This window comes from Delphinus delphis, chromosome X (genome assembly GCF_949987515.2).
Source record: "Delphinus delphis chromosome X, mDelDel1.2, whole genome shotgun sequence".
Classification (NCBI taxonomy): domain Eukaryota; kingdom Metazoa; phylum Chordata; class Mammalia; order Artiodactyla; family Delphinidae; genus Delphinus; species Delphinus delphis.
In genome coordinates this window covers 80,869,513-80,941,601 of record NC_082704.1, presented here as the reverse complement: position 1 = coordinate 80,941,601, position 72,089 = coordinate 80,869,513, and the positions used below count along the sequence as shown (strand labels likewise).

The following is a 72,089-nucleotide window of genomic DNA, read 5'->3' as shown; positions in this document are numbered from 1 at the left end:
CTCATTTATTCTGCTATTGCTTCCTTCTAGTGTAGTTTTCATTTCAGTTATTGTATTGTTCATCTCTGTTTGTTCTTTAATTCTTCTAGGTGTTTGTTAAACATTTCTTGCATCTTCTAGATCTTTGCCTCCATTCTTTTTCTGAGGTCCTGGATCATGTTCATTATCATTATTCTGAATTCTTTTTCTGGAAGGTTGCCTATCTCCACTTCATTTAGTTGTTTTTCCTGGGTTTTATCTCGTCCCTTCATCTGGTATATAGCCCTCTGACTTTTCATCCTGTTTATCTGTCTGTGAATGTGCTTTTTTGTTGCACAGGCCCCAGGACTGTAGTTCTTCTTGCTTCTGCTGTCTGCCTTCTGGTGGATGAGGCTATCTAAGTGGCTTGTGTAAGTTTCCTGATGGGAGGGACTGGTAGTGTGTACAGCTGGGTGTTGCTCTGGTGGGCAGAGCTCAGTAAAACTTTAATTCACTTGTCTGCTGATGGGTCAGGCTGGATTGTTTGGCCTGAGGCGACCCAACACTGGATCCTACCTGGGCTCTTTGATGGGGCTAATGGTGGGCTCTGGGAGGACTCAGGCTAAGGAGTACTTCCCAGAACTTCTGCTACCAGTGTCCTTGTCCTCACAGTGAGCCACAGTCACCCCCCACCTCTGCAGGAAACCCTCCAACACTAGCCGGTAGATGTAGTTCAGTCTCCTATGGGGTCACTGTTCCTTCCATTGGGTCCCAATGCGCACAATGCTTTATGTGTACCCTCCAAGAGTGGAGTCTCTGTTTTCCCCTGTCTTGTCGAAGTCCTGCAATCAAATTCCACTAGGCTTAAAAGTCTGATTCTCTAGGAATTCATCCTCCCGTTACTGGAACCCCAGGTTTGGATGCCTGATATGGCGCTCTGAACCTTCACTCCAGTGGGTGGACTTCTGTGGTCTACGTGTTCTCCAGTTTGTGAGTCATCCACCCAGCAGTTATGGGACTTGATTTTATTGTGATTGTGCCCCTCCTACCATCTCATTGTGGCTTCTCCTCTGCCTTTGGTTGTGGGGTATCTTTTTTGGTGAGTTCCAGTGTCTTCCTGTTGATGAGTGTTCAGCAGTTAGTTGTGATTCTGGTGCTTTCACAAGAGGGAGTGAGAGCACATCCTTCTCTTCCACCATATTGAACAGTATTCTGTTGTTTTTGGGTGGAATGTCGTATAAATATCAATTAATTCCGTCTTGATTAATTATCATTTAAAGCTTGTGCTTCCTTATTTATTTTCATTTTGGATGATCTGTGCATTGGTGAAAGTGGGGTGTTAAAGTCCCCTAATATTATTGTGTTACTGTCAAGTTCCCCACTTATGGCTGTTAACATTTGCCTTATGTATTGAGGTGCTCCTATGTTGGGTGCATAAATAGTTATAATTTTTATATCTTCTTCTTGGATTGATCCCTTGATCATTATGTAGTGTCCTTCTTTGTCTCTTGTAATAGTCTTTATTTTAAAGTCTATTTTGTCTGATATGAGATTTGCTACTCCAGCTTTCTTTTGATTTCCATTTGCATGGAATATTTTTTTGCATCCCCTCACTTTCATTCTGTATGTGTCCTTAGGTCTGAAGTGAGTCTCTTATAGACAGCATGTATACAGGTCTTGTTTTTGTATTCATTCAGCTAGTCTTTTGGTTGGAGCATTTAATCCATTTACATTTAAGTAGTTACTGATATGTATTTTCCTATTACCATTTTCTTAATTGTTTGGGGTTTATTATTTAGGTCGTTTCCTTCTTTTGTGTTTCCTGACTGGAGAAGTTTCTTTAGCATTTGTTGTCAAGCTCGTTTGGTGGTGCTGAATTCTCTTATCTTTTGCTTGTCTGTCAAGGTTTTAATTTCTCTTTCGAATCTGAATGTGATCCTTGCTGGGTAGAGTAATCTTGGTTGTAGGTTTTTCCCTTTCATCACTTTAAATATGTCCTGCCCCTCCCTTCTGGCTTGCAGAATTTCTGCTGAAAGATCAGCTGTTAAACTTATGGGGATTCCCTTGTGTGTTATTTGTTGTTTTTCCCCTGCTGCTTTTATTATTTTTTCTTTTTATTTAATTTTTGATAGTTTGATTAATATGTGTCTTGGCATGTTTCTCCTTGGATTTATTCTGTATGGGACTCTCTGCACTTCCTAGACTTGATTGACTATTTCCTTTCCCATATTAGGGAAGTTTTCAACTATAATCTCTTCCAATATTTTCTCAGTCCCTTTCTTTTTCACTTCTTCTTCTAGGACCCCTATAATTCGAATGTTAGTGCATTTAATGTTGTCCCAGAGGTCTCTGAGACTGTCCTCAATTCTTTTCATTCTTTATTCTTTATTCTGCTTTGCAGTAGTTATTTCCACTATTTTATCTTCCTGGTTCCTTATCCGTTCTTCTGCATCAGTTATTCTCCTATTGATTGGTTCTAGAGAATATTTAGCTTCATTTATTGTGTTTTTCATCAATGTTTGTTTGCTCTTTAGTTCTTCTAGGTCGTTGTTAAATGGTTCTTGTATTTTCTCCATTCTATTTCCAAGATTTTGGATCATGTTTACTATCAGTACTGTGAATTCTTTTTGAGGTATATTGCCTATTTCCTTTTCGTTTGGTCTGTTGGTTTTTTACCTTGCTCCTTCATCTCTGTCTTCTAATTTTGCTTAATTTACTGTGTTTTGGCTCTCCTTTTTGCAGGCTGCAGGCTCGTTGTTCCTGTTGTTTCTGGTGTCTGCCCCCAGTGGTTAAGGTTGGTTCAGTGAGTGTGTAAGCTTCCTGGTGGAGAAGACTGCTGTTTGTGTTCTCTAGGATGAGGCTGGGTCTTGTCTTTCTGGTGGGCCAGACTGTGTCTGTTGGTGTATTTTGGGGTGTCTGTGACCTTATTATGATTTTGGGCAGCCTCTCTGCTAATGGGTGGGGTTGTGTTCCTTTCTTGCTAGTTGTTTGGTATCAGGTGTCCAGCACTGTAGCTTCCTGGTCATTGAATGGAGCTGGGTCTTAGCATAGAGATGGAGACCTCTGGGAGAGTTTTGCTGTTTGATGTTACATGGAGCCGGGATGTCTCTGGTCAACCAATGTGCTGAACATGTCTCGCCCCCCTCAGAGGCACAGGCCTGACTCCTGGCTGGAGCAAGAAGACCCTTTCAGCCACATGGCTCAGAAGAAAAGAGAGAAAAAAAATAAAGAAAGAAAGAAAGAAAAGAAAATAAAGGAAAGTTATGAAAATCAAAAAAGTAATGAAAAAATTTAAAAAGTAATAAAAAAAGAGAAAAGAAAAAAAGAAAACGGACAGACAGAACACTAGGACAAATGGTAAAAAGCAACGCTATACAGACAAAATCACACAAAAAAGCATACACATTCACACTCCCAAAAAGGAAAAAAAATATATATATATAAAGGAAGAGAACAACCAAATCAATAAACAAATCTACCAATGATAATAAACTCTAGATACTAAACTAAGATAAACATAAGACCAGAAACAGATTAGATGCAGAAAGCAAACCCCAAGACTACACTTGCTCCCAAAGTCCCCCGCCTCAATTTTGGGATGATTCGTTGTCTATTCAGGTATTCCAGATATGCTGGGTACATCAAGTTGATTGTGGAGATTTAATCCACTGCTCCTGAGGCTTCTGGGTGAGATTTCCCTTTCTCTTCTTTGTTCCCACAGCTCCTGTGGTTCAGCTTTGGATTAGGTCCTGCCTCTGCATGTAGGCCGCCTGAGGACATCTGTTCCCCACCCAGAAGACAAGATGGGGGGTTAAAGTAGCAGTTGATTTGGGGGTTCTGGCTTACTCAGGCTGGGGGGAGGGAGGGGTATGGAATGTGGGGTGAGCCTGAGGTGGCAGAGTCCGGTGTGACATTGCAATAGCCTGAGGAGCGCCATGTGTTTTCCCAGGAATTTGTCCCTGGATCATGGGACCCTGGCAGTGGCAGGCTGCACAGAGTCCACGGAGGGTAGGTGTGGATAGTGACCTGTGCTTGTACGCAGGCTGCTTGATGGCTGCAGCAACATCCTTAGCATTTCATGTCTGTCTCTGTTGTCCATGCTGATAATTGCAGCTCACTCCCATCTCTGGAGCTCATTTAGGCAGTGCTGTGAATTCCCTCTCCTCCTGCACCCTGAAACACTGGTCTCTGGCCTCTTAGGCAGTTCCAGACTTTTTCCTGGACTACCTCCTGGCTAGTTGTTGTGCACTAGCCCCCTTCAGGCTGTGTTCATGCAGCCAACCCCAGTCCTGTTCCTGAGATCTGACCTCCGAACCTGGAGCCTTAGCTCCCAGCCCCCACCCACCCCAGTGGGTGAGCAGACAAAACTATCAGGCTGGTGAGTGCTGGTCGGCACCGATCCTCTGTGTGGGAATCTCTCTGCTTTGCCCTCTGCACCCCTATTGCTGCACTCTCCTCTGTGGCTCTGAAGATTTTCCCCCGCAAACCCCCATCTCTGCCAGTGAAGGGGCTTCCTAGTCTGTGGAAAATTTTCCCCTTTACAGCTCCATCCCAGAGGTACAGGTCCTGTCCCTATTCTTTTGTCTCTGTTTTTTTTTTTTTTCATTTGCCCTACCCAGGTACGTGTGGAGTTCCTTGCCTTTGGGGAAGTCTGAGGTTTTCTGCCAGCATTCATTAGGTGTTCCGTAGCAGTTGTTCCACATGTAGATGTATTTCTGGTGTACTTGTGGGGAAGAAGGTGACCTCCACGTCTTACTCCTCCACCATCTTGAAGGTGTCCTCCCATGCTTCTTTTTGAATTATGGTTTTCTCAGTATATGCCCAGTAGTGGGATTTTGGGGTCATATGGTATTTCTATTTTTAATTTCTTAAGGAACCGCCATACTGTTCCCATGGTGGCTGTATCAATTTACATTTCTACCAACAGTGCAAGAGGGTTCCCTTTTCTCCACACCCTCTCCAGCACTTATTGTGTGTAGATATTTTGATGTTGGCCATTTTGACCGGTGTGAGGTGATACCTCATTATGGTTTTGATTTGCATTTCTCTAATGATTAGTGATGTTGAGCATCCTTTCATGTGTTTGTTGGAAATCTGTATATCTTCTTTGGGGAAATGTTTATTTAGGTCTTCTGCCCATTTTTGGATTGGGTTGTTTGTTTATTTGACATTGAACTGCATGAGCTCTTGGATATTTTGAAGGTTAAACCTTTGTCAGTTGCTTCATTTTCAACTATTTTCTCCCATTCTGAGGGTTCTCTTTTTGTCATGTTTATGGTTTACTTTGCTCTGCAAAAGCTTTGAAGTTTCATTAGGTCCCATTTGTTTATTTTTGTTTTTATTTCCATTTCCCTCGTAGGTGGAGCAAAAAGGGTCTTGCTGTGATTTATGTCATAGACTGTTCTGCTTATGTTTTCCTCAAGAGTTTTATAGTGTCTGGCCTTACATTTAGGTATTTAATCCATTTTGAGTTTCTTTCTGTGTATGGTGTTAGGGAGCATTCTAATTTTATTCCTTTACATGTAGCTGTCCAGTTTTCCCAGCACCACTTATTGAAGAGGCTGCCTTTTCTCCAGTGTATATTCTTGCCTCCTTTATCAAAGATAAGGTGACCATTCATATGTGGGTTTATCTCTGAGCTTTCTATCCTGTTCCATTGGTCTATATTTCTGTTTTTGTGCCAGTACCATACTGCCTTGATTACTGTAGCTTTGTGGCATAGTCTCACGTCAGGGAACCTGCTTCCTGCAGCTCCATTTTTCTTTCTCAAGATTGCTCTCGCTATTTGGGGTCTTTTGTGTTTCCACACAAATTGTGAAATTTTTTGTTCTAGTTCTGTGAAAACTGCCATTGGTAGTTTGATAGGGATTGCATTGAATCTGTAGATTGCTTTGGGTAGTATAGTCAATTTCACAATGTTGATTCTGCCAATCCAAGAACATGGTATATCTCTCCATCTGTTTGAATTGTCTTTAATTTCTTTCATCAGTGTCTTATAATTTTCTGCATATGGCTCTTTGGACTACTTTGGAAAGTTTCATCCTAGGTATTATATTCTTTTAGTTGCAATGGTAAATGGGATGGTTTTCTGTAGTTTCTCTTTGTGATTTTTCATCATTAGTGTATAGGAATGCAAGAGATTTCTTTCTCTCTTTTTTTTTTTTCCGGTACGCGGGCCTCTCACTGTTGTGGCCTCTCCCATTGTGAAGCACAGGCTCCAGATGCGCAGGCCCAGCAGCCATGGCTCACAGGTCCAGCCGCTCCACGGCATGTGGGATCTTCCCGAACTGGGGCACGAACTCACATCCCCTGCATCGGCAGGTGGACTCTCAACCACTACACCACCAGGGAAGCCCACAAGAGATTTCTGTGTATTAATTTTGTATCCTGCTACTTTACCAAATCCATTGATTAGCTCTAGTTGTTTTCTGGTAACATCTTTAGGATTCTCTATGTATAGTATCATGTCATCTGCAAACAGTGAACGTTTTACTTCTTCTTTTCCCACTTGGATTCCTTTTATTTCTTTTTCCTCTTTGATGGCTGCGGCTAAAACTTCCAAAACTATGTTGAATAATAGTGGTGAGAGTAGGCAACCTTGTCTTGTTCCTGATCTTAGAGGAAATGTTTTCAGTTCTTCACCATTGAGGATGATGTTGGTTGTGTGTTTGTCATATATGGCCTTTATTATGTTAAGGTAAGTTCCCTCTATGCCCAGTTTCTGGAGAGTTTTTATCATAACTAGGTGTTGAATTTTGTGAGTCACATTTTCTGTGTCTACTGAGATGATCAAATAGTTTCTATTCTTCAGTTTGTTAATGTGGTGTATCACATTGATTGATTTTCATGTATTGAAGAATCCTTGCATCCCTGGGATAAATGCTATGTGATCATGGTGTATGATTATTTTGATGTGCTGTTGGATTCTGTTTGCTAGTATTTTCTTGACAATTTTTGCATCTATGTTAATCAGTGATATTGGCCTGTAGTTTCCTTTCTTTGTGACATCTTTTTCTGGTTTTGGTATCAGGGTGATGGTGGCCTCTTAGAATGAGTTTGGGAGTGTTCCTCCCTCTGCTATATTTTGGAAGCATTTGAGAAGGATAGGTGTTAGCTCTTCTCTAAATGTTTGATGGAATTCACCTGTGAAGCCATCTGGTCGTGGGCTGTTGTTTGTTGGAAGTTTTTTTATCACAGTTTCAATTTCTGTGCTTGTGATTGGTCTGTTTTTATCTTCTATTTCTTCCTGTTTCAGTCTTGGAAGTTTGTACCTTTCTAAGAATTTGTCCATTTCTTCCAGGTTGTCCATTTTCATGGCATATAGTTGCTTGTAGTAGTCTCTTATGATCCTATGTTTCTGCACTGTTAGCTGTTACTTCTCCTTTTTCATTTCTAATTCTGTTGATTTGAGTATTTTTCCTTTTTTTCTTGATGAGTCTGGCAAATGGATTATCAATTTTGTTTACCTTTTCAAAGAACCAACTTTTAGTTTTACTGATCTTTTATATTGTATACTTCATTTCTTTTTCATTTTTTTCTGATCTGATCTTTATGATTTCTTTCCTTCTACTAATTTTGTTTTTGTTTTTTGTCCTTTCTCTAACTGCTTTAGGTTTAAGGTTAGGTTGTTTATTTGGGATTTTTCTTGTTTCTTTTTCTGGTATTGCTATAAATTTCCTACTTAGAAAAGCTTTAGGTGCATCCCTTAGGTTTTGGGTCATCGTGTATTCATTGTCATTTTTTCCTAGGTATTTTTTGATTTCGTCTTTGATTTCTTCAGTTATTTGTTGGTTATTTGGTAGCATGTTGTTTAGCCTCCATGTGTTTGTATTTTTTCATTTTTTTCCTGTAATTGATATCTAGTCTCATAGCGTTGTGGTCGGCAAAGATACTTGATACAATTTCAATTTTCTTACATTTACCGAGGATTGATTTGTGACCCAAGGTATGATGTATTGTGGAGAATGTTCCATGAACACGTGAAAAGAAATTGTATTCTGTTGTTTTTGGATGGAGTGTCCTATGATATCAATTAAGCCTATCTGGTCTAATGTGTCATTTAAAACTTGTGTTTCCTTATTGATTTTCATTGTGGTTGATCTGTCCATTGTTGAAAGTGGGGTGCTAAAGTCCTCTACTATTATTTTGTTACTGTCAATTTCCCTTTTTATGGCTGTTAAAATTTGCCTTAGGTATTGAGGTTCTCTTATGTTGGGTGCATAAATATTCACAATTGTTATAGCTTCTTCTTGGATTGATCCCTTGATCATTATGTGGTGTCCTTCTTTCTCTCTTGTAATATTCTTTATTTTAAGTCTATTTTGTCTGATATGAGCATTGCTACTCCACCCTTCTGTTGATTTCCATTTGCATGGAATTACTTTTCTCATCCTCTCACTTTCAGTCTCTATGTGTCCCTAGGTCTGAAGTAGGTCTCTTTCAGACAGCATATATATGGGTCTTGTTTTGTATCCATTAAGCCAGTCTGTGTCTTTTGGTTGGAGCATCTAATCCTTTTACATTTAAGGTGATTATCGATATGTATGTTCCTATTACCATTTTCTTAATTGTTTTGTGTTTGTTATTGTAGGTCTTTTCTTACTCATGTGTTTCCCTCACAGAGAAGTTCCTTTAGCATTTGTTGTCAAGCTTTGGTGGTGTGAATTCTCTTAACTTTTGCTGTCTGTAAAGGTTTTAATTTCTCCATCGAATCTGAATGAGATCTCTGCTGGGTAGAGTAATCTTGACTATAGGATTTTCCCTTTCATCACTTTAAATATGTCCTGCCACTCCCTTCTGGCTTGCAGAATTTCTGCTGAATGATCACCTGTTAACCTTATGGGGTTTCCCTTGCATGTTATTTATTGCTTTTCCCTTGTTGCTTTTAATATTTATCTTTGTCTTTAATTTTTGCCAATTCAATTACTATGTGTCTTGGTGTGTTTCTCCTTGGGTTTATCCTGTGTGGAACTCTCTGTGTTTCCTGGACTTGACAATTTCCTATGTTAGGGAAGTTTTCAACTATAATCTCTTCAAATATTTTGTCAGACCATTTCTTTTTCTCTTCTCCTTCTGGGATTCATATAATTCAAATGTTAGCGTATTTAATGTTGTCTCAGAGGTCTCTGAGACTGTCCTCAATTCTTTTTATTCTTTTTTCTTTATTCTGCTCCACAGCAGTTATTTTGACTATTCTATCTTCCAGCTCACCTATCCATTCTTTTGCCTCAGTTATTCTGCTATTTATTCCTTCTAGAGTATTTTTAATTTCAGTTATTGTGTTGTTTATCACTGTTTGTACTTGTTAAACGTTTCTTGTATTTTCTCCATTCTATTCCTGATATCTTGGATTATCTTAACCATCATTACTCTGAATTCTTTTTCAGGTAGACTGCTTATTTCCTCTTCATTTTTCGGTCTGGTGGGTGTTTACCTTGCTCCTTCATCTGCTGCATATTTCTCTGTCTTCTCATTTTGTTTAACTTACTCTGTTTGGTGTCTCCTTTTCACAGGCTGCAGGTTCATAGTTCCCATTGTTTCTGGTGTTGGCCCCCAGTGGCTAACGTTGGTTCAGTGAGTTGTGTAGGCTTCCTGGTAGAGGGGTCTGGTCCCTTGTTCTGGTGGGTGGGGATGGGTCTTGTCTTTCTGCTTGGCAGGGTTGTGTCCATTGGTGTGTTTTGGTTTGTCTATGAACTTAGTATGACTTTAGGCAGCCTCTCTTCTAATGGGTACTTGCTACTTGTTTGCCATGGGGAGTCCAGCATTGCAGCTTGCTGGCTGTTGGGTGGAGCTGGATCTTAGTGTTGAGATGAAGATCTCTGGGAGAACCCTCACCATGTGATATTATGTGGGGTCAGGAGTTTTCTGATGGTCCAATGTCCTGGGCTCATCCCTCACACCTCAGAGGCTCTGGCCTGACAGCAGGCCAGAGCACCAAGATGCTGCCAGGCACACGGCTTAGAAGAAAAGGAAGAGAAAAGAAAAGAAAAGGAAAGAAAGAAAACAAAAACAGAAAAACGAACAGACAGAACCCTAGGACAAATGGTAAAAGCAAAGCTATGCAGACAAAATCTTACCAAGAAGCATACACATACACAGTCACAAAAAGAGAAAAAGGGGAAAAATGTATATATAAAAAAGGACGAGAGCAACCCAACCAATAAACAAACCCGTCAGTGATAATAAGCACTAAATACTAAACTAAAATAAACACAACACTAGAAACAAACTAGATGCAGAAAGCAATCCCAAAGTCTACAGTTGCTCCCAAAGTCAACCTCCTCCATTTTGGGAACATTCATTATCTATTCAGGTATTCTTCAGATGCAGAATTTATCAAGTTGACTGTGGAGATTTAATCTGCTGCTCCTGAGGCTGCATGGAGAAATTTCCCTTTCTCTTCTTATTTCACATAGCTCCTGGGGTTCAGTTTTGGTTTTGTCTCTGCCTCTGCCTATAGGCTGCCCTCAGGATTCTGTTTCCCACCCAGACAGGAGGGGATTAAAGCAGAGGCTGATTAAGGCTCTCTTGCTCAGTCAGGCTGGGGGTAGGAAGGGGTATGGTAGTCATAATTGGAATGCGGGGTGAGCCTGAGGTGGCAGAGGCCACCATGACATTGCAACAGCCTGAGGTGCACCATGTGTTCTCCCAGGGAACTTGTCCCTGGATCATGGGACCTTGGCAGTGGCATGCAGCACAGGCTCCTGGCTGGGTGTTGATAGTGACCTGTACTTGCTTCTTAGTGGCAGTGGCCGCAGCATTGTTCTCTGGGGTCTGAGCTGATAGCCATGGCTCACGCCCATCCCTGGAGCTCACTTAAGTGGTGCTCTGCCTTCTGTGGGCACACTGGGAAGGAATCCTGTCTCCTTGCGAACCCCAAAACAAAGGTTTCTTGCCTCTCCAGCAGGTCCAGACTTTTTCCTGGACTCTGTCCCAGCTGGCTGTGGTGCACTAGCCCACTTCAGACTGTCTTTACACAGCCAACCCCAGTCTTCTTCCTGGAGTCTGATGTCCGAAGCCTGAGCCTCAGCTCCCAGCCCCCACCCACCCCAGCAGGTGAGTAGGCAAGCCTCTCAGGCTGGTGAGTGCTGGTCAGCACCAGTCTTTTGTGCAGGAATCTCTCCACTTTGCTCTTTGCACCCCTGTTGCTGCACTCTCCTTTGTGACTCTGAAGCTTCCCCCCCCCAAACACTCCCCATCCCTGCCAGTGAAGGGGCTCCCTAGTGTGTGGAAACTTTTCCTCCTTCATAGCTCCCAACCCTATTCTTTTGTCTCTGGTTTTTCTTTTGCCCTACCCAGGTACGTGGGGATTTTCTTGCCTTTTGAGAAGTCTGAGGACTTCTGCCAGGGTCCAGTAGGTGTTCTGTAGGAGTTGTTCCACATGTAGATGTATTTTTGATGTATTTATGAGGAGGAAGGTGATCTCCACATCTTACTCCTCTGCTGTCTTGAAGGTCTCTTCCATACTTTGGTTTTCTTCTCATTTAGTTTGCTCTTTTATTCTTCCTTCATAAGATTAAATCAAGTATAATTAATTTGAGATCTTTTTAATCTTCCTATATAAAAGCATTTATGATACAAATTTCCCTGATGCACTAGTTTAGCTGAATTCCATAACTTTTGATATATATGCTTTTAAAATTCAATTCAAATGTATTCATATTGCTTTGTGATTTCCTCTTTCAAATATGGGTGTTGTTTAATTATCAAATATTTGGCCGTTTTTCAGACACTTTTCAGTTATTGTTTTCCAGTTCAATTCCATTATACTATAGGACACACATTACATACTGTAAATTGGTTTAGATTTGTTAAGTTTATTTTATGGCTCAGAATATGGTTTATCTTGGTGCACATTCCCTGTGCACTTGAAGAAAAGCATATATTCTGCTGTTGCAGGTTAGCATGTTCTAAAAATGTCAATTAGATCCAGTTAGTTGATAGTGTTGTTCAATATTTCTCTATTCTTACTGATTTTCTCTTTACTTGTTGTATAAATTGAGAGAGGAGTGTTGAGGTCTCCAGCTATAATTGTGGATTTGTCTACTTCTTATAGTTCTATTTGTTTCATGTATTTGGAAGTTTTTTTGTTAACGGCATATACATTTAGTATTGTTATGTCTTCTTGGAGAGTTGATCTCTTCATCATTATATAATGTGTCTCTTTATCTCTGAGAATATTTCTAGTGTTGATGCTGATACAGACTGAATGTTTGTGTCTCCCCCATCCCCTGCCAAATTCGTATGTTGAAATCTAATCCCAGTGTGATAGCATTTGCAGGTGGGGGCCTTTAAGAGGTGATTAAATCATGAAGTCAGAGACCACATGAATGGAATTAGTGCCCTTATAAAAGGGACGCCAGAGAGGTCCTTCATCCCTTCTACCATGAAAGGATACAGACAGAAGGTGGTTATCTATAAATCAGGAAGCAGACCCTCACAACACAGCAAATCTGCCAGTACCTTGATCTGGACTTTTCAGCCTCCATAACTGAGAAATAATTGCTTGTCATTTAAGCCACATAGTGTATGGTGTTTTTGTTATAGCAGCCAGAATAGACTAAGACAGAAATTAATACTGAGAAGTGTGGTGCTATTGTAACATATACCTACAAATGTGGAAATTTCTTTGGAGCTGTGAACTGGGTAGAGGATAAAAGATGTTTGAGGTGCACACTAGTAAAAGCCTACATCTTCATGAAAGGAACTTTCAAGGCAATTCTAATGAGGGCTCAGGAAAAATTAGGAGAGCTGTAGAAAAAGCCTCAGTCTTCTTAGAGAATAACTAAGTAGTCCTAAACAGAATGCTGGTAGAAATATGGTTGGTAAAGACCATTCTGATGAGGTCTCAGCTGTAAATGAGGACCATGTTACTGGACAATGGAGGAAAGGTAATCATTGTTATAAAGTGGCAAAGCACTTGGCTAAATTGGGTTTGTGTTCTAGTGTTTTTTGGAAGATACAACTCATAGGAAATAAAATTGGATATTTACCTGAGGCAATTTCTAAGCAAAGTGTTGAAAGAATGGCTTGGCTCCTTCTGGCTATAATAAAATGTGAGAAGAGAGAAATGCCTTAAAAATGGAATTGTTACTGAAACCACAGGAAAACAAAGGATCATAAGAGACTACTACAATCAACTATATGAAAATAAAATGGCCAACCTAGAAGAAATGAACAAATTCTTAGAAAAGTACAACTTTCCAAGACTGAACCAGGAAGAAATAGAAAATATGAGCAGACTAATCAAAAAAATGAAACTGAAACTCTGATAAAAAATATCCAACAAAAAAAAGTCCAGCACCAGATGGCTTCACAGGGGAATTCTACCAAATATTTAGAGAGGATTTAACATCCATACTTCTGAAAGTCTTCAAAAAAATTGCAGAGGGAGGAATACTTGGGCTCATTCTACAAGGCCACCATAACCATGATACCAAAATGAGACAAAGATATCACAAAAAAAGATAATTACAGGCCAATATCACTGATGAACATAGATGAAAAAATCCTCAACAAAATATTAGCAAACCAAGCCCAACAACACATTAAAGGATCATAAAACATGAACAAGTAGGATTAATCCCAGGGATGAAAGGATTCCTCAATATATGCAAATCAATCAGTGTGGTACACTACATTAACAAACTGAAGAATAAAAACAATACAATCATTTCAGTATATGCAGAAATATCTTTTGACAAAATTAAACCCCATTTAAGATAAAAATTCTCCAGAAAGTGGGCATAGAAGGAACATAACTCAATATAATAAAGGCCATATAAGACAAACCCACAGAAAATATCATTCTCAAAAGTGAAAAACTGAGAGCATTTCCTCTAAGATCAGAAAGAAGACAAGGATGTCCACTCCCTCTCCACTTTTATTCAACATAGATTTGTAAGTTGTAGCCATGGCACTCAGAGAAGAAAAAGAAACAAAAGAATCCAAATTGCAAAAGAAGTAAAACTGTCACTGTTTGCACATGATATGATAGTATACATAGAATATCCTAAATATTCTACCAGAAAATTATTGGAGCTCACAAATGAATTTGGTAAAATTGCAGGAAAAATTGAAAAATTAATGCACAGAAATCACTTGCATTTCTATACACTGAAATATCATAAAGAGAAATCAAGGAAACAATCCCATTTACCATTGCATCAAAAAGAACAAAATACCTAGGAACAAACCTACCTAAGTAGGAAAAGACCTGTACTCAGAAAAGTATAAGATACAGATGAAAGAAATCAAAGACGGAGGACCCGTCAGATGGCAGAGGAGTAAGATGTGGAGATCACCTTCCTCCCCACAAATACATCAAAAATACATGTACATGTGGAACAACTCCTACAGAACACCTACTAAACACTGACAGAAGACCTCAGACTTCAAAAAGGGCAAGAAACTATCCATGTACCTGACCGTGTGGCTGACAGATTCTTGGTATTCTGGCCAGGTGTCAAGACAGAGACTCTGAGGTGGGAGTGCCAAGTTCAGGACATTGGTCCACCAGAGACCTCCTGGCTCCATGTACTATCAAACTGCAAATGCTTTCCTAGATATCTCCATCTCAATACTAAGACCCAGCTTCACGCAACGACCAGCAAGCTACAGTGCTGGACACCCTAGGCCAAACAACTACAAGACAGGAACAAAACCCCACCCATTAGTGGAGAAGCTGCCTAAAACCATAATAAGGCCACAGACACCCCAAAACACGCCACTGCACATGGTCCTGCATACCAGAAAGACAAGATCCAGCCTCATCCACCAGAACACAGACACTAGTCCCCTCCACCAGGAAGCCTACAAAACCGACTGAACAAACCTTAGCCACTGGGGACAGACACAAGAAAAAATGGGAACTACAAACCTGCAGCATGTGAAACTCAGTAAGTTAAGCAAAATGAGAAGACAGAGAAACACACAGCAGATGAAGGACCAAGGTAAAAACCCACGAGGCCAAAAAAATGTAGAGGAAATGGGCAGTCTCCCTGAAAAAGAATTCAGGGTAACAATAGTAAAGATGACACAAAATATTGAAAATAGAAGGAAGAAAACACAAGAAACATTTAACAAGGACCTATAAGAAATAAAGAGCAAACAAACAATGATGAACAACAAAATAAATGAAATTAAAATATTTCTAGCAGGGACAGAGGAAGATGGCGGAAGAGTAAGACGCGGAGATCACCTTCCTCTCCACAGATACACCAGAAATACATCTACACGTGGAACAACTCCTACAGAACACCTACTGAAGGCTGGCAGAAGATCTCAGACCTCCCAAAAGGCAAGAAACTCCCCACGTACCTGGGTAGGGCAAAAGGAAAAAAGAATAAACAGAGACAAAAGAATAGGGACGGCACCTGCACCAGTGGGAGGGAGCTGTGAAGGAGGAAAAGTTTCCACACACTAGGAAGCCCCTTCGCGGGTGGAGACTGCGGGAGGTGGAGGGGGGAGCTTCGAAGCCGCGGAGGAGTGCACAGCAACGGGTGCGGAGGGCAAAGCGGGGAGATTCCCGCACAGAGGATCGGTGCCGACCGGCATTCACCAGCCCGAGAGGCTTGTCTGCTCACCCGCCGGGACGGGCGGGGCTGCGAGCTGAGGCTCTGAGGCTCGGGTTTCGGTTTCGGACGGAGCGCAGGGAGAGGACTGGGGTTGGCGGCTTGAACATAGCCTGAAGGGGTTAGTGCACCACAGCTAGCCGGGAAGGTGTCCGGGGAAAAGCCTGCACCTGCCGAAGAGGCAAGAGACTTTTTCTTCCCTCTTTGTTTCCTGGTGCGTGAGGAGAGGGGTTTAAGAACGCTGCTTAAAGGAACTCCAGAGACGGGCGCGAGCCGCGGCTGAAAGCGCGGACCCCAGAGACGGGCGCGAGCCGCGGCTGAAAGCGCGGACCCCAGAGACGGGCGCGAGCCGCGGCTGAAAGCGCGGACCCCAGAGATGGGCGCGAGCCGCGGCTGAGGGCACGGACCCCAGAGACAGGCGCGAGCCGCGGCTGAGGGCGCTGACTCCAGAGACGGGCGCAAGCCGCGGCTGGAGGCGCGGACCCCAGAGGCGGGCGGGAGACGTTGGGGCTGCTGCTGCCGCCACCAAGGGGCCTGTGTGCGAGCGCAGGTCGCTCTCCACTCCCCTCTTCCGCGGAGCCTGTGCAGCCCGCCACTGCCGGGTTCCCGGGATCCGGGGACGACTTCCCCGGGAGAGCGCACGGCGGGCCTCGGGCTGGTGCAGGGTCACGCCGGACTTTGCCGCCGCAGGCCCGCCCCGCATTCCGTGCCCCTCCCTCCCCGCCGGCCTCAGTACGCCAGAACCCCCGAATCAGCGGCTCCTTTAACCCTGTCCTGTCTGAGCAAAAAACAGACGCCCTCCAGCGACCTACACGCAGAGGCAGGGCCAAATCCAAAGCTGAGCCCCTGTGAGCTGTGAGAACAAAGAAGAGAAAGGGAAATCTCTCCCAGCAGCCTCAGAAGCAGCGGATTAAAGCTCCACAATCAACTTGATGTACCCTGCATCTGTGGAATACATGAATAGACAGCCAATCATCCCAAATTAAGGAGGTGGACTTTGGGAGCAAGATCTATGATTTTTCTCCCTATTCCTCTTTTTGTGAATGTGTATGTGTATGCTTCTGTGTGAGATCTTGTCTGTATAGTCTTGCTTCAACCATTTGTCCTAGGGTTCTATCCGTCCATGGTTTTTTCTTAAAATTTTTTTCTTAATAATCAATTTTAATTTTAAGAACGTTATTATACTTTACCTTCGTCCTTTCTTTCTTTCCTTCCTTCCTTCCCTCCTTTAGACAACGAATCATCCCAAATTGAGGAGGTGGTCTCTGACAGCAAGATTTATGATTTTTCCCCCTTTACCTCTTTTTGTGAGGGTGTATGTGTACGCTTCTGTGTAAGACTTTGTCTGTATAGCTTTGCTTCCAACATTTGTCCTAAGGTTCTATCCGTCCCTTTTTTTTTCTAATTAAGAATTTTTTAATTCAATAACTTTATTATACTTTATTTTATTTTTACTGTATCTTCTTTCTTTCTGTTTTTCCTTCTTTCCCTCCTTCCTTCCTTCCTCCCTCCCTCCCTCCCTCCTTTCGTTCCTTCTTGCCTTCTTTCCTTCTTTGCTTCTTTCTTTCTTTCTTCCTTCCTTCCTTCCCTCCTTCCTTCCCTCCTTTCCTTCTTTCTTTCCTCATACTACTACTAATTCCCTCTACTTTTTCTCCCTTTTATTCTGAGCCGTGTGGATGAAAGGCTCTTGGTGCTCCAGCCAGGAGTCAGGGCTCTGCCTCTGAGGTAGGGGAGCCAACTTCAGGACACTGGTCCACAAGAGACCTCCCAGCTCCACATAATATCAAACGGCGAAAATCTCCCAGAGACCTCCATCTTAACACCAGCACCCAGCTTCACTCAACGACCAGCAAGCCACAGTGCTGGACAACCTGTGCCAAACAACTAGCAAAACAGGAACACAACCCCACCCATTAGCAGAGAGGCTGCCTAAAATCATAATAAGGCCACAGACACCCCAAAACACACCACCAGACGTGAACCTGCCCACTAGAGAGACAAGATCCAGCCTCATCCACCACAACACAGGCACTAGTCCCCTCCACCAGGAAGCCTACACAACCCACTGAACCAACCTTAGCCACTGGAGACAGACATCAAAAACAGGAGGAACTACGAACCTGCAGCCTGCAAAAAGGAGACCCCAAACACAGTAAGATAAGCAAAATGAGAAAACAGAAAAACACACAGCAGATAAAGGAGCAAGATAAAAATGCACCAGACCTAACAAATGAAGAGGAAATAGGCAGTCTACCTGAAAAACAATTCAGAATAATGATAGTAAGGTTGATCCGAAATCTTGGAGATAGAATGGACAATAGAATGGACAAAATGCAAGAATCAGTTAACAAGGACCTAGAAGAACTAAAGATGAAACAAGCAACGATGAACAACACAATAAATGAAATGAAAAATACTCTAGATGGGATCAATAGCAGAATAACTGAGGCAGAAGAACGGATAAGTGACCTGGAAGATAAAAGAGTGTAAATAACTACTGCAGAGCAGAATAAAGAAAAAAGAATGAAAAGAACTGAGGACAGTCTCAGAGACCTCTGGGACAACATTAAATGCACCAACATTCGAATTATAGGGGTTCCAGAAGAAGAAGAGAAAAAGAAAGGGACTGAGAAAATATTTGAAGAGATTATAGTTGAAAACTTCCCTAATATGGGAAAGGAAATAGTTAATCAAGTCCAGGAAGCACAGAGAGTCCCATACAGGATAAATCCAAGGAGAAATACACCAAGACACATATTAATCAAACTGTCAAAAATTAAATAAAAAGAAAGCATATTAAAAGCAGCAAGGGAAAAACAACAAATAACACATAAGGGAATCCCCATAAGGTTAACAGCTGATCTCTCAGCAGAAACCCTACAAGCCAGAAGGGAGTGGCAGGACATACTGAAAGTGATGAAGGACAAAAACCTGCAGCCAAGACTACTCTACCCAGCAAGGATCTCATTCAGATTTGATGGAGAAATTAAAACCTTTACAGACAAGCAAAAGCTGAGAGAGTTCAGCACCACCAAACCAGCTTTACAACAAATGCTAAAGGATCTTCTCTAGGCAAGAAACACAAGAGAAGGAAAAGACCTATAATAACGAACCCAAAACAATATAGAAAATGGGAATAGGAACATACATATCGATAATTACCTTAAATGTAAATGGACTAAATGCTTCCACCAAAAGACACAGATTAGCTGAATGGATACAAAAACAAGACCCTTACATATGCTGTCTACAAGAGACCCACTTCAGACCTAGAGACACATACAGACTAAAAGTAAGGGGATGGAAAAAGATATTCCATGCAAATGGAAACCAAAAGAAAGCTGGAGTAGCAATTCTCATATCAGACAAAATAGACTTTAAAATAAGGACTATTAAAAGAGACAAAGAAGGACACTACATAATGATCAAGGGATCGATCCAAGAAGAAGATATAACAATTGTAAATATTTATGCACCCAACATAGGAGCACCTCAATACATAAGGCAAATACTAACAGCCATAAAAGGGGAAATCGACAGTAACACATTCATAGTAGGGGACTTAAACACCCCACTTTCACCCAAGGACAGATCATCCAAAATGAAAATAAATAAGGAAACACAAGCTTTAAATGATACATTAAACAAGATGGACTTAATTGATATTTATAGGACACTCCATCCAAAAACAACAGAATACACATTTTTCTCAAGTGCTCATGGAACATTCTCCAGGATAGATCATATCTTGGGTCACAAATCAAGCCTTGGCAAATTTAAGAAAATTGAAATTGTATCAAGTATCTTTTCTGACCACAACGCCATGAGACTAGATATCAATTACAGGAAAAGATCTGTAAAAAATACAAACACATGGAGGCTAAACAATACACTACTTAATAATGAAGTGATCACTGAAGAAATCAAAGAGGAAATCAAAAAATACCTAGAAACAAATGACAATGGAGACACAACGACCCAAAACCTGTGGGATGCAGCAAAAGCAGTTCTAAGGGGGAAGTTTATAGCAATACAAGCCCACCTTAAGAAGCAGGAAACATCTAGAATAAACAACCTAACCTTGCACCTCAAGCAATTAGAGAAAGAAGAACAAAAAAACCCCAAAGCTAGCAGAAGGAAAGAAATCATAAAAATCAGATCAGAAATAAATGAAAAAGAAATGAAGGAAACAATAGCAAAGATCAATAAAACTAAAAGCTGGTTCTTTGAGAAGATAAACAAAATAGATAAACCACTAGCCAGACTCATCAAGAAAAAAAGGGAGAAGACTCAAATCAATAGAATTAGAAATGAAAAAGGAGAGGTAACAACTGACACTGCAGAAATAAAAGAGATCAGGAGAGATTACTACAAGCAACTCTATGCCAATAAAATGGACAATCTGGAAGAAATGGACAAATTCTTGAAATGCACAACTTGCCAAGACTGAATCAGGAAGAAATAGAAAATATGAACAGACCAATCACAAGCACTGAAATTGAAACTGTGATTAAAAATCTTCCAACAAACAAAAGGCCAGGACCAGATGGCTTCACAGGCGAATTCTATCAAACATTTAGAGAAGAGCTAACACCTATCCTTCTCAAACTCTTCCAAAATATAGCAGAGGGAGGAACACTCGCAAACTCATTCTACGAGGCCACCATCACCTTGATACCAAAACCAGGCAAGGATGTCACAAAGAAAGAAAACTACAGACCAATATCACTGATGAACATAGATGCAAAAATCCTCAACAAAATACTAGCAAACAGAATCCAACAGCACATTAAAAGGATCATACACCATGATCAAGTGGAGTTTATTCCAGGAATGCAAGGATTCTTCAATATACGCAAATCTATCAATGAGATAAACCATATTAACAAATTGAAGGAGAAAAACCATATGATCATCTCAATAGATGCAGAGAAAGCTTTTGACAAAATTCAACACCCATTTATGATAGAAACCCTGCAGAAAGTAGGCATAGAGGGAACTTTCCTCAACATAATAAAGGCCATATACGACAAGCCCAGAGCAAACATCATCCTCAATGGTGAAAAACTGAAAGCATTTCCACTAAGATCAGGAACAAGACAAGGGTGCCCACTCTCACCACTCTTATTCAACATAGTTTTGCAAGTTTTAGCCACAGCAATCAGAGAAGAGAAGGAAATAAAAGGAATCCAAATCGGAAAAGAAGAAGTAAAGCTGTCACTGTTTGCAGATGACATGATCCTATACATAGAGAATCCTAAAGATGCTACCAGAAAACTACTAGAGCTAATCAATGAATTTGGTAAAGTAGCAGGATACAAAATTAATGCACAGAAATCTCTGGCATTCCTATATACTAATGATGAAAAATCTGAAAGTGAAATCAAGAAAACACTCCCATTTACCATTGCAACAAAAAGAATAAAATATCTAGGAATAAACCTACCTAAGGAGACAAAAAACCTGTATGCAGAAAACTATAAGACACTGATGAAAGAAATTAAAGATGATACAAATAGATGGAGACATATACCATGTTCTTGGATTGGAAGAATCAACATTGTGAAAATGACTCTACTACCCAAAGCAATCTATAGATTCAAAGCAATCCCTATCAAACTACCACTGGCATTTTTCACAGAACTAGAACAAAAAATTTCGCAATTTGTATGGAAACACAAAAGACCCCGAATAGCCAAAGCAATCTTGAGAACAAAAAAAGGAACTGGAGGAATCAGGCTCCCTGACTTCAGACTATACTACAAAGCTACAGTTATCAAGATGGTATGGTACTGGCACAAAAACAGAAAGATAAATCAATGGAACAGGATAGAAAGCCCAGAGATAAACCCATGCACATATGGACACCTTATCTTTGATAAAGGTGGCAGGAATGTACAGTGGAAAAAGGACAGCCTCTTCAATAAGTGGTGCTGGGAAAACTGGACAGGTACATGTAAAAGAATGAAATTAGAACACTCCCTAACACCATACACAGAAATAAGCTCAAAATGGATTAAAGACCTAAATATAAGGCCAGAAACTATCAAACTCTTAGAGGAAAACATAGGCAGAACACTCTATGACATAAATCACAGTAAGATTCTTTCTGACCCACCCCCTAGAGTAATGGAAATAAAAACAAAAATAAACAAATGGGACCTAATGAAACTTCAAAGCTTTTGCACAGCAAAGGAAACCATAAACAAGACCAAAAGACAACCCTCAGAATGGGAGAAAATATTTGCAAATGAAGCAACCGACAAAGGATTAATCTCCAAAATTTACAAGCAGCTCATGCAGCTCAACAACAAAAAAACAAACAACCCAATCCAAAAATGGGCAGAAGACCTAAATAGACATTTCTCCAAAGAAGATATACAGACTGCCAACAAACACATGAAAGAATGCTCAACATCATTAATCATTAGAGAAATGCAAATCAAAACTACAATGAGATATCATCTCACACCAGTCAGAATGGCCATCATCAAAAAATCTAGAAACAATAAATGCTGGAGAGGGTGTGGAGAAAAGGGAACCCTCTTGCACTGCTGGTGGGAATGTGAATTGGTTCAGCCACTATGGAGAACAGTATGGAGGTTCCTTAAAAAACTACAAATAGAACTACCATATGACCCAGCAATGCCACTACTGGGCATATACCCTGAGAAAACCGAAATTCAAAAAGAGTCATGTACCAAAATGTTCATTGCAGCTCTATTTACAATAGCCTGGAGATGGAAACAACCTAAGTGCCCATCATCGGATGAATGGATAAAGAAGATGTTCTATATATATACAATGGAATATTACTCAGCCATAAAAAGAAACGAAATTGAGCTATTTGTAATGAGGTGGATAGACCTAGAGTCTGTCATACACAGTGAAGTAAGTCAGAAAGAAAAAGACAAATACAGTAGGCTAACACATATATATGGAATTTAAGAAAAAAAATGTCATGAAGAACCTAGGGGTAAGGCAGGAATAAAGATGCAGACCTCCTAGAGAACGGACTTGAGGTTATGGGGAGGGGGAAGGGTGAGCTGTGACGGGGTGAGAGAGAGTCATGGACATATACACACTAACAAACGTAGTAAGGTAGATAGCTAGTGGGAAGCAGCCGCATGGCACAGGGATATTGGCTCGGTGCTTTGTGACAGCCTGGAGGGGTGGGATAGGGAGGGTGGGAGGGAGGGAGACGCAAGAGGGAGGAGATATGGGAACATATGTATATGTATAACTGATTCACTTTGTTATAAAGCAGAAACTAACACACCATTGTAAAGTAATTATACCCCAATAAAGATGTTAAAAAAATAAATAAATAAATAAAATATTTCTAGAAGGAATAAATAGCAGAATAACTGAGTCAGAAGAACGTATAAGTGACCTGGAAGATAAAATAGTGGAAATAACTACCACAGAGTAGAATACAGAAAAAAAAAATGAAAAGAATTGAGGAGAGTCTCTGAGACTGCTGGGACAACATTCAATGCACCAACATTCAAATTATAAGAAGCCCAAAAGAAAAAGAGAAAAAGAAAGGGACTGAGAAAATATTTGAAGAGATTATATTTGAAAACTTCCCTAATATGGGCAAGGAAATGGTCATTCAAGTACAGGAAGTGCAAAGAGTCCCATATAGAATAAATCCAAGGAGAAACATGCAAAGACACATATTAATCAAATTATCAAAAATTAAATACAAAGAAAAAATATTAAAAGCAGCAAGGGAAAAACAACAAACAACATACATGGGAATCACCATAAGGTTAACAGCTGATCTTTCAGCAGAAACTCTGCAAGCCAGAAGGGACTGGCAGGACATACTTAAAGTGATGAAAGGGAAAAACCTACAACCAAGCAGCTCATGCAGCTCAATAACAAAAAAAACCAAACAACCCAATCCAAAAATGGGCAGAAGACCTAAATAGACATTTCTCCAAAGAAGATATACAGACTGCCAACAAACACATGAAAGAATGCTCAACATCATTAATCATTAGAGAAATGAAAATCAAAACTACAATGAGATATCATCTCACACCGGTCAGAATGGGCCGTCATCAAAAAATCTAGAAACAATAAATGCTGGAGAGGGTGTGGAGAAAAGGGAGCACTCTTGCACTGCTGGTGGGAATGTGAATTGGTACAGCCACTGTGGAGACAGTATGGAGGTTCCTTAAAAAAGTACAAATAGAACTACCATATGACCCAGCAATCCCACTACTGGGCATATACCCTGAAAAAACCATAATTCAAAAAGAGTCATGTACCAAAATGTTCATTGCAGCTCTATTTACAATAGCCCAGAGATGGAAACAACCTAAGTGTACATCATTGGATGAATGGATAAAGAAGATGTGGCACATATATACAATGGAATATTACTCAGCCATAAAAAGAAATGAAACTGAGTTATTTGTAGTGAGGTGGATGGACCTAGAGTCTGTCATACAGAGTGAAGTAAGTCAGAAAGAGAAAGACAAATACCATATGCTAACACATATATATGGAATCTAAGAAAAAAAAAGTCATGAAGAACCTAGGGGTAAGACATGAATAAAGACACAGACCTACTAGAGAGTGGACTTGAGGATATGGGGAGGGGGAAGGGTAAGCTGTGACAAAGTGAGAGAGAAGCATGGACATATATACATTACCAAACATAAAATAGATAGCTAGTGGGAAGCAGCCGCATAGCACAGGGAGATCAACTCAGTGCTTTGTGACCACCTAGTGGGGTGGGATAGGGTGGGTGGGAGGGAGGGAGGGAGATGCAAGAGGGAAGAGATATGGGAACATATGTATATGCAGAACTGATTCACTTTGTTATAAAGCAGAAATTAACACACCATTGTAAAGCAATTATACTCCAATAAAGATGTAAACAAACAAACAACAAAGTCCTACGGTACAGCACAGGGAACTATATTCAGTATCCTGTGATAAACATAATGGAAAAGAATATGAAAAAATATATGTATGCATAACTGAATCACTTTGCTGTACAGTAGAAATTAACACAACATTGTAAATCAACTATACTTCAATAAAATAAATTAAAAAAAATGAAATAAAAAGATTGCTCAACCCAGCAAGGATCTCATTCATATTCACTGGACAAATTAAAATATTTAGAGAGAAGCAAAAGCTAAGAAAAATCAGCACCACTAAAGCGACTTCACAACAAATTCTAAAGGAACTTCTCTATGCAGGAAACAGAAGAGAAGGAAAAGAGCTACAATAACAAACCCAAAACAATTAAGAAAATGATATTAAGAACATACAAATTGATCACTATCTTAAATGTAAATGGATTAAATGCTCCAACCAAAAGACACAGACTGGCTGAACGAATAAAAAAACAGGACCCATATATATGCTGTCTACAAGAGACCCACTTCAGACCTAGGAACACATACAGACTGAAAGTGAGAGGATGGAAAAAAATATTCCATGCAGATGGAAATCAAAAGAAGGGTGGAGTATCAATTCTCATAACAGACAAAAGAGACTTTAAAATAAAGACTATTACAAGAGACAAAAAGGACACTACAAAATGATCAAGGGATCGATCCAAGAAGAAGATATAACAATTGTAAATATTTATGCACCCAACATAGGAGCACCTCAATACATAAGGCAAATGCTAAGAGCCATCAAAGGGGAAACTGACAGTAACACAATCATAATAGTGGACTTTAACACCCCACTTTCACCAATGGACAGATCATCTAAAATGAAAATAAATAAGGAAACACAAGCTTTAAATGATACATTAAAAAAGATGGACTTAATTGATATTTACAGGACATTCCATCCAAAAACAACAGAATACAATTTGTTCTCAAGTGCTCATGGAATATTTTCAAGGATAGATCATATATTGGGTCACAAAGCAAGCCTTGGTAAATTTAAGAATATTGAAATCATATGAAGTGTCTTTTCCGACCACAACGCTATGAGAATAGATATCAATTACAGGAAAAGATCTGTAAAAAATACAAACACATGGAGGCTAAACAATACACTACTAAATAACCAATGGATCATTGAAGAAATCAAAGTGGAAATCAAAAATTACCGAGAAACAAATGACAAAGAAAACGCGACGACCCAAAACCTATGGGATGCAGCAAAAGCAGTTCTAAGAGGGAAGCTTACAGCAATACAATTCTACCTCAAGAAACAAGAAACATCTCAAATAAACAACCTAACCATACACCTAAAGCAATTACAGAAAGAAGGACAAAGAAACCCCAAAGTTAGCAGGAGGAAACAACTCATAAAGATCAGATCAGAAATAAATGAAAAAGAAATGAAGGATATAGTAGCAAAGATCTATAAAACTAAAAGCTGGTTCTTTGAGAAAATAAACAAAATTGATAAACTATTAGCCAGACTCATCAAGAAAAAAAGGGAGAAGACTGAAATCAGCAAAATTAAAAATGAAAAAGGACAGTAACAACTGGCACTGCAGAAATACAAAGGATCATCAGAGATTACTACAAGCAACTCTATGCCAATAAAATGGACAACCTGGAAGAAATGGACAAATTCTTAGAAATGCACAACATTTCGAGACTGAACGAGGAAGAAATAGAAAATATGAACAGACCAATCACAAGCACTGAAATTGAAACAGTGATTAAAAATCTTCCAACAAACAAAAGCCCAGGACCAGATGGCTTCACAGATGAATTCTATCAAACATTTAGAGAAGAGCTAACATGTATCCTTCTCAAACTCTTCCAAAATATAGCAGAGGGAGGAACACTCCCGATCTCATTCGATGAGGCCACCATCACCCTGATACCAAAAGCAGACAAAGATGTCACCACGAAAGAAAACTACAGGCCAATATCACTGCTGAACATAGATGCAATAATCCTCAACAAAATGCTAGCAAACAGAATCCAACAGCACATTAAAAGGAACATACACCATGATCAAGTGGGGTTCATCACAGGAATGCAAGGATTGTCCAATATATGCAAATCAATTAATGTGATACAGCATATTAACAAATTGAAAGAGAAAAACCATATGATAATCTTAATAGATGCAGAAAAAGTTTCAACAAAAATTCAACACCCATTTATCCTAAAAACCCTCGAGAGAGTAAGCATAGAGGGAACTTATCTCAACATAATAAAGGCCATATATGACAAACCCACAGCCAGTATCATTCTCAACAGTGAAAAATTGAAACAATTTCCTCTAAGATCAGCAACAAGATAAGGTTTTCCACACTCACCACTATTATTAAACATAGTTTTGGAAGTTTTAGCCTCAGCAATCAGAGAAGAAAAAGAAATAAAAGGAAACCAAATCAGAAAAGAAGATGTAATGCTCTCACTGTTTGCAGATGACATGATACTATACATAGAGAATTCTAAAGACTCTACAGAAAACGAATAGAGCTAATCAATGAATTTGGTAAAGTAGCAGGATACAAAATTAATGCACAGAAATCTCTTGCACTCCTATACAATAATGATGAAAAATCTGAAAGAGAAATTAAGGAAACACTCACATTTACCACTGCAACAAAAAAAATAAAATACTTAGGAATAAACTTACCTAATGAGACAAAAGACCTGTATGCAGAAAACTGTTAGACACTGATGAAAGGAATTAAAGATGGTACAAACATCTCCAATTAAAGATGGAGAGATATACCATATTCTTGGATTGGAAAACTCAACAATATGAAAATGACTATACTACCTAAAGCAATCTAGAGATTCAGTGCAATCCCTATCAAACTACCAATGGCATTTTTAACAGAACTGGAACAAAAAATTTCACAATTTGTATGGAAACCCTATAGACCCTGAATAGCCAAAGCAATCTTGAGAAAGAAAAAGAGAGCTGCAGGAATCAGGCTCCTGGACTTCAGACAATACTACAAAGCTACAGTAATCAAGACAGTATGGTACTGGCACAAAAACAGAAATATAGATCAATGGAATAGGACGGAAAGCTAGAGATAAACCCACACACATATTGTCACCTTATTTTTGATAAAGGAGGGAAGACTATACAATGGAGAAAAGACAGCCTCTTCAATAAGTAGTGCTGGGGAAACTGGACAGCTACATGTAAAAGAAAGAAATTAGAACACTCCCTAACACCATACACAAAAATAAGCTCAAAATGGATTAAAGACCTAAATGTAAGGCCAGACAGTATAGAAATGTTTTTTGAGAAAAACATAGGCAGAACACTCTATGACATAAATCACAGCAAGATCCTTTTTGACCCACCCCCTTGAGAAATGGAAATAAAAACAAAAATAAACAAATGGGACCTAATGAAACTTCAAAGCTTTTGCACAGCAAAGGAAACCATAAACAAGACCAAAAGACAACCCTCAGAATGGGAGAAAATATTTGCAAATGAAGCAACTGACAAAGGATTAATCTCCAAAATTTATAAGCAGCTCAATAACAAAAAAACAAACAACCCAATCCAAAAATGGGCAGAAGACCTAAATAGACATTTCTCCAAAGAAGATATACAGACTGCCAACAAACACATGAAAGAATGCTCAACATCATTAATCATTAGAGAAATGCAAATCAAAACTACAATGAGATATCATCTCACACCGGTCAGAATGGCCATCATCAAAAAATCTAGAAACCATAAATGCTGGAGAGGGTGTGGAGAAAAGGGAACACTCTTGCACTGCTGGTGGGAATGTGAATTGGTACATCCACTATGGAGAACAGTATGGAGGTTCCTTAAAAAACTACAAATAGGGCTTCCCTGGTGGCGCAGTGGTTGAGAGTCTGCCTGCCGATGCAGGGGACACGGGTTCGTGCCCCGGTCTGGGAAGATCCCACATGCCGCGGAGCTGCTGGGCCCGTGAGCCATGGCCGCTAGCCTGCGCGTCCAGAGCCTGTGCTCCGAAACGGGAGAGGCCACAATGGTGAGAGGCCCGCGTACCGCAAAAAAAAAAAAAAAAAACAAAAAAAAAACTACAAATAGAACTACCATATGACCCAGCAATCCCGCTACTGGGCATATACCCTGAGAAAACCATAATTCAAAAAGAGTCATGTACCAAAATGTTCATAGCAGCTCTATTTACAATAGCCTGGAGATGGAAACAACCTAAGTGTCCATCATCGGATGAATGGATAAAGAAGATGTGGCACATATATATAATGGAATATTACTCAGCCATAAAAAGAAAGGAAGTTGAGCTATTTTTAATGAGGTGGATGGACCTGGAGTGTATCATACAGAGTGAAGTAAGTCAGAAAGAGAGAGACAGGTACCATATGCTAACACATACATATGGAATTTAAGAAAAAAATATGTCATGAAGAACCTAGGGGTAAGACAGGAATAGAGACACAGATCTACTAGAGAATGGACTTGAGGATATGGGGAGGGGGAAGGGTAAACTGTGACGAATTGAGAGAGTGGCATGGACATATATACACTACCAAGTGTAAGATAGATAGCTAGTGGGAGGCAGCCGCATAGCACAGGGAGATCAGCTCAGTGCTTTGTGACCACCTGGAGGGGTGGGATAGGGAGGGTGCGAGGGAGGGAGACGCAAGCGGGAGGAGATATGGGAACATATGTATATGTATAACTGATTCCCTTTGTTATAAAGCAGAAACTAACACACCATTGTTAAACAATTATACTCCAATAAAGATGTAAAAAAATAAATAAACAAATGGGACCTAATGTAACTTAAAAGCTTTTGAAGAGCAACGGAAGCCATAAACAAGACGAAAGACAACCGTCAGAATGGGAGGAAATATTTGCAAATGAAGCAACTGACAAAGGATCCATCTCCAAAATTTACGTGCAGCTCATGCAGCTCAGTACCAAAAAAACAAACAACTGAATCCAAAAATGGGAACAAGACCTATATAGACATTTCTCCAAAGAAGATATATAGATTGCCAACAAACACATGAAAGAATCGTCAACATCACTAATCATTAGATAAATGTAAATCAAAACTAGAGAGCGTGGCTTCCCTGGTGGCGCAGTGGTTGAGAGTCTGCCTGCCGATGCAGGAGACACGGGTTCGTGCCCTGGTCCCAGAGGATCCCACATGCCGCGGAGCGGCTGGGCCTGTGAGCCATGGCCGCTGAGCCTGCGCTTCCGGAGCCTGTGCTCCGCAATGGGAGAGGCCACAACAGTGAGAGGCCCGCGTAACGCAAAAAAAAAAAAAAAAAAAAAAAACTAGAGTGCGGTATCACCTCACAGCAGTCAGAATGGCCATCATCAAAAGTCTACAAACAATAAATGCTGGAGAGGGTGTGGAGAAAAGCGAACACTCTTGCACTGTTGGTGTGAACGTAAATTAATACAGCCACTATGGAGAACGGTATGGAGGTTCCTTGAAAAACTAAAACCCTCATACGACCCAGGAATCCCACTCCTTGTCATATACCCTGAGAAACCATAATTCAAAAAAAGTCATGTACCACAATGTTCATTGCAGCTCTATTTACAATATCCAGGACATGAAAGCAACCTAAGTGTCCATTGACAGATGAATGGATAAAGAAGATGTGTCACATATATATAGTGGAATATTTCTCAGCCATAAAAAGAAACGAAATTGAGTTATTTGTAGTGAGGTGGATGGACCTAATGTCTGTCATACCAAGTGAAGTAAGTCAGAAAGAGTAAAACAAATATCGTATATTAACGCATATGTGTGGAATCTAAAAAAAAAACATGGTTCTGATGATCCTAGGGGCAGGACAGTAATAAAGATGCAGAGGTAGAGAATGGAGTTGAGGACACAGGGAGGGGGAAGGGTAAGCTGTGACGAAGTGAGAGAGTGGCATGGGCATACATACCCTACCAAATGTAAAAAAGATAGCTAGTGGGAAGCAGCTGCATAGCACAGGGAGATCAGCTCGGTGCTTTGTGACCACCTAGAGGGGTGGGATAGGGAGTTTGGGCGGGAGACGCAAGAGGGAGGGCATATGGGGATATATGTATACGTATAGCTGATTCACTTTGTTATACAGGAGAAACTAACACAACATTGTGAAGCAATTATACTCCAAAAAAGATGTTAAAAAAAAAGAAGAAAGTGGAGAAAAATGATGCCAGATAGAAAGGAGTAAGAGTTTAGGAAATCAAATTATTCAACATGTAGGCTCGGATGAATAGCTTATAGTAATCTTTGCTCCTGTCTAATGTGTGGCTAAGTAAATAGCAAACTCTTCCTTGTAGGAAATTACTTAATGATTATTTTATTCCATAGCAATAGCCATGTGCTGTTTAGGATGAACAAGGGTTCTGTGTTAATTAGGGAATAACACAGTTAATTGTCACTTGTCTAACGTGAAAACCACAAGGTAAAACCCAATGCCACCTGCTGGGGACCAAGGAGAGACTGAGGAGAAGCTTCACTTATCCAAGGTCTTGGCTTCTATTAATGGAAGAGGTTCACACTTTATTATCATCCAAGGGAGACTGAGTTGATACATCAATACCCAGGCATATAAGCCTTGTAAACTTAAACTCATCTGGATTTACCAAATGTCACTTATAGGGACAAGTTGCCAACTCAACAGTTTTTTGTTTTTTCAGCTGTCCTGATGCATACATTCCTTCCTGTTTGGCCTATGCCAGGAAATCAATCAGGTTCGAGGCCATGAATTGACGAAGGTGAGATTGCAGGAGGTGCTGAAAGGCTACATGTTCCATATATTAGCTGCCTATGAAAAACTTTCAGAAGAAAAACAGACTAAGGTTGGTGTTGAAACTTTTTCCATCAACACACATGCACACACACACCACCACCACCACATCACATACCACACAACAACACAACTGACTTTTTTCTGGGTTTCAGTGGTCCACTTCAAGAGTTCAAAGTGTTTGAGACAACTTAGCCCATATGTCAGAAGTCAGGCCCTGTAAAAATACCCAATTAGTAGTCATCTCTGACTCATGCTCTAATGGTCAACCTGGTCCTCACTACAAAAGCAGCTCAATAATAGAAGAAAGGTGGCCTGTGTGAAAGTGGGAAAGTTTTGGTTCTCAACCGTGGCACAGTTGTTTGCCCACTATGTGCCTTTCAGCAAATCATTAGCCCCTCTCAGTTTCTTCAGGACCAGAAGTGGTCATGAGGATAACTTGCTGCCAGCCTCCCTCTCTCTGCCTGTGAAATGGAGAACCCACACCACGCCTACCTCAAGGGTTATTGTGAGGAAACCACATAGTGTGTGGCACATAATGGGTTCTTATTTAAGGGCAGTTCCTCTCTCCCCAACCTCCATTCCCACCTCACCTTCTATGAAGCATTCTATTCTCACTTTCTATTCCCATTTCTGTAGTGACATTTCTAAGACAAGGTCCAGTCTCACCTCTTGAGTTAACCTGGCTCCCCTTCTTCAATCTACTAATTTTGGATAAAATCCAGAGAAGTCTCTTCTTTTTTCTGCTATTCTTTGAAAATTCTTCTCCTGCAGAGCAGAGATACCTAGTTTTGAAGGGCTGGGTTCCGTCCCTGCTATTAAGTATTGAGTTTTATTCTAAGACCAAGGGACAAAAAACTGACCTTTTGTTAAGTAGTTAAACTAGCCATATTATTCTACAAAGCCATTGCTTCTGAAACATTAACCTCTAAGTTGTCCAGAGTAGGAAGATGTTTATTATACCCTTTATAACAAGACACCCCTCATAACTAGTGGGGACAGAGAATTAAGTTCAGAAAGAAGGTGCATTTCCAATTATGCAGAATAAGGCTCTGCAACTACTTAATAAACTGCACTACCTCAATGTTGCTCTGACAATCTAGGGCAAAGAAAGTCAGTGAGGCACACAGGACTCCGACTGTCATAGCCTCATGTTCTACACTGTTATCCTAATGCAAGGAGTCCTCTGGTCCAGTAAGCCTTGAAACAGTGAGCCCTGTTAATTGGACAATAACATGATGAGCATTTTAGTTTGCTCTGTTTCTTCTCTCTCGTGTTCTCTTTGGATTGGTGACTGGCTCAACAAACCAGTTCACCTCCTGGAGTGGTGTATTTTCCTCCCCAAAGCTGCATAACGTACTACCATTGACGTGAATTCAGTTAATGTAAATGAATTAAAGGATGCATTGGCTGGGCCCTGAAATTTCCTGTCCATGTTATTGATATTCCTTCACTCTATCATGGAGTTTTCATTTCTTCTATTGAGCATAACAAGCACTGCAAAGGCTGGGTCAAACAGAAGTGCCCCCCCAAAGCCCAAGTCCATGCAAACAGCGAGAGGTTCATCCCTGTTCCTCTTCCCCATCTTTCACCAAACGACTCAGTTGGCTCTCCTTTTAAATAGTTGATTGGGCACTGAATGACAAAATGTATTAATATTGGTTTTAAAGGCAGAGCAATATATAAATACAAGATCTTACTAGCTTGAGCTAACCAGTGTTTTAAAAGATGCTCATTCTCTGACACTATCAAGTAGCCTCATAACAGAAATATATTGTAGGTTGCCAAGGTTTAGACAATCTGCAGAAGACAGGGTAGAGATTACATATGGCATTTACTGGGATAAGAGATTTACACTGGCGGCCTTGGACTATGATTTTACTTACATTGAAAAAAATAATGTTTTGTCACGGTGGGAGCTTCATCTCTCATATCATTAAATGGGTGGAGAATGAAAGGAAATTTGCTTTCTCAGGTTTTTCAATGGCACTGCGTTTTTAATATATGCTTTGTTTCCATTCAATGCCACGTATTGAAGCCTGCAGAATTCTTCCTGGGTAATTCTGAATCATGTGTGCACCTGTGGTTTGGGAGTTCAAACAGGTTGTCTTCTTTAATATTTGGTTGTTTGCTTTATGATACAGAGAAAATGATAGCCAAAAAGTAAAAATTCTTCTTGTCAGACACCTGGTTTTACAACTTTGGGGACAGTAGTCATAGAAAAAAATATTCTTACACAAACTGTGCAATTGAGAAAAAAAATTGACCCAAATTGACCCATGCCTACTCCATAAGTTTGAGGCCAACGGTGCTGTAACCTTTCCTCATAATACTAAAATTCCACTACCAGTATCTGACCTTAAAATCCAATCCATACTAAAGGAAACAACCATGTAAATGAGGGGCATGCACACACACTTGTGTGTGTGTGTGTGTGTGTGTGTGTGTGAGATTTTTCTCCTCTTCCTAGGACAGTTTTCCTTTTCAAATATTAGTTCTGTGACTTCATAAAGATCTTATTCTTCTTTTAGTCAATCTGTTATTTTATGCCTTTTCCAAATCTTGACAAATGGCAAAGACCTAGAGCTACCTTTAATTCTCATATCTACTTGTTTCTGCTGTGTGGACTGTCAAATATATTGAGTAGGGAATGATGTGAACATGGAAGAGATTCTTATTAGACACCAGGGCCCTTTCCTTTAAATCTAGTGGCATGTTGTACCTCTGGCACTCGGCAGGGCAGACAGATAACTGGATACATTCTGGCTCCTTGTTAACACAGCTCATCACTGAAGAAGCAGGCATGTCTATGAAATCACTCTTCAAATCTGATTAGCCCTTTAGTATAACTGAAGAACATGGGAGCATATCCATCTCTCTCTAAATAGACACAACTACTGCCTATTTCTTCTAATGGTGCCTCAGCCATTGTTTGTAAGCCACACCAAACTTTGCAGTTTCAATGACAGAAACTGGCCCCCTAGTCTCTGTGAAGGGGTCCCTGAAACATAAAGTGGAGGGTTGTCAAACCAGTTTAACAACTCTTGTTACTTTAGACATTGGGCCAGGTAGCTTATCCTTTCTCAGCATTAACTCTAGACATAATAGGTAGAATTGTAAGTGAGATCACATAAACTACTAATAATTAAACAGGTTTATGTGCAAGACAGAAAGTTTTTATGTACTTATTGACTGACAGAATTGTGCAATGTTTAATACTAAGTCTGAAATGCACACTCCGGAGGATTAATGGTACAGAAGTTATCTGAGTATACAAGAGTCTTAGAAACATTCTTTCTAGAAATACAGAGTGGAGACAGTTACTAGAGAGATTTCACTTATATAGTCTAAATTGGGTCTAATTGGGCCCCTCACAAGTTGAGAGTAATTTCAATAAGACATCTGCCTTCTGAGAGGCAGTATGGCAGTCCAATTCAGTGCAAGACTGAATCAAGCTATCTATACTTTGGAATAAAGTAACACCTTTTTTCATGAAAATGTCATGTTCTTCACTAGCCTATTAATTTTTTTAAACTGAAGATCTTTCATTTTCAAAGGATGTTTGACTAGAGTTTCTAACCGACAGATTTGGAAACCAATCTGAATTGGACATTCTATGGATTCAACCTGAAGGTGAGTTTGCCTCATAGATTTGACACCCAACCTGAAAAAAATTCTATAAAAATTGCTTCAAAGCCCCCTTTGAAATAGCAAATGTGCAGCAAAACTCCAAGTCAAACAATTGTCCCTCAGCCTGTTGTTTAAAATATAGACTGAAAAGCCAACAGACCCTTTTGTGTGTGTGCAATTGCTTTCATAAACAAATTTTAGGCTGGAATAAGGAGCTCCTAGTTCATCATGCTGGAGATTGTCCTTGCTGCTGTAGGCTGTTGAAGTGTTCCTCCCTTAAGATCTGGTTGATGTGGGAGTAAGAACCTTGGCATAGTACATGCTCCTCATATGAGGATTGAGGTGTACTCATGTTGGGTTCAGCAACGATCTGGTTTAAGCTGCTTTCTGGTCCAATTACTCTCTCTGGGGTATTAACACTGCTGCTGCTCCTGTCTTTATCACTGCTTGAAGACTGGAGGATAAAAAACAGAAACAGGATGAGTATTACGCTATTACTATTTTTCATATTCATCTTGGAGAATAGCAGCATCAACCACTACACTAAGCCTTAATGGTTTAGAAACTAGAGCCACTTAAAATATTTCAATCTATGCTCACAACACAGCAACCCGTAAATTAAGTTGGGATTAACATCCACAATTTTATGGATGAGGAAACTGAGATCCATTGACTTGCCCAATGTCACGTAGCTGGGAAGTGGCAGAGTGAGGATTCAAACACAGGCCTTCTAATTTCAAATCCCTTCACTAATCGGTTGTACCTGCTTGCAGCAGGAGCTTATCCTAATAACGTGCATCAGAAAAGTAAGTTCTCACCCTCCAAGAGAAAGCATCGATCAATGCTACAGAATGTAGTAAAAGTACACCCATAAAGAATAAGATGGATTTTGGGAGCACACTAAAATAAAACAAATAACTTGTTACATACATACATTTATGCATACATACATACATGCACACGTATATACAAACCAGTGATGATTTCGTACCTATCCCCTGATAGTGGGCATACGTGGTCCTCCTATATCAATGCAAGGCTACACTCAGATCCTGAAAGGCACTTGATATACATTTTACGAAAGTTATATGTTAATTATTGGCATTTTTAAGACTAGTATTTATTGCTGTTCAACAAATATGGATGTGATATGGGGTGTATGTGTGGGTGTTTGCACCTAATATTCTGTTTTTAATTGAACTCTAACATGACTCAGGGTCATTGTCATAATGGAGAAACTACTAAGGATTCCTGAAAACAGTCATTGTCAAGAATTTCCTCCCTTACAGTGTTAGGATTCTCAAGGGAGAAAGTAATGACAAGGATCCATATCTGAACTACAATATTTAACAATTTTGATATTGCATTTTGGGGGGACATGCTATTATTTTTATTTCATTTACATTTAAACTTCACCAAACACTGAGCTCAAGTATATGCTGGTCCTTTGTTCAGAGTTTTTAAATGGACAGACAACTTTACGGGTGCAATGTATTTAACACTGCACAATATATTCAACAATTAGAGAATCTAGGGGGTGGTATAACTATATACCTTTATACATTTAGTAGCACAAGTAGAGGGACAAGCCCTGCAACTGGAGGAGAAACCCATTCAGGACTGAACAGAGAGGTCCTTGGTTGCTGAGAGAATCTCCCCTTGACTTCAGCTTGAGACAAACCAAGGAGTCTGTCAGGACACAAAAACCACTGAATTCAGGACAAACAGGAGCAACAGGATAGGTACTGAGGGATTGGCTCTTGTCAATTAAGATTGTGGAGGCCAGTCTGAAGCGAGTAGGGCTGGCTGGAGGCAGGAAATGTGGCAACTCAAGTCCAGGATCTGTAGATTAGAACAGCAGTCTAGAGACAGAATGGTTAGTGCTTTCTTCATAAATTCCCAGTTTTCTAAACAAGTTCCTAGGATGCTTTCCTCAAACAGCGGGTATTGCATTTCTTATAATGCAATCTTTACCAAAGGTAACATTAATAAGACTTAAACCAAGAATGGTCATGGCTCATCGGTCATTTGAAGCTTCTCGACATAGACTGCACACCAAACTGCCCACAGGTCCTCATAGACAGCTTATGTCCATCTTTATGCAACTAGAGACATACATTAAAAGAACTGTCCAGGAAAGAATTAGAATGACCCAATGGAAATGAAGGTTGTCACCAACAGCAATCAAACTGACTTCAGGACTTAATGTCAAGGCCAATTTAAAAAATATCCAAAAAGATGATTTTCCTAGCTCAAGGGTAAAAATCTGAAATCTCCAGTGGCATAAAATAGTGAAGTTATGAATATTTAAAAAATAAGTAGGTATTACGTTGGATAAGAAACCCACCACACACACTTTGGTTTCTCTTAGTTGGCTTTCCTGATCATTTTTCATTACAGGTACTGTCTGAAAAACAAGGTAAGAACTATAATTAGTTTCTGGTGAATCAAATTTCATCTCAAATGACAACATATCCATTTTATACTATAGTGTAACACTAGGTGATGCTAGACTATGAAATGGTACATTAAAATTAACAAGCTAGAAGAGATTTCTGTAGAATAATTGTTAAGAAAAAATTGATCTGCCTCCAATTTCTAGTTCATTTAAAGTGTTTTCAAACCCAGTTGTGTACAGACATAAGTACAAATGTTCATTGTGACACTGCTTATAATATCAGCATTGTTGTTAATAGCTGAAAATCAGAAACAATTAAATGTCCAAAAGCAGGAAAGTGATTAAGTTATAGTGCATCCATTCATACAATGTGATTTTGTCAGCCATTAACAATGATGATATAGTTGTATTTATACTGATATAGAAGGATGTCCCTGACATCATGTTTGTTTGTTTATTTAAAATTTGAGACTTTGGATCCTTTTTTATTTTTTATTTATTTTTTATATTTTCACTTTCTAAAGCATTCACAAGAAATGTATTTATTTTGTGGAAAACAACTATTTTATTTCCAAGTAAGTAACCTAGAGAACGTTACTACAAGACCAAGGCACATCTCCTGCTTTTGCATTCAGTTACTTCTGACTTCAAAACAAAGACTTAAGAACTACCATATGACCCAGCAATCCCACTACTGGGCATATACCCTGAGAAAACCGAAATTCAAAAAGAGTCATGTACCAAAATGTTCATTGCAGCTCTATTTACAATAGCCCAGAGATGGAAACAACCTAAGTGCCCATCATCGGATGAATGGATAAAGAAGATGTGGCACATATATACAATGGAATATTACTCAGCCATAAAAAGAAACGAAATTGAGCTATTTGTAATGAGGTGGATAGACCTAGAGTCTGTCATACAGAGTGAAGTAAGTCAGAAAGAAAAAGACAAATACCGTATGCTAACACATATATATGGAATTTAAGAAAAAAAAAATGTCATGAAGAACCTAGGGGTAAGGCAGGAATAAAGACGCAGACCTCCTAGAGAACGGACTTGAGGTTATGGGGAGGGGGAAGGGTGAGCTGTGACAGGGCGAGAGAGAGTCATGGACATATACACACTAACAAACGTAGTAAGGTAGATAGCTAGTTGGAAGCAGCCGCATGGCACAGGGATATTGGCTTGGTGCTTTGTGACAGCCTGGAGGGGTGGGATATGGAGGGTGGGAGGGAGGGAGACGCAAGAGGGAAGAGATATGGGAACATATGTATATGTATAACTGATTCACTTTGTTATAAAGCAGAAACTAACACACCATTGTAAAGCAATTGTACCCCAATAAAGATGTCAAAAAAAAAAAACTGCAAAAAAAAAAAATCAAAAAAACCCAAAAAAACCCAAAGACTTAAAATGGACTGTGGGGCTTCCCTGGTGGCGCAGTGGTTGAGAGTCCGCCTGCCGATGCAGGGGACAAGGGTTCGTGCCCCGGTCTGGGAAGATCCCACGTGCCGCGGAGCGGCTGGGCCCGTGAGCCATGGCCGCTGAGCCTGCGCGTCCGGAGCCTGTGCTCCGCAATGGGAGAGGCCACAGTGGTGAGAGGCCCGCGTACCACAAAAAAAAAAAAAAAGGACTGATGCTGTAAATGAGATTGTCTTTAAACTACTAAAGAACATCTAAAACGTCGTATCCACTAGCATTTTCTAGGCCAGTAGTGCTGATTAGCTAATAAACATAGCCTACGTTATACAACCCTGGGCCTTGTCTCATTTCACCCTTTTGAACATACTTCATACGAGATATCCCACTTAATGAGTCCTATTATTGTCAGAGTTCTTGGGATGAAAAGGTTTCTCCTTGATACCGTATGGTTTTGACACTTGAAACTGCTATCTTACTACAGAAGCTTTTTCCTTACTGCAATTGATTTTAGAAAGAGAGCAAATTCTTTCATCAGAAGAGAAATGAGATTTTAAACGCTTCAGGATTGAGAAAGACCCATAAAATATAAATGCTTTTCACCATCCTCCTGATACCTCAAAGAAACGTCTCATCAGAATGTATTTGCCAGTTACAAAGCTCATTCTTTTTCCTCTGACCATTCGATATAAGCTTAGTGCTGATACCTGTGGAAGACAAATGAGAACAGGCCCATGCTCTGCAAAATTGAAACCCTTGTAAGTTCAAGTACACGGCAAAATAAAATTACATTTATAAAAGACTCTGACCAAGGGTCTCTCACTAAATGACATTTACAAAAGCACTACACAAAAGTCCTAGGGTCTAGGTCTGTGTGAAAAGGCAGGATTTTAGATTAGTTTGGGCCATAATGAAATCTGCCTGCTTACACTGTAACCAAAGAAGTTTCAGTTGAGTCCAGCAGAGATCTTCCATAGCACATTCTATTTGGAGATAGGCATCAGGACCACCTGTGGGGTTTTTGTTAGTTTGATTCACATGCACATGCCAGGTCCCCATCCTGAGAGGTTATCTCAGGTAGGCACAGGTTGTTCTGATACCCAACCACTATCCAAACAATTACTTGTGTGCCTACTATGTACAAGCAGGTACTTTGCCAGGGATACTTAGGGACTCAACCAACAGCTAATTCCTGAGCCCAATCAAGAACCCATCCTCTTTGAGGATGACAGCGTTAAGCTATTGCAGTGACAGGAATGTAGCAATGAATGCGGACCAGGGAAATAGAAGAGGTTCCTTAAAATGAATGGCATCTGAACTGGGCCTTGGAGGATGGGGAGAATATTAATAGGATGGGTGTGACAAAGGGAGAGAACAACAAGAGCACAAGCAGGGTGAAGAGGAGTCTTCGAGGAGACAAAGCTAGTAATACAATGTGGCTGGGGCCTCCTGGAGAGGAGTTTGTGGGAGACAAAATATGCATGAGAAGGTAGAGCTAGGTTATCAAGGGCCTTGAATGTCATGCTGAGAAGTCTGTCGGAATAGGTACTTGAGCCTAAGAGACATGCTCGGATCTACTTTTAGGAAGAGGATTCTAATGGATGAATGGAGTAGGAGGAGAATGAGAGCACAGAGACCATGGAGGAAATTTCTGCAATACATTTAGCAAGCGGCAATGCAGGCCTGAATTAGGATAGTGGAAATGTAAAGGAAGGCATATATGCGATACACATCAGAAGTAGGATAGCAGGAGTCATGGAGGAAATGACAGAGACATTTAAGTTTACCCCAAGCTCCCAGGACAGGTGGGGTCTGAGGAGCCAAGTTTTAGTGAATAGTTGCATGAAGGGGATGAGAAGTAACAGGCAGTGAAAGCAGATTACAGCTGGGAGGTAAAGGGGGAGACACGATCCACTAACTTGAGAGAAGAATACGGTAGACAGAAAATTAGTTAGGAGAGAGAAAGAGCACCTTATCAGGCTAATGAAAGAACCAGCGAATAAATAGAATCTGAAGAGACGAGGAGGAATATTAATTACAGAGCATCTTCAACAAAAAAGAATGGGAATGCATGTGTATATTTACAACAGAGAATTATGTAATTCTCCTTAACTGTAAAAGCAGATTAAGCTGGTATTAAACTTTTTCATTTATGTGAACCTCAACAACAAAAAATTTTTCACCCCTAGTACATATCCCATACCTAGAATCGTAATATTTTTATTCTAAGGCAGCTGCAGAAACTAAATTAAGCAAGTCCATCCAAGCACTTAAAATATGTGCTCCCAAAGTTCCAACACATTTGAAATGAAAGACTCGTTCATATTTGCTAAAACCAATGAAACACTGTAGAATCTTATGAGCCATAGGATATCAAATCAATTTGGCTGCTGAATTACAATTACTTTCCAAATTAGCAAGGCAAAGGTACTTATGTGTTAACTTCTCTGTGTCAATGGGATAAATAATCTACACTTTTCTGTAGCTCAGTTTCCCTCATAAAATGAAGCTGAACTAGACATTGAGTTCTAAGTTGTTTTCTAAGTCAAAAATTATATTTATAATAGAATCTATATAAGTATAAAACAATTTAAACAACTTCACTTTGTTTCAACTCAGTTAATGGCATTTGAACAAAAGATTGATAAGTAACCATCATCTGTAGAAAAACATGAGTGCGTATGTATCTTCAATTCTTTAAAACAACTTAGATTTTAACAACCAGTTGGAATATAAAACTGCTCAGGATTGCTTGGTATACAACATGAGCAAAGTTTCATAAAATGCATGCAACAGATTAGGCCATTTTTGGAAAGGGTTGTCCCTGCATTTTTGAATGTATCTTTTAAATGGAGGATAATTTCAGAAGTTAACATTTTGCCATGGGTTATAAAAACATGACTAACAACCATTATTTTGTTCAATGACAGTTTCATCCGAAATAAGGTCTCCCAAAGCAGTTCTGTGTCTTAGAATGTGTATAATTAAAGGCGATGTGAACACCCAAATCTACAGTCAACCTAAGAGAAAACACTTTTCAAAAATTATGCCAAATGTTCTAGTTGTCTTATGAATTGACACTACTTTAAACAACGACCTGACAAAGAGACAGCTCCTACCAGCTTAAAAAAGGGGGTGGAGTAGATTTTATAGAATTCTAATTTTTAAACATAGGTGGGGCTCCTGGTTCTGTTTCTCTCTCATTCGTCTCACTTCTGATGCTCCCTTGGAATTCTAGCATTGGGATATCAAATCTTTTCCAATTCAGGTACAGAAGAGAAAAAGGCAGAGATATGTTCCCGATAAGCCAATTCTGTTCATATCTACACATTTTTTCACTCTCAATTTCTTGCTACTACTTGGCAATCTGAAATATAAAATGAATGGTCTTGGCAAGTAAGAGAGACTAATACAAAAAACATTAGTGTCTTTGTGTTTGCGCTTTCTAGAAGGCTTATATTTATGTATGAGGGCACAGATTTACAGGAAAAGTGGTGATGTAATTTGTAAAGATGTAAGGTTGAACAAAAAAGAGCAGTACTCCTGAACATGCAAAGATATTCAACGAAAAAGGCCAGCATCTAAGAGAGCAAGTTACATGAGTTATACCTAGCTACAATTTACCCATCCAAGTAGCTGCCCAGGATCTGGGACTATCACCACCTGCGTAGAGGTTCCAGGAGGAGGACAGGGATCGATAATCATTTCACTTTTTGCTCACAAAAGGGACAAGTGAGCACTACTTAGTCATTAACTAATAGAATTCATACATAAAGACTTAACAAGGTTCCTTTAATCCTCTCCTAGTAAGCTATACCTCAATTAAAACAATACTATGCTAATGCCACAAGTCATTAAAATTCAAGCTCTTCCATTCAAGCGCCATTAAAGCTTTGCAAAATCACCAGACTCCCCCATCCTCAATTTCATTTTCACTTTTCCTAGCCAGAAATCAAGAATCCCCTTCTAGCCAATAACACATCATTATACTCCTGAAAATTTATTCTCCATCTAAAAATAAGGGAGGGGGTTAAGATGATTATTCCCTGCTCCTATGACTGGAGAAAAGTTTAAGACCTAGCTTTTCCTGATTACATTTTCACTAAGTCTTTTTCTGTGCTTCCTTACCACCTTCTGTGAGATACTGCATACCATGGCTAAGGGCTCCAGCTCAAAAGCCACTGCAATCAAGTAAGAATACATTTTTGAAGGTTTCTTGGAGTGATACATTTCTTTTAATTGCAGGGCACCAATTGGATAATGTAATTTAGGCAGTGGATGAACTAGAGAGAGGCTATCTGACCATATTCCTACCTCTGCATCCTGAGACTCCTGAAAGACAGGGTGTCTCTTACTCCTTTTGGACTGGGGAGAATGGTGATTGTCCTCTTTATTATGATTCCTTCTTCTTTCCCTGAAAATAAACCACAAGAGAGAGGAGAAAATATCACCCAACAATTGATATTTTGGACACTTAATTTGCGAGCCAGTGGCATACATATATGTGAAATCTTGTCAGAGAAAATACAAGTCATCATCTGCTACTCCAATAATTTAAAGTCGGAAGCACACATCACCCACACGAAGAAGGAAAATATGAAACAGGAACTCTAGGTTGAAAAGTCAAGCTGTAAATTTCATTTCTAAACATTAGCTTCATAATTTTAAATGACTCTTGGGAATAAAGTAAGAACAGGAAGAATTTAATAGCTACATTTTCAAAATCTACCTCAGTAGGCCCATTGTCTTCATTTCCTGAAGTTACAATTCCAGGTTAAGTGATTTTTAACCCCTTCTACATAACACTTAAGACAGGTGTGGCTGCCTGTGTCTATTTACTGTTAATGCTCCTGTGAAAGTGGTATAGAGACAGACAATGGAGAAACTCTCCAAGTGTGCTGTTAGCCAATTATTGTTGCTGTACCAACTACTATTATGACATAATGGTTACTTCACTAGATTGTCATCATGAGATTGTGACTGATTACTAACTTGAAATACGGCTTCTCAAAAATGTTTTTTTTAACATCTTTATTGGAGTATAATTGCTTTACAATGGTGTATTCGTTTCTGCTTTATAACAATGTGAATCAGTTATACATATACATATGTTCCCATATCTCTTCCCTCTTGCGTCTCCCTCCCTCCTACCCTCCCTATCCTACCCCTCTAGGTGGTCACAAAGCACCGAGCTGATCTCCCTGTGCTATGCAGCTGCTTCTCACTAGCTATCTATTTTATGTTTGGTAGTGTATATATGTCCATGCCACTATCTCACTTTGCCACAGCTTACCCTTCCCCCTCTCCATATCCTCACGGTTGGTAAGATTACATCTTCAGCCCCAATTCCCCTCTCAGTAAGTAATCAGATTGCAGCATTTGACAAAACAGTTCTTGAAGACACCCTATAATTGAACAGACATTTTCCCAAGCCATCTACTTAGAGAGTACTTTTAAGTTTATGGTACCCCTAAGGATGGCTGAGTCTACCCATTTTTATAATTTCATTTCTCTTCAATCTTTCTCCCATCTCTGGGAGACTGAGTACTGATCCCATAAACCAGTGATTTCAAACTCTTTGTTAAAGTAAAAGAAACTCCTTTCTTAACAAAATAAACATGCAAACAAACAAACAAAAAAGCAGCAATAAATAAGAGAAAAAAGAGGAGTCACTGCACTGAGAACACAGGCTCTTTAACCACACCCTCCCCTGGATCCCCCCTCCCTGTGCTACCCATTAGCTTAGCCTGACTCTTCTTAAAACTGAGGAAACAACAGGCCCAAAGAAGCAAAATGACTCAGAGTAAAATAAAAGGCGGGTAGAGATGGAACTGCAAGGGAAGTTCTCTTGAGCCCTGGCCCAAGGTCCTCCACAAAGCCCTACAAGAGGAAAACTTTAGTAAAGAGCTACACGTCCAATCAAACGATGTCTTTATGATAAGGAAATTGTCAGGATAAATTAATTCAGATAATTTGTGTGCAGTGCTGTTAAGAAAACTTTTTTTTTGGTAGAAAATATGTGCTATTTTTTCAGATGTATGAGCATGCCAAGGAACCTTCAGAAATGTTACCTGGACTTGGTAAAAGAAAGACCACTGCAATCAGTTCAGACTTCATTCGTACATACTGCTTATTGTCCAGTGACTGTGTTCTTAATTCCAAAAGCATGTCCGTAATTGGGCCCCTACATTCATATTTAGGACCGGAGAACACATAGTACCAGCCGAAGCGGCCCTGGCGATATTGGCCGAAGAAGCAAAGCGGGATGGTGAGGACCAGAGATGGACCGGTACAGGACACCGTTGCCCAGACAAACCTTCCCGGCACTGCAGCCTTCCTTAGTGCCGCCGCTGGAACCATAGCAACAGGGGCAGGAAGTCCTGGTGCCCCGGAAAGTCGCGAGCCTGGGGGACGGGGCTGCGCGCCGGTGGGCGGGTTCTGGGCCTGCGAGCCTGTGCCCAGTAACGTCAGTGCCGGTCTGCCCGCCCGAGTCCGCCAGAAGTTTCCTCCCGGGCCCTGTTTCGAACTCTCGGCTAAGGGACCTGACCGGTGATATCTGGGTCCCGTCGTCCACTGCCCCAGCCCCCCACGTGCGGGACCGGTACCAATCCCCTGGTCATTTTCCTCCCACCCACCCCCGGCCTGTAAACGCGCTCGTCCCGTGGCACAGTCACCGTGCTCCTGTCAGCCCTCACTCTTCTGATCCGTCCCGGCGACCTCAGTGCCCGCGAGGCTCAGCCGGTCACCCCGGAGCCTCTCCGACCTCAGCGATGTTCTTCTTCTCCCCACACGAGCACCCCCCTGCCCACGGTCATGCCCTGGGTATCAGGAAGACAGCGGCCCTCATGGTGTATAGCATTCCTCCCTCTCATCACCCCCAACACGACGTCCTGTCCTCCATCTCCCTCGCTCTAGTGCCCCTGCATTGATAGCCCCAACCTCCTGGAAACCGCCAGCTCACCGACCACACATCCTTCCACAACATCCGCCAGGCCCCTCCTTACTCCGCGGGCCCAGGGCTGGAAACTGTCCCCCACAAACACACCTCCTGTGCTCCTTGCACCCTCCTCCCTACTCGCCCTCTGCCTTGTATCTGAGCACCTCAGCACTGAGGACGAAACTCTGAAACTTTACAGAATTGTTTTATCTTAAATCCATGACCAGGGGAGAATTGCTTTTCATTTTCACTCTCACCTACAATACTACATTACACACTAGCAACCCTCCTCCATTCTAATGACCACCAGTCTCCCCCCGCCCAATAATTCGTGGAAAAGACAGAAGCAGTCCCGTGGGATTTTTCAAGCTTCCCAATCCCAGTCTGCCTATTTCTACCCTGGTACTCTGCTGCCCCTCTGGAGGAAGTGACCAGATCCCATTTGAGGCTAAGCCCTTCACCTGGATCCCATATCCTTCCTCCTTCTCCAGGAGTGGGCCTTTGCAAAGATCATCCCTTTTTCCTGAATTGTCATGTTCCCCATTTCTTCTGGATCATTCCATCATCTACAAAGTGGGCAGAAGGATGGCTGGAGTTTAGGAATTTAGCCTTCTGGAACTGATCCTGGTTCCTGCTGTGGTGGTGAGACCCCTAGGGCCTTCATTCCCTGTAGTGGGAATGTGGAAATTGGTTGAGTCCAGAGCCAGGGGTTCTACCATGAAGGAAACCTAACCTGTCTGAGGGGCTTAGATGACCCTGCAGCTGAAGCTGTGGAGTCGACACCCTGCACAGGGGTGGGATGGAGGATGCGCCCCAGATTCAGAGGGGTCTGCAGATGCCAGCAGAGTGAGCTGAGGCTGAGTTGGCCAGGGAGCACCAGGACCCGACCAAGAGGAGAGAGACAAAAATGCAAGTTTCATCAGCCCCACCCATGGGCGGTGCAGGTCAGCATCACCAACTGGACCCGGGAGAGGAGAGTCATCCTTCCCTCAGAAACCACCAAGGATACTGTGAGCAGCGTAAGAATTTCATAGACCCCCCCATCCCTTCCCACATCACCCAGGAGATTTGTAAACCATACATACGCCTTCCCCACCTTGGAAAGGAGCAGAGAAGTGGGGTGGAAATCTGAGAGACTGAGCATTTCACCAAAACAGACAGCATTATTTTAAACTAACCATTCACATGATAGCATCAGATTGCACTTACCAGATTAGATATAAATTCAGTGGGGTTTGTTTGTTTGTTTGTTTGTTTGCCACTCCAGAGAGTGGGCACTCATGATAAAGATCAGATCAGATCGGCCAGAGAGAATAAGTTAACCAAAGTCCCCATGCCATCTGAGGAGTGCAAGTGAGTCTGTGATTTCAGCACACCATCCCCACCAAATCCTCCTCTGCCCACCATCTCCTCAGTCCATGTTTGAGGAGATTGGGGCATCCTCGCCTCATCCTCCCCTTTAACTGAGGACAATGTTTCACATCCCATAAAGAGACCCCCTTCCAAAAAAAAAGGGAGCACAGAAGGAAGAACGGACCAGACAGACACACAGAGTGGAGTAACAGATGAGAGTTGTCACTGAGGTGAGCAGGGCCTCCTCAAGGCCATCCTTGCCCTCCATAAGCGATGTCAGGCTCCATTCTCCTTTAACAAACAACACAGGCCCCATTTTCCAAGGCCTGAGGCATGGAGCTTGGCTTCAGAAAATGGTTGTAGCACTGTGTACTGCTGGAGAAAATCACGGAACCACACGTTAGAGCCACTGTGCTTTCATAGTCTTCATTGTCTCCCGAGATCGCAGTGCTGTACAGAATGCTTTCTTGGTGACCCCAGCACTTCCCCCAGTCCCTTCTGAAGGCTCCCAAGATTTCACCTCTCTCCCTAAATTTTCTACCATGCATCTGTCTCTTCACTCTTAGCCAAAGCACATTCCCATTCTCTGGTGAGATCCAAGCGTGCGGGGAGGGGAGGGAGAAGTGCCTCAGTGCTGGACAGGAGTGTGGGATTCTGTTGTCTTGGCAACATTCTTCTGCTCATCCTCACTGGATCACTCATCTCAGGCAACAGCCCAGCTGGAAGGGCCAGGACCAATGGGAAATTCTTCTCTCCATCTTGCTCTCTTTCTGTGACCAGAGGCTGAGATAAAACACCGGTGTTGGTTACCAGGGAAACTGAAGCTTAATCCATCTGACTCAAGAGAAAAAGAAACCAACAAAAGAGTGGAAACTAAGGCACAGGATGTGCTGGGGGAGGCCACGCAAAGACATGGAATTGTGATTCTCAATAGATGCGCTTCTCCCAAGTGTCCTGTGCATGCACAAACGTGTACTCATGAGCACCCCCTTCAGCCCGGAGCAGCACAGTGACTGTGGCATAAGGTTCACAAGGGGGAGGCAATGAGGCAGGAATGGAGGCAAAAGCCAAATCTTGAGAGAGGAGGAGGAGGCACTACCTATCCTTTGAAACTATTGCCTACCATTTATCTCAATGTTTAAAAAAATAGACTTTATTTCTTTTAGTGGTTTTAGAGTTACAGAAAAATGAGCAAGAAGTACAGATGATTCCCAGATCCTCCCACCCTCACCTCCATATCCAGTTTCCTCTATTAGGAACATCTTGCATTAGTGTGGTACATCTGTTACAAGGGATGAGCCAATGTTGATACCTTATTACTAGCTGAAGTGTATATTTTATATTCGGTTTCACTCTTTGACTTGCACTCTCTGGGTTTTGACAAATGTATAATGTATAATGACATGTATCCACCATCATAGCATCATACAGTATAATTTTACTGACCTAAAAATCCATTGGGCTACTCCTATTCATCCCTGCCTCTTTCTTCCTAAAAACCTCTGACAACCACTGATCTTTTTGCTGTAATTTTGCCTTTTCCTGAAAGTCAGAGTTGCATTGATATGTTGTAAAACCTTTTCAGATTGGTGGTTTTTACATAGTAATATGCACTTATGGGTCATCCATGTATTTCTGTGTCATGATGGCTCGTTTCTGTTTATCACTGAATAGTATATTATTGTATGGCTGTACCACAGTGTCTATCCATTCACTGATTGAAGGACATCTTGGTTGCTTCCAAGCTTTGGCAATTATGACTAAAGCTAGATAAACATTCATGTGCGGGTTCTTGTGTGGACAAAATTTTAAACTCATTTGAGTAAATATCGAGGAGCACAACTTTTGGATCATATGGTAAGTGGATGTTTAATGTTGTAAGAAACTGCCAAACTGTCTTCTAAAGTGGCTGTACCACTTTGCATTGCCACCAGCAATGAATGAGAGTTCCTGTTAACCCACATCTTCAACCACCATTTGATATATTCAGTGTGTTGGATTTAGCCATTCAAATAGGTGTGCAGTGGTATCTCACTGTCGTCTTAATTTGTAGTTCCCTAATGATACATGATATTGAATATCATTTCGTAGGCTTATTTGCCATCTGTACATCTTATGTGGTGAGGTGTGTGTTCAGATCTTTTGCCCATTTTAAAATCGTGTTGTTTTCTCATTTTTGAGTTTTAAGAGTTCTTTGTATATTTCGGGATACCAGTCCTTTATTACATATTTTTTACAAATGTTTTCTCCCAGTCTGTGGCTTGTCACTTCATCCTCTGAACAGTGTCCTTCACAGAACAGAGATATTTAATTTTAACAAAGTCCAATTTATCAATTTTTTCTTTTGTGGGTTGTGCTTTTGGTGTTGTTTTAAAAGGTCATTCATTGCCAACCCAAAGTCACCTAGATTTTCTCCTACGTTGTCTTCTAGGAGTTTTATAGATTTGCATTTTACATTTAGGTCTGTGATCCATTTAAAGTTAATTCTTGTGAAAGTTTTTTTTTTTCACAAGATTTTCTTTTTTGGCATGTGGATGTCCACCAAGGCTTATGTTGACGTTGCATTAGGTTCAGAGTCTTATCTAAAATTATTTAGAAAACGCTACACTAAACCAACTTCATCTAAAAGAAAGTGCAGCCCTCTTCCAAACAGCTTAGGAACAGAAAAAGCAAACATATACTCTCTTCAGATAAATCAGGCTGGAATTTACCTAGTGATAAACCGAATGAGCAAATTGATGGTGAGACGGTTGTTCAATACAGCAGCAGACTTAACCTGTGCTTCCAAAAAAAAAAAAAAAAAAAGAACTGACCCCTAAATTGTACCTTTTTGAACATGGCTTTAGATGTTGCACTTCCTGCTCCAGGATGCGTATGAGTTGAAAAGCAACATTCACGTGGATATGAGGCTCTTAGGTCATGTGGTACTAGGGACTTTCTAGTTATTTGCTCTTGGTCAGTAGGAGGAAGCCCAGTGATTTACCACCTGAAAAGATGTGTAAAAAGCCTGGTTGCATCTGAAATCTTTTGTTTATGAGCTGGAGACAAATATCTCACAGAAAACTCAAAGGAGGCAATGGGCCCAGAAGAGACCACAGAGGACCAGAATTTCAAAATTAGGGAAAAAGTCCTTTCAAAGGGTCCCTCATAGGATGAAGCTTTTTAGTGCCATGTGGACTGTAGTTCAATTCATGGCCTATGGAGGATCTCAAAGCATAGTTTTTGGATGGATAATAGATGGATGGAGTCATGATATCATGCAGGCATGGGTGGATCGCTGGACACTTAAATTCCTAGTTTCTCTGATGAGGTCACATGGGTGCTTTCCAGTCCCTGTTAATTTACATGTTTTATATTTGTTTTTAGGCTTAAAGTAATAATCATTGGTGTTCACCAGGAAGAAGTTCTCTGTGCCAATCTAGTTGCCCATCAGAAGAATATTGTGATCTGGGTTGAGTGCCTATCAGAGGATGCTACACAAAACCAGTTAATCAATATAATCCGTCATGCATCATGAGAAGTAGAGATACACATCTATAAGCTAATGTATATGCACATGCTCTAGTATCTATGAAGCCAGCGTGACAATTCTATTCATTTCATCCCACAGGGGAACCCCCAGGCACGAGAACTGGTGTCTGAAGTTTCCCAGCTAAGAGCGGGAGCCACAACATGCCAGTGTTCACCATTGTGGGGAAGAATCTCTGATTCCCACTGAGGGGAGAGTGTACCACCTGCCTGCCTCTGAAGGCACTTCTTCTGTCCAATGCCTGGTTTTGGGTTTGGTTTAGTCTTTCACTCAGATTATATCTTTTTTTCCCATGTTTGAGTCACTGCTCCTAGGTTCTGACCTTCAGTGGAATCCAGGAGGGTTTTAGTGAGTTTTAGGACACACTAATTTAAAATAATCCACTCACTATCTTAGTATTTTATAACTTCAAATAGAATCTAGAATCCAAAACTGTATTCAGACCACCAGCTTGACACAACTTACAATTGAGCTTTATCCTCCATAAACTCCCATGAGGAGATTCTGCTTCTGGCTACCATGGAGTAAGCCCAGTACTGCCTATCTCTCCTGCTGATTACAGCTAAAGACTCTAGACAAATACACAAAGCATGTGTGTACCTGAGGAATCAGAAAAGTAGGCAAAATAGATGAACTGTGGTAAAGAATCAAAACATGGAATCCATCCAAATGTATATCTTGAGACCCAGACTTGTCTAACCTACCTGACTTCCCTGTTTGGATGACTCAACATGTCTGAAACAGATCTCTTGCGTTTGTTGTATATTGTTTGTTTTTTACTTATATACATCAGCAAGTCCTCTTGATTCTATATTCAAAATATATCCTGAGGGCAGCTATTACTACCACCATTCTACAAGGAATTCCCATTTTTCCTTTGAATGAAATCCATTCTCCTTAGTGCGGCCTGCCAAACCCTACACTTTCTGGCTTCTGCCTACCTCTCCAACCTCTCCCCTCATTCAGTACAATCTAGCCACACTGGTCTTTAACTGTTCCTTCATCATTCCAGACTTAGTTCCTTCATCATTCCAAACTTGTTTCCTTCATAAGGCTTTTCAATTTTCTGTTTCTCTGATGTGTTATTTTTCTATTGATGCTTTCTAATTTTCCTTTCAGGCTTTGGCTTTCAGCTTGTGCTTTTCTTTGTTTCTCCTGCTTAGAGTTATTTAGTTTCCTTGATCAGTAATTTAATCCTTTTACCAAATTTGGGAATTTTGGGGCCATTTTTTTCAAAAAATCTCTTCTGCCCCTTCTGTTTCTCCTGTCCTTCCTGTATTACAATTGCACATATGTTGGGATGTCTGATATTTTCCAACAGATCTCTGAGGCTTTGTTCATTCTTTAATCTCTGTTCTTCAGATTGAATAATTTCTATTGATCTATCTTCAAGTTTTGTGATTGTTTCTTTTGTTTGTCTGTTTGTTTTATTGAAGTATAGTTGATTTACAATGTTGTGTTAGTTTCAGGTGTACAGCAAAGTGACTGTGATTGTTTCTTTTGCCATCTCAGTTATGCTCCTGAGCAAATCTAGTGTTTGTTTACTTATTCATTTCAGTTATTACACTGTACACCTCTAGAATTTCAATTGTTTTTCTCTCATAGGTTTTTATTTCTTTGTTGATATTACCGATTTTTGGCCCAGACCCACAATTGTTTTCCTTGAATTTTTAAACATTTATTTCTTAAATTGGTTTGACATATTTGTAATAACTGCATTGAAGATGCTATCTGCTAAATTCAAAATCTAGTCTCACATAGAGTCAGATTCTATTGACTCATTTATTTTCTTGACAATGGGTTATACCTTCCAGTTTTTTTCACTATTCTAGTTAATTTTCTGAAAGATGAACATTATAGATAATATGTTCTAGTGACTTTGTTTTGTTTTTCTGAACGTTGTTGGCTTTTTTTGTTTTGTATTAATGGATAATTATTGTAACCTCACCTGGGCTCATACTGCTAAAACTGTCTCCCACATCCTGTGTGGGCAGTGACATCTCTACTTGGCAGCCTCCCCTTCACCTGTGTAGTTTTGTATTCAGCCAATCATCCGGGTAGAGTTTATGTTCATACACCTCAATCCTAGGGTTGCCAGATTAACATACCAGATGCCCCATTAAATTTGGGTTTCAGATAAGCAATGAATAATATTTTAATATCTTTAAAATTCAAATTGAACTGAGCATTCTCTATTTTTATTTGCTAAATCTTGCAACCCTACTCAAGCCATAAGGTCACCTCTCTGCCACACAAGGGGCGTGTGGGTTGAGGAATACATCCAAATGCACAGCAACATCCACCCCTCACAAGCTGTCCCAGACTTTCAATTTTTGCCTGGCTCCCTGTGGTCTCCCACATGCATGCATATTTTAGCAGTCAGAGGGGTGGAGAATTTAACTTCTTGGCCCTTTCATGACTCTTCACTTCCAAGCTCTTCCTGTAAAATTTCTATCTGTCCTGCCAACATCCCCAGATTGAGTCCACCACCTCTATACAGTAAAGGTGTGGATTTTTACCTTCTGAGCTGGAGTGTGAGGATGAGACCACCCCCAGGAAAAAGGCCACAAAGTCACCTTCTTACCCAACACAGTAGCAGTATTTCATAAAGAAACACTTCTCAGGTTATTGTCTGCCAGTGCCATGAAATAGTTGTTTTCAATAATTTTGCCCAGGTTTTTACTTGTGTTCTGTGAGCATGAATTGTGCAAACTCCTCACACCACCATTCCTAGGAGAATCTCCACAGGGTCTATTTTTTTTTTTAACATCTTTCTTGGGGTATAATTGCTTTACAATGGTGTGTTAGTTTCTGCTTTATAACAAAGTGAATCAGTTATACATATACATATGTTCCCATATCTCCTCCCTCTTGCGTCTCCCTCCCTCCCACCCTCCCTATCCCACCCCTCCAGGCTGTCACAAAGCACCGAGCCAATATCCCTGTGCCATGCGGCTGCTTCCCACTAGCTATCTACCTTACTACGTTTGTTAGTGTGTATATGTCCATGACTCTCTCTCGCCCCGTCACAGCTCACCCTTCCCCCTCCCCATAACCTCAAGTCCGTTCTCTAGGAGGTCTGCGTCTTTATTCCTGCCTTACCCCTAGGTTCTTCATGACATTTTTTTTTCTTAAATTCCATATATATGTGTTAGCATACGGTATTTGTCTTTTTCTTTCTGACTTACTTCACTGTGTATGACAGACTCTAGGTCTATCCACCTCATTACAAATAGCTCAGTTTCGTTTCCTTTTATGGCTGAGTAATATTCCATTGTATATATGTGCCACATCTTCTTTATCCATTCATCCGATGATGGGCACTTAGGTTGTTTCCATCTCCGGGCTATTGTAAATAGAGCTGCAATGAACATTTTGGTACATGACTCTTTTTGAATTTCGGTTTTCTCAGGGTATATGCCCAGTAGTGGGATTGCTGGGTCATATGGTAGTTCTATTTGTAGTTTTTTAAGGAACCTCCATACTGTTCTCCATAGTGGCTGAACCAATTCACATTCCCACCAGCAGTGCAAGAGGGTTCCCTTTTCTCCACACCCTCTCCAGCATTTATTGTTTCTAGATTTTTTGATGATGGCCATTCTGACTGGTGTGAGATGATATCTCATTGTAGTTTTGATTTGCATTTCTCTAATGATTAATGATGTTGAGCATTCTTTCATGTGTTTGTTGGCAGTCTGTATATCTTCTTTGGAGAAATGTCTATTTAGGTCTTCTGCCCATTTTTGGATTGGGTTGTTTGTTTTTTTGTTATTGAGCTGCATGAGCTGCTTGTAAATTTTGGAGATTAATCCTTTGTCGGTTGCTTCATTTGCAAATATTTTCTCCCATTCTGAGGGTTGTCTTTTTGTCTTGTTTATGGTTTCCTTTGCTGTGCAAAAGCTTTGAAGTTTCATTAGGTCCCATTTGTTTATTTTTGTTTTTATGTCCATTACTCTAGGAGGTGGGTCAGAAAGAATCTTGCTGTGATTTATGTGTTCTGCCTATGTTTTCCTCTAAGAGTTTGATAGTTTCTGGCCTTATATTTAGGTCTTTAATCCATTTTGAGCTTATTTTTGTGTATGGTGTTAGGGAGTGCACAGGGTCTATTTTTAAAGACAAACAGAAGGCCCAGATAAATGAGTCAATCGGTGCTACTTGAGTACCTACAATGTGCCTACATCCACTTAACTGGATGTCAGAGGTACATAAGAGTGATTCATTGTAGTCACTATCTTCAATAAGCCTACGGTTGACCTGGGAAGTCGTCTGTAATGACATTGTACATTGCTAAAACAAAGCACAGTTTTTCTGAGCAGAAAGGTTTTGCAGTTGCTTATGAGTGAATGTGGATTTAAAATTACCAAAGTATGGTATATGTGGCCCTAAGCTATTCTGGTTACTGAAAACTGTGATTCTCTCTGTGTGAGATGACCAAAAAAGGTCAAAGTTGTAGCCATGCAACATACTCACAGCTCAATACAGGAGCCTCTCTAGCACCTAGGACCTACACAGATAATACCTACATTAGAATTTACAGAAAAAAATGGGGTATTCCTTCTATCAGAGCCATCACAAAGATAAATTTGTCTTTGTAATGTAAGCAAATAGTTATGCCCACCATGTTCCAGGGATATCCTAGAAGTGGGAGATGAAAGAAGAATAGATCCTAGTCCTTGGCATCTGGGATCTCACAATCACTTGGGGCAGACAGACATATAAACAGAAAAGCAGTGGAAGTGCAAGAAAGGACACAGGGGAAGGGAACCCTGTAAGAAAACACACACAGAAGTTGTGACCAAAGAAGCAGGAGGAAGACAGAATGAAGTTTCGTTTTGAGTGTGAAAGAGCTCACCTGCACTCATCCAAGGTCACTGAGCACTGAGGTCATGTCCTCGATTATGCTGTTGTAAGCCTGAGTGACATCTACAGCCACTCACTGAAGAGCTAAAGTAACCTGATGGCAGTGTTATATTCATGAAACAAGTATTTATTGAAGCCCAACTCTGTTCATCAGTCATTTTGTATTTAGGTTTATGAAGGGGAAAAAGTGGAGAATACAATGGTATCAGAGTATTCTGGACAAAATATGGGAATACAAGCCATCACCAACCACTACCACCCCCAACCCCATTCTCATGAACATAAATTTAAACAGAGACTTTCTATGTTCACTCATTTTCAATATATTATTTCTTATGAACAAATTGAACCTATAATAATAGCTATAGTGTTTTGGGTGAGTAGCATATTTCACCATCACTCATCTGCTGGGTACCAGGCTCCAGGCACTGGGTCAGGCAGGATCTGGAGACACAGGGATGATTCTTGCAGGGAAACAGTGTTTGAATAGCTCATAGTCTAGTAAGCAGACAGCCACAAATTAAATAGTTGAAAAATAAATGTGATGAGAACCGTGGCAGGAGTGAGCTAGGGACTCTCAGAACACAGAGAAGAACCATGTAATCCAGGTGGTCGGGAACAGCTTCACAGAGGGAGTAATATAATATTACTACTCACATTTACAGATGAGATAACTGAGGATCAGAGAGGTTAATTCATTCACTCAGCATTATATACCCAGACAGTGATGGAGACAGTTATCCACCTACGCCCGTTTAAATGCAAAGTACTATGAAAATGCACCATGCATTACAAGAATCCTTCCCTCTTTTTAAAAAATATTTATTTATTTATTTTTGGCTGAATTGGGTCTTTGTTGTTGCGTACGGGCCCTCTCTAGTTGCAGCGAGTGGGGCCACTCTTCATTGTGGTGCGCGGGCTTCTCCTGTTGCTGAGTGTGGGCTCTAGGCACGCAGGCTTCAGTAGTCGTGGCACGCGGGCTCAGTAGTTGTGTCTCGTGGGCTCTAGAGTGCATGCTCAGTAGTTGTGGCCCGTTGTGGCACACGGGCTTAGTTGCTCTGCGGCATGTGGGATATTCCCGGACCAGGGCTCAAACCCGTGTCCCCTGCATTGGCAGGCGGATTCTTAACCACTGCACCACCAGGGAAGTCTCCTTCCCTCTTATTATTATCCTCTTTTTCAATCCACATTCACCACCTCTACTTCAACTTGGTCCTGCTTTACCTTTGATTCTTGCCTTTCTATTTTTTATTTTGAGATTTTATTGCAACAGTTGTAAATTCACATGCAGTTGGAAGAAGTAATACCGAGAAGATTTTGTAAAACTACAGTACAATGTCACAAATTGATATGGGTGCAGTCCACTGATCTTATTCAAATTTCCCAGTTGTACTCGTTTGTGCATGTGTGTGTGTGTACTTAGTGCTATACAATCTTATCACATGTGTAGGTTTGTGTATCCAACACCACAATAAACATACTAAACTGTTCCTTCATCACAAGGATTCCACCTATGATTCTTTGATAATGACACACATTTCCCCACCCTACCAACCTTAAACCCCTTAACCTGGCAGCTACAAATATGTTCCACATTTCTAAAATTTAGTCATTTCAAAATTGATGCAATAATGAAATCATACAGTATGTAACCTTTGGGGTTGTCTTTTTTTTTTTCCTTCAGCATAATTCCCTGAAGATTAATCCAAGTTGTTGAGTGTATCAAGAGTTTGCTCTTTTTTATTTCTGAGTAGTACACTGTGAAATAGATGTATCACAGTTTGTTGAACCATTCACCTGTTGAAGGACATCTGGGTTGTTTCTAATTTGGGGCTATTACAAATAACACTGCAATGAACATTTGTATAACAGATTTTTGTGTAAACATAAACTTTTATTTCTCTGGGGTAAATGCCCGAGAATAAAATTGCTAGGACCTCTGGAAATTGCATAATTAGTTTTGAAGAAACAGCCAACCTGTATTGCAGAGTGGCGGTATCATTTTATACTCCTATGGGAAATGTATGAGAACGAGCGATCCAGATTATCCACATCTTTACCAGTATTTGGATTGACACTCGTTTTTATTTTGGCCAGTCCGATAAGTGTGTAGGGCTATCTCCTTGTCATTTTCATTTGCTTTTCTTGTGGCTAACGGTGTGTAATATATTTTCGTGTGTGTGTGTGTGTGTGTGTGTGTGTGTGTGTGTGTGTGTGTGTTTTGCCATTTTATATCCTCTACAGTGAAATAGCCATTCATATCTTTTGTCTATTTTCTATTTGGTTTATTTTTTAACTTCGTTTTTTAAAGAATTCTTATGTATTCTAAATACTAATCCTTCTTCAAATATGTGGCTTGCAAATATTTTCTCCCAGTCTGTAGCTTGTATTTTCGTCATATTCCCATGAGTTTTCTCAGAGCAAAAGGCTTTAATTTTGATGAGGTTAAATTTCTCATTTTTCCCTTTATGTATCAGGCTTTTGGTGTCAAGCCTAAGAACTCTTTTCCTAGACCTAGACCTCAAAGATTTTTCTATGTATTTGAAATATTTTTATTGTTTTACTTTTATATCCATAATCTATTTTGAATTAACTTTTATATAATGTGGGAAGTTTAGGTCGAGATTCATTTCTTGAGCCTATGGACATCTGATTGCTCTAGAATCATTTATTGAAAAGGCTATCTTTCTTCCATTGGATTCCTTTTGTACCCTTCTCAAAATTCAATTCAGTGTATTTGTGTGGTTCCATTTCTGGACTCTCTATCTATTCCACTCAAATGTGTATCTATCCCTTAGCAAGTATCACACTGTCTGGATTACTGTAGTTAAAAAGTAAGTCTTGGGCTTCCCTGGTGGTGCAGTGGTTGAGATTCCGCCCGCTGATACAGGGGACGCAGGTTCGTGCCCCGGTCTGGGAAGACCCCACATGCCATGGAGCGGCTGGGCTGGTGAGCCATGGCTGCTGAGCCTGTGCGTCTGGAGCCTATGCTCCGCAACAGGAGAGGCAACAACAGTGAAAGGCCCGTGTAACGCAAAACAAAAACAAAAACAAAACAAACAAAAAAAACAGTGAGTCTTAATATAACGCCTACTTTACATTTTTTTACATCTTTATTGGAGTATAATTGCTTTACAATGGTGTGTTAGTTTCAGTTTTTATAACAAACTGAATCAGATATACATATACATATGTTCCCATATCTCTTCCCTCTTGCATCTCCCTCCCTCCCACCCTCCCTATCCCACCACTCCAGGCGGTCACAAAGCACCGAGCTGATCTCCCTGTGCTATGCGGCTGCTTCCCAGCAGCTATCTACCTTACGTTTGGTAGTGTATATATGTCCATGCCTCTCTCTCGCTATGTCACAGTTTACCCTTCCCGCTCCCCAAATACTCAAGTCCATTCTCTAGTAGGTCTTGTTTTTATTCCTGTCTTACCCCTAGGATCTTCGTGACATTTTTTTCTTCAATTCCATATATATGTGTTATCGTACAGTATTTGTCTTTCTCTTTCTGACTTACTTCACTCTGTATGACAGACTTTAGGTCTATCCACCTTATTACAAATAGCTCAATTTCATTTCTTTTTATGGCTGAGTAATATTCCATTGTATATATGTGCCACATCTTCTTTATCCATTCATCCAATGATGGACACTTAGGATGTTTCCATCTCCAGGCTATTGTAAGTAGGGCCGCAATGAACATTTTGGTACATGACTCTTTTTGAATTATGGTTTTCTCAGGGTATATGCCCAGTAGTGGGACTGCTGGGTCATATGGTAGTTCTATTTGTAGTTTTTTAAGGAACCTCCATACTGCTCTCCATAGTCGCTATACCAATTCACACTCCCACCAGCAGTGCAAGAGTGTTCCCTTTTCCCCACACCCTCTCCAGCATTTATTGTTTCTAGATTTTTTGATGATGGCCATTCTGACTGGTGTGAGATGATATATCACTGTAGTTTTGATTTTCATTTCTCTAATGATTAATGATGTTGAGCATTCTTTCATGTGTTTGTTGGCAGTCTGTATATCTTCTTTGGAGAAATGTCCCATTTTTGGATTGGGTTGTTTGTTTTATTGTTATTGAGCTGCATGAGCTGCTTATAAAATATGAAGATTAATACGTTGTCAGTTTCTTCATTTGCAAATATTTTCTCCCATTCTGAGGGTTGTCTTTTGGTCTTGTTTATGGTTTCCTTTGCTGTGCAAAAGCTTTGAAGGTTCATTAGGACCAATTTGTTTATTTTTGTTTTTATTTCCATTTCTCTAGGAGGTGGGTCAAAAAGGATCTTGCTGTGATTTATATCATAGAGTGTTCTACCTATGTTTTCCTCTAAGAGTGTGATAGTTTCTGGCCTTATATTTAGGTCTTTAATCCATTTTAAGCTTATTTTTGTGTATGGTGTTAGGGAGTGGTCTAATCTCCTACTTTTACATGTACCTGTCCAGTTTTCCCAGCACCACTTATTGAAGAGGCTGTCCTTTCTCCACTGTACATTCCTGCCTCCTTTATCAAAGATAAGGTGATCATATGTGCGTGGGTTTATCTCTGGGCTTTCTATCCTGTTCCATTGATCTATCTTTCTGTTTTTGTGCCAGTACCATACTGTCTTGATTACTATAGCTTTGTAGTATAGTCTGAAGTCAGGGAGCCTAATTCCTCCAGCTCCATTTTTCGTTCTCAAGATTGCTTTGGCTATTCGGGGTCTTTTGTGTTTCCATACAAATTGTGAAATTTTTTGCTCTAGTTCTGTGAGAAATGCCAGTGGTAGTTTGATAGGGATTGCATTGAATCTGTAGATTGCTTTGTGTAGTAGAGTCACTTTCACAATGTTGATTCTTCCAATCCAAGAACATGATATATCTCTCCATTTATTTGTATCATCATTAATTTCTTTCATCAGTGTCTTATAATTTTCTGCATACAGGTGTTTTGTCTCCTTAGGTAGGTTTATACATAGATAGTTTATTCTTTTTGTTGCAGTAGTAAATGGGAATGTTTTCTTGATTTCACTTTCAGATTTCTCATCATTAGTGTATAGGAATGCCAGAGATTTCTGTGCATTAATTTTATATCCTTCAAATTTACCGAATTCATTGATTAGCTCTAGTAATTTCCTCGTAGCATCCTTAGGATTCTTTATGTATAGTATCATGTCATCTGCAAACAGTGACAGCTTTACTTCCTCTTTTCCGATTTGGATTCTTTTTATTTCCTTTTCTTCTCTCATTTCTGTGGCTAAAACTTCCAAAACTATGTTGAATAAGAGTGGTGAGAGTTGGCAACCTTGTGTTGTTCCTGATATTAGTGGAAATTCTTTCATTTTTTCAACATTGAGAATGATGTTGGGTGTTGATTTGTCATACATGGCCTTTATTATTTTAAGAAAGTTCCCTCTATGCCTACTTTCTGCAGGGTTTTTATCATAAATGGGTGTTGAATTTTGTCAAAAGCTTTCTCTGCATCTATTGGATGATCATATGGATTTTCTCCTTCAATTTGTTAATATGGTTTATCACATTGATTGATTTGTGTATATTAAAGAATCCTTGCATTCCTGGAATAAACCCCACTTGATCATGGTGTATGATCCTTTTAATGTGCTGTTGGATTCTGTTTGCTAGTATTTTGTTGAGAATTTTTGCATCTCTGTTCATCAGTGATATTGGCCTGTAGTTTTCTTTCTTTGTGACATCCTTGTCTGACTTTGGTATCAAGGTGATGTTGGCCTTGTAGAATGAATTTGGGAGTGTTCCTCCCTCTGCTATATTTTGGAAGAGTTTGAGAAGGATAGGTGTTGGCTCTTCTCTAAATGTTTGATAGAATTTGCCTGTGAAGCCATCTGGTCCTGGCCTTTTGTTTATTGGAAGATTTTTAACCACAATTTCAATTTCAGTGCTTGTGATTTGTCTCTTCGTATTTTCTATTTCTTCCTGATTCAGTCTTGGCAGGTTGTGCATTTCTAAGAATTTGTCCATTTCTTCCATGTTGTCCATTTTATTGGAATAGAGTTGTTTGTAGTAATCTCTCATAATCTTTTGTATTTCTGCAGTGTTCTCCTTTTTCATTTCTAATTCTATTGATTTGAGTCTTCTCCCTTTTTTTCCTGAGGAGACTGGCTAATGGTTTATCTGTTTTGTTTGTCTTCTCAAAGAACCAGGTTTTAGTTTTATTGATCTTTGCTATCATTTCCTTCATTTCTTTTTCATTTATTTCTGATCTGATTTTTATGATTTCTTTCCTTCTGCTAACTTTGTCATTTTTTTGTTCTTCTTTCTCTAATTGCTTTCAGTGCAAGTTTAGGTTGTTTATTTGAGGTGTTTCCTGTTTCTTAAGGTGGGCTTGTATTGTTATAAAGTTCCCTCTTAGAACTGCTTTGGCTGCATCCCATAGGTATTGGGTCGTCCTGTCTCCATTGTCATTTGTTTCTAGGTATTTTTTAAATTTCCTCTTTGATTTCTTCAGTGATAACTTCGTTATTAAGTAGTGTATTGTCTAGCCTCCATGTGTTTGTATTTTTTACAGATCTGTTCCTGTAATTGATATCTATTCTCATAGCATTGTGGTTGAAATAGGTACTTGATACAATTTCAATCTTCTTAAATTTACCAAGGCTTGATTTGTGACCCAAGATATGATCTATCCTGGAGAATGTTCCATGAGCACTTGAGAAAAATGTGTATTCTGTTGTTTTTGGATGGAATGTCTTATAAATATCAATTAAGTCCATCTTGTTTAATGTATCATTTAAAGCTTGTGTTTCCTTATTTATTTTCATTTTGAATGATCTGTCCATGGGTGAAAGTGGGGTGTTAAAGTCCCCTACTATGAATGTGTTATTGTCGATTGCCCCTTTTATGGCTGTTAGTATTTGCCTTATGTATTGAGGTGCTCCAATGTTGGGTGCATAAATATTTACAATTGTTATATCTTCTTCTTGGATTGATCCCTTGATCATTATGTAGTGTCCTTCTTTGTCGCTTCTAATACTCTTTATTTTAAAGTTTATTTTGTCTGATATGAGAATTGCTACTCCAGCTTTCTTTTGGTTTCCATTTGCATGGAATATCTTTTTCCATCCCCTTACATTCAGTCTGTATGTGTCTCTAGGTTGGGTCTCTTGTAGACAGCATATATATGGGTCTTGTTTTTGTATCCATTCAGCCAATCTGTGTGTTTTGGTGGGAGCATTTAGTCCATTTACATTTAAGGTAATTATCGATATGTAGTTTCCTATTCCCATATTCTTAATTGTTTTGGGTTCATTATGGTTGGTCTTTTCCTTCTCTTGTGTTTCTTGCCTAGAGTAGTTCCTTTAGCATTTGTTGTAAAGCTGGATTTGTGGTGCTGAACTCTCTCAGCTTTTGCTTGTCTGTAAAGGTTTTAATTTCTCCACCAAATCTGAATGAGATCCTTGCTGGGTAGAGTCATCTTGGTTGCAGGTTTTTGTCCTTCATCACTTTAAATATGTCCTGCCCGTCTCTTCTGGCTTTCAGTGTTTCTGCTGAAAGATCAGCGGTTTACCTTATGGGGATTCCCTTGTGTGTTATTTGCTGTTTTTCCCTTGCTGCTTTTAATATGTTTTCTTTGTATTTAATTTTTGACAGTTTGATTAATATGTGTCTTGGTGTATTTCACCTTGGATTTATCCTGTATGAGACTCTCTGTTCTTCCTGGACTTGATTAACTATTTCCTTTCCTATGTTAGGGAAGTTTTCAAGTATAGTCACTTCAAATAATTTCTCAGTCTCTTTCTTTTTCTCTTTTTCTTCTGGAAAACCTATAATTCGTATGTTGGTGCATTTAATGTTGTCCCAGAAGTCTCTGAGACTGTCCTCAGTTCTTTTCATTCTTTTTTCTTTATTCTGCTCTGCAGTAGTTATTTCCACTATTTTATCCTCCAGGTCACTTATCCGTTCTTCTGCCTCAGTTATTCTGCTATTGATCCCATCTAGAGTATTTTTAGTTTTATTTATTGTGTTGTTCATCATTTCTTGTTTCATCTTTAGTTCTTCTAGGTCCTTGTTAAATGTTTCTTGCATTTTGTCTCTTCTATTTCCAAGGTTTTGGACCATCTTTACTATCATTATTCTGAGTTTTTTTCAGGTAGACTGCCTATTTCTTCTTCATTTGTTAGGTCTGGTGGGTTTTTATCTTGCTCGTTCAACAGCTGTGTGTTTTTCTGTCCTCTCATTTTGCTTATCTAACTGTGTTTGGGGTCTGCTTTTTGCAGGCTGCAGTTTCGTAGTTCCCGTTGTTTTGCTGTCTGTCCTCAGTGGCTAAAGTTGGTTCAGTGGGTAGTGTAGGCTTCCTGTTGGAGGGGACTAGTTCCTGTGTTCTGATGGATGAGGCTGGATCTTGTCTTTCTCGTGGGAATGTGACATCTGTTGGTGTGTTTTGGGGTGTCTGTGGACTTATTATGATTTTAGGCAGCCTCTCTGCTAATGGGTGTGGTTGTGTTCCTGTCTTTCTAGTTGTTTGGCATAGGGTGTCCAGCAATGTAGCTTGCTGGTCGTTGAGTGAAGCTGGGTGTTTGTTTTGAGATGGAGATCTCTGGGAGATTTTCGCCATTTGATATTATGTGTAGCTGGGAGGTCTCTTGTTGACCAGTGTCCTGAAGTTGGCTCTCCCACCTCAGATGCACAGCACTGACTCCTGGCTGCAGCACCAAGAGCGTTTCTTCCACACGGCTCAGAATAAAAGTGAGAAAAAGTGGTAAGAAGAATTAGTAGAAGCAGAAAGAAAGGAAGAAAGAAAGAAAGAAAGAAAGAAGGAAAGAAAGGAGGGAGGGGGGAGAGAGGGAGGGAGGGAGGACGGAAGGAAGGAGGAAAAAAAGAGAGAAAGAAAGAAGATAAAGGAAAATAAAATAAAGTAAGATAAAATAAAGTTATTAAAATAAAAAAATAATTTTTAAGAAAAGAAAATTAAGAAACGAAAACAAAAGCACAAAAAACGGATGGATAGAACCCTAGGACAAATGATGGAAGCAAAGCTATACAGACAAAATCTCACACAGAAGCATACACATACACACTCACAAAAAGAGGAAAAGGTGAAAAAATCATAAATCTTGCTCTCAAAGTCCACCTTCTCAATTTTGGATGATTCGTTGTCTACAGGACGGAAAGAAGGAAAGAAAGAAAGAAAGAAAGAAAGAAGATAAAGTAAAATAAAATAAAGATAAAATAAAATAAAATAATTAAAATGAAAAATAATTATTAAGAAAAAAGAGTTAAAAATAAAACCAAAGAAAAGCAGACGGATAGAAGCCTAGGACAAATGGTGGAAGCAAAGCTATACAGACAAAATCTCACACAGAAGCATACACATACACACTCACAAAAATAGGAAAATGGGAAAAAATCATAAATCTTGCTCTTAAAGTCCACCTCCTCAATTTGGGATGATTCGTTGTCTATTCATGTATTCCACAGATGCAGGGTACATCAAGTTGATTGTGGAGCTTTAATCCACTGCTTCTGAGGCTGCTGGGAGAGATTTCCCTTTCTCTTCTTTGTTCTCACAGCTCCCGGGGCTCAGCTTTGAATTTGGCCCCGCCTCTGCATGTGGTCAGCGGAGGGCCTCTGTTCTTCACTCAGACAGGACCTGGTTAAAGGAGCAATTGCTTCGGGGACTCTGGCTCTCTTAGGCCCCGGGGAGGGAGGGGCACGGTGTGCGGGGTGAGCCTGTGCCAGCAGAGGCCAGCGTGACGTTGCACCAGCCTGAGCTGCGCCGTGCGTTCTCCCGGAGAAGTTGTCCCTGGATCCCGGCACACTGGTGGTCGTGGGCTGCACAGGCTCCCTGGAAGGGGAGTGTGGATAGTTACCTGTGCTCACGCACAGGATTCTTGGTGGCGGCAGCAACAGCCTTAGCATCTTATGCCCGTCTCTGGGGTCCGTGCTTTTAGCCGCAGGGGTGCCCTTCTCTGGAGCTCCTTTAAACAGCGCTCTTAATCCCCTCTCCCGGCACACCAGGAAACAAAGAGGGAAGAAAAAGTCTCTTGCCTCTTCGGGAGGTCCAGACTTTTCCCCAGACTCCCTGCTGGCTAGCCATGGTGCACTAACCCCCTGCAGGCTGTGTTAACGCCGCCAACCTCAGTCCTCTCCCTGTGATCAGACCGAAGCCCGATCCTCAGCTCCCGGCCCCGCCTGCCCTGGCTGTTGAGCAGACAAGCCTCTCGGGCTGGTGAGTGCCGGTCGGCACCGATCCTCTGTGAGAGAATCTCTCTGCTTTGCCCTCTGCACCCATGTTGCTGTGCTCTCCTCTGCGGCTCCGAAGCTCTGCTCTCCGGCAACCGCAGTCTCCGCCTGCGAACGGGCTTCCTAGTGTGTGGAAACCTTTCCTCCTTCACAGCTGCCTCCCACTGGTGCAGGTCCCGTCTCCATCCTTTTGTCGCTGTTTATTCCCCTTTCTTTTGCCCTACCCAGGTACGTGGGGAGTCTCCTGCCTTTTCGGAAGTCTGAGGTCTTCTGCCAGCATTCAGTAGGTGCTCTGTAGGAGTTGTTCCACGAGTAGATGTATTTCTGGTGTATCTGTGGGGAGGAAGGTGATCTCCACGTCTTACTCTTCCACCACCTTCCTGGAAGCCTCCACCTACTTTACTCTTAATCAAGATTATTTTAGCTGTCCTTGGGCCTCTGAATTTCCATATAAATTTCAGAATAGATTTATCTATATCTACAAAACATCCTTCCTGGAATTTTGATAGGAATCATATTAAGCCTATAAGTCTGTTTGGAGAGCCTTGACCTCTTTTCTAGTATTACCTTCCAATCCATGAACCCAGTAAGTCTCTCTGTTTAGGTCTTCTTTGGTGTCATTTGTCAATATGTTATGATTGTCATCATGTGGATCCTGCATATGTTTTTTCAAGTGTATAGGTAAGTGTTTCTTTTTTTTTGGAGTGATTTTAAATGGTAATATGGGTTTAATTTTGGTTTTCTTTAATCATTTTTAGCATATAGAAATTCAATTATATTTTAACCTTGATAAAAATGTTTATTTAAGGTCATATTTTAAAGATGGCAGTGAAAACCTGAAAGTGAAATCAAGAAAACTTTCCCATTTACCATTGCAACAAAAACAATAAAATCTCTAGGAATAAACCTACCTAAGGAGACAAAAGACCTGTATGCAGAAAATTATAAGATACTGATGAAAGAAATTAAAGATGATACAAATAGATGGAGAGATACACCATGTTCTTGGATTGGAAGAATCAACATTGTGAAAATGACTCTACTACACAAAGCAATCTACAGATTCAATGCAATCCCTATCAAACTACCACTGGCATTTTTCACAGAACTAGAACAAAAAATTTCACAATTTGTATGGAAACACAAAAGACCCCGAATAGCCAAAGCAATCTTGAGAACGAAAAACGGAGCTGGAGGAATTAGGCTCCCTGACTTCAGACTATACTACAAAGCTATAGTAATCAAGACAGTATGGTATTGGCACAAAAACAGAAAGATAGATCAATGGAACAGGATAGAAAGCCCAGAGATAAACCCACGCACATATGGTCACCTTATCTTTGATAAAGGAGGAAGGAATGTACAGTGGAGAAAGGACAGCCTCTTCAATAAGTGGTGCTGGGAAAACTGGATAGGTACATGTGAAAGTAGGAGATTAGACCACTCCCTAACACCATACACAAAAATAAGCTCAAAATGGGTTAAAGACCTAAATGTAAGGCCAGACACTTTCATACTCTTAGAGGAAAACATAGGCAGAACACTCTATGCCATAAATCACAGCAAGATCCTTTTTGACCCACCTCCTTAGAGAAATGAAATAAAAAACAAAAATAAACAAATGGACCTAATGAACCTTCAAAGCTTTTGCACAGCAAAGGAAACCATAAACAAGACCAAAAGACAACACTCAGAATAGGAGAAAATATTTGCAAATGAAGCAACTGACAAAGGATTTATCTGCAAAATTTACAAGGAGCTCATGCAGCTCAATAACAAAAAATCAAACAACTCAATCCAAAAATGGGCAGAAGACCTAAATAAACATTTCTCCAAAGAAGATATACAGACTGCCAACAAACATATGAAAGAATGCTCAACATCATTAATCATTAGAGAAATGAAAATCAAAACTACAATGAGATATCATCTCACACCAGTCAGAGTGGCCATCATCAAAAAATCTAGAAACAATAAATGGTGGAGAGGGTATGGAGAAAAGGGAACACTCTTGCACTGCTGGTGGGAATGTGAATTGGTACAGCCACTATGGAGAACAGTATGGAGGTTCCTTAAAAAACTGCAGACAGAACTATCATATGACCCAGCAATCCCACTACCGGACATATACCCTGAGAAAACCATAATTCAAAAAGAATCATGTACCAAAATGGTCATTGCAGCTCTATTTACAATAGCCTGGAGATGGAAACAACCTAAGTGCCCATCATTGGATGAATGGGTAAAGGAGATGTGGCACATATGTACAATGGAATATTACTCAGCCATAAAAAGAAATGAAATTGAGCTATTTGTAATGAGGTGGATGGACCTAGAGTCTGTCATACAGAGTGAAGTAAGTTAGAAAGAGAGAGACAAATACCGTATGCTAACACATATATGTGGAATTTAAGAAAAAAAATGTCATGAAGAACCTAGGGTTAAGACAGGAATAAAGACACAGACCTATTAGAGAATGGACTTGAGTATTCGGGGAGCGGGAAGGGTAAACTGTGACATAGCGAGAGAGAGGCATGGACATATATACACTACCAAACGTAAGGTAGATAGCTGCTGGGAAGCAGCCGCATAGCACAGGGAGATCAGCTCGGTGCTTTGTGACCACCTGGAGTGGTGGGATAGGGAGGGTGGGAGGGAGGGAGCTGCAAGAGGGAAGAGATATGGGAACATATGTATATGTATAACTGATTCACTTTGTTATAAAGCAGAAACTAACACACCATTGTAAAGCAATTATACTCCAATAAGGATGTAAAAAAAATAATAATAAATAAACAACAATGGCAGTGAATCTCAGATTTACAGAACAGTTTGCAACCAGCAGTGTGTTTGGTAACAGAAACATCAACATGGCCAAAAGGTTAATTCTTTTCACTTTAGTGTTAATAACAAACTATTATTTGTAATATAAAGTGTTACTGAGCAGGTATAAACACTGGAATTATATTTTTTTGCTTTTAAAATCACTATTTAATAAATAATATAGCCCCTAAAGGTAAATTCTGAAAAGTTTTGAAAATTAGGGGATAGGAAGCTTCAGTTCCATTTTTTCACATGTCTCAGTCATCATTCTTTCCTGTTTGTAAAAGTATGATTCTTATTTTAGTTGTAAGTTTTGATTAGTTTTAACATGACAACATATTAACAAATTAATTTTTCCCAGCTTTATTGAAATATGAACAACATCTAATAAATTATTTTGGTGTAGGCTTTTCCGTTTGCTCAATATTATGAACTGTAAGTGGAATGAAGCAGCATTTCCAGTTGATAAGTGGATCTACAGGTAATGCAGTATCTCCCAAATTAAGCTTGTGACAATCAAACCAATAAACTGCAGTATTGAGAAAACTATTGAGAAAATACAACCAGGGAATGTTCATCTCAGTGTAGGCTGGAATGTGTACTTTAAGTAAAAGGATGGTTACTTGAAGCAGTGCAAATGGCAACCGGGTACCAAGAAAACAGATACTAGCTTGGTCAGGAATACTTGTTTAGAGTTCACACTGTAACTAGCAGAATGAAAGGGAAAATATAGGATAGTCTCATTCATAGAGGAAGTTATCCTAATAGCCTGTACCAAGGTAATGACTTCTGACCAAGAGGTTATAAAAGCCACAGATAAAATCATCACCATGAAAAATGACAGACAGTAACTGAACACTGAAGTAGAAAGGACATTGAAAAGAATCAACATTCTGTGCCTTCAGGCTTTGATAGATAGCTGCATCTCCCAAAAGATAAGCAAGGACTGAAATATAAATTCAAATTACTGTGAAGAAATAAAATCATTTTTTGACGATTAAATGGAAGCTTGGCAGTTTTGGAGAGATTCAGGTAATAATTTGTACAAACTCTCAGGAAAACTGTATAATAGAAAAAGCCATAAGTAAAGGAAATAATTTGACTAAATAGGCAGATGTTGTATTTAGTAAACCTAATGCCTAAATGTACAAGACTCCATGAAGTAGGATAGCATGGAAATGTTTACCAAAAATAAAAGATGAATGCTAGTGAGATGCAAGAGAAAAGAAAATAAAACAAACAAACAAAAAAACCCTGTAAAATTCTGTTATGTGTTTTTTTTTCTTCTCATTCCTAGCTGGAAGATATTTAATAATATGTTCCCAACTATAAACAAGAATAGCAAACAGCTGACATCTAGGGGCTGGTTGGTTTGATTGAAGTGGCAGTGAAAAGAGCAGTCCTCTAAAGAAAAAGTAGTCATGTTTTCTAAATTTCAAAAGGCCTGCTGAAATACATATGATAAAACACTGCTTTATTTTATTTTCCATCCTTTGCTTTCTCCAGTGGGTCTTTCTGATGATGTTTATGTTTTATTTCAGCTTTACTGCCTTCAATTACCTTACTTTTGATTTCATTTTGCTACACTACAATGCCCAGAGAATAAGTTCCAAGTCACTTGCACAAGTGTGGAGGAAGGCAGTGCATACTTTTCCCAGCAGGCCATCTCCACCTGGTTGCATCCCCCTGAATGCAGAGGAATGGCCCTGCAGCCACCTCTGGACGCCACCCCAGACATAGCTGCTCTGGCTGGTGCTGGGCTTCTCAGGTGCTGGGGGCCCAACCAGATGTGCCATGAGCTTACTGCCCCAGCACCAGCAGCACTGGACCCCAGGTGGCTGCCCCAGGGAGGGGCAGGAACCCCTCACACCCTCTTGGCTCTGTCCCGTCCACCCTGTGCAGTGCCCTGGAGCAGAGGCAAAGGTGTGGGGCAGGGAGCAGGGCCACTGGGACCACTTACAATCCTGTCCAAGTTCTAGGGGTTCTGAGGGCTCTTGACCAGGAAGTGCAGGCCTAGGCTCCAAGCCACAATTGACTTTTGAGTGCTGATTTTGTATCCACAGACCTGATTTAACTCAATTTTTGTTTTTGCTTTTTGTTTTGGGGGTTTGTGGGTGCTTGGGAGTGTTTTTTTGTTTAGGTTCTTTTTTGTAGTTTTCTTGCTATTTTCTATGTAGACAATGTCATGTGCAGATATGGGCAGTTTTATTTCTTCATTTCCCATCTATATGTTTTTCATTTCTTTTTCTTACCTTACTTATTTTAGGGGCTAGAACTTCCTTTTTTTGAATAAGAGTGGAGAGGTTGGTCATCCTGTCCTTGTTCCCAAACTTAGTGGTAACCATTCAGTCTCTCACTATTAAGTATGAAGTTAGCTGTAGGGTTTTTGTCGACATTCTTTACCAAGCTTAGGTAATTCATCACTATCCCTAATGTTCTGAAAATTTGTTATCATGAATTGGTGTTGGACTTTGTCAATAATCTTCTCTATTCCTGGATGTAATCATATTATTTTTGTTCTTTAGCCTTTGTGGACTACATTAATTGATTTTTGAATGTTGAAACAACCTTGCAAACCTGGAAAAACTCTCACTTGGTCATGATGTATAATTTTTTTATACAGTGTTAGATTTGGCTTGCTAATATTTTGTTAACAATTTTTGTGCTTATATTCATGACGGATTTGTTACATAATGGCTTTTTTGGTATTGTCTTTGTCTGGTTTTGGTGTCAGGTTAATATTGGCCTCATCAAATGAGTTGGGAAGATTTTCCTCCTTTTAATTTTTGACAGAGGTTGTGTGGATTGGTGTGACTTCTTTAACTGATTCATATAATTTTCTATTTAAATCATCTGGGCCCAGAAATTTTTTTTGGAAGTTTTTTTTTAATTAAAAATTCAAGTTCTTGAATAGTTTTAGTGCTATTCAGATGTCTATTTAATCTTATTTGAGTTTTGATCCTTTTTGGTTTTCACGGAATTGGTCCTTTTCTTCTAAATTGTTGAGTTTATGAGCGTATTCATAATATTCCCATATTATACTTTGTGATAGCTGCAGACTCTGGAACCATATCCTCTGTTTAACTCCTGGCACTGGTGATTTGTGTCATCTCTCTGGTATTTTTGTCAGTCTTGCTAGAGGGTTGTCAATTTCAGTGACAGTTTTGAAAAAATAACAATTTCTTTGATAGTCTCTGTTGTTTTCCTATTTTCAATTTGATTTCCATTCTGGTGTTTATTATTTCCTTTCTTGTGATTTCTTTTGGTTTATTTTTCTCTTTTTTCCTAGTTTCTTGGGATAGAAACGTTTACTTGAGACCTTTTCTCTTTTCTAATATAAGCATTTAGTGCTATAAATTTCCCTGTCATCACTGTTCCAGCGACTTCATTTTTATTCTGTTCCATGTATATTTTATTTCCTTTGTGATCTCCTTCTTGACCCATGGACTATTTATAAATATGTTGTTTCATTTCAATGTGTTCTGAGATTTTTCCTCTTGTCTTTCTATTATTGATTTCCCATTTTGTTCCATTATGGTCAGAGAACACACTCTGTATGAATGATATCATTTCTTTTCAACTTTTTAAGGTTTGTTTCATGGCCCAGGATAAAGGTCTATGTTGGTGACTATTCTGCGGGAACTTGAAAAAAATGTATTCTGCCTGTTATTGACTGGAGTGTTCTATATATGTCAATT

The 72,089-nt window shown here is 40.0% G+C and overlaps 1 protein-coding gene and 1 pseudogene across 1 annotated transcript; both read right to left on the bottom strand.

Annotated features, from left to right (window-relative positions):
- Nucleotides 1-35,087: 35,087 nt before the first annotated feature.
- Nucleotides 35,088-45,041, bottom strand: VCF2 (VCP nuclear cofactor family member 2). Its single transcript, XM_060002052.1, has 3 exons — nt 44,809-45,041; nt 42,996-43,095; nt 35,088-35,315 (listed from the first exon to the last, which is right to left on the bottom strand). The coding sequence occupies exons 1-3, from the start codon at nt 45,039-45,041 to the stop codon at nt 35,088-35,090; spliced, it is 561 nt and encodes a 186-aa protein (XP_059858035.1).
- A 23,742-nt stretch (nt 45,042-68,783) lies between these two features.
- LOC132418190 (probable G-protein coupled receptor 160) lies at nt 68,784-69,814 on the bottom strand (annotated as a pseudogene).
- Nucleotides 69,815-72,089: the final 2,275 nt, after the last annotated feature.

What these genes read in the sequence shown, in the direction of transcription:
- VCF2 (XM_060002052.1), bottom strand. Translation starts at nt 45,041, where the DNA reads ATGGTTCCAGCGGCGGCACTAAGGAAGGCTGCAGTGCCGGGAAGGTTT. An exon ending in CAGTCACTGGACAATAAGCA is followed by an intron (nt 43,096 to 44,808) that starts GTATGTACGAAT and finishes GTTTATTTTCAG; the next exon opens with GGAAAGAAGAAGGAATCATA. An exon ending in AGGAGTCTCAGGATGCAGAG is followed by an intron (nt 35,316 to 42,995) that starts GTAGGAATATGG and finishes TTTATCCTCCAG; the next exon opens with TCTTCAAGCAGTGATAAAGA.